Genomic DNA, 72,089 nt, shown 5'->3' on the forward strand with positions numbered 1-72,089 from the left:
AGACCTCAAATCGATCTTGGAGAATACCTTAGCTTTGGAGAGCTAATCAAATAGAATATCAATGCGAGGAAGAGGGTATTTGTTCTTGATAGTCACAGCATTAAGGGGGCGATAATCCACGCACATGCATAGAGACTCGTCCTTCTTCTTCACAAATATAGCTGGACAACCCCAAGGAGAAGAACTAGGTCGAATCAAACCTTTCTTCAATAGCTCATTCAACTAACTCTTCAGCTCAGCCAACTCATTGGGCGGCATTCTATATGGCCTTCGAGAAATAGGAGCCATACCCAGAATGAGTTCTATCTTGAATTCTACATCACGGTCCGGAGGTAATCCAGGCAAGTCATCAGGGAAGACATCTGGAAACTCACAGACAACCGGTAGATCCTCAATGGCTTTGGCTAGGGTAGCATTGGCCGTATTGTGGATAGAGATATCATGAGGTAACTGCACTAGAAAACCTTTCTTATCCACAGGATCCCTCAACATTACCACACGGGTTGAGGTATCGATCAACACTCCATTCCCGCTCATCCACTTCATTCCTAGGATTATATCAATTCCTACCCCCGGTAGAACTACAAGATCCGTACGGAACTCTCGACCCCCAATCTCAATCTTTACATCTTTAACTACTTGGTTAGTCAGGATATTATTTCCAGTAGCACTAATACAATAACCACCCTTGACAATTGTAATCACATTCATCTTATGCATAGACACAAAAGTAGAACTCATAAAGGAGTGCGAAGCACCCGAATCAAAGAGCACAACTGCAGGGTGATCATTAACAAGGAACTTACCAGTGGTGACCACTTCACCAGCAGGAATTTCTTCCACAGTCGTGTAGTGAACACGCCCCTGACGGACGTTTTCTTGAGCATTCTGCTTGGAAGGATAGGGACACTTATTTGCCCAGTGACCAGGCTGGTTATAGTTCTAGCACAACCTGTTAGCTGGTGGGGCATTGGAGCTGCCCTGCCCAGAGGTATTCTTTGGCAAGAAAATTGTGTACCCCTTGCGGAAACCAGTTTTAGCTTGATTCTTTTTCTGAGGTGGGCAGTACCGGACATTAGCATTGGGTGGACGGTACTGGGTCTTGGATACCATTGGAGCCTTAGACTGAGAAGCACCAGCCTCAAAGTTTCTTTTACGGTTCTTGGAAGCAGCATAAATCTTGTCATTGTTCTCCTGAGTCAGGGTGTCACTGATAAACTCATTGAAGGTGACATACTTGCAGTTGGACTTCATCAGTTTAGGGGAAAGTCCCCTCTTGAAGCTAACTATTCTCTTGGCGTTAGTGTCGACGAACTCGGGAGCATACCTCGCCAGGTTGTTGAATGCCTGGAGGTATTCATTAAGACTCTTGTTGCCTTGGGTTAGCTTCATAAACTCGGTATGCTTAATGGCCATGAGACCAGGAGGGATAAAGTGTCCCTTGAAGGCTACCTAGAACTGGTTCCAAATGATCTCAACGTTAGCAGGGAAGGTGGTCCTATGATGGGTCCACCAGATGCCTGCAGGGCCTTGGAGCTGGTGTCCTGCATACGAAGCCTTCATTCCTTCAGTCAAACGGAGCAATCCAAACCTTTGCTCTATCGTGCTCAACCATTCATCAGCTTGTAATGGTTCTTCTGCCTCACGAAAGATAGGAGGCTTTGTGTCCATGAAGTCCTTAAAGCTGCTGTACTGGTTCGGCTCGGGTCCCTGGCGGACATGCCGATCCTCACGGTTAGCCATCTAGCGCATAGCCTCAGCTAGCATGCACTGACTTTCCACGACCGTCTGCATTAGCTCAGCTAGTGTGGGCGGTGGAGGAGGTGGTTGTTCCTCATCTCCCATGCTACGACCGCGACGAAGGTTATAAGCCATCTGCAAAAGGTATAGCCAATGAGCACTGACGATGTGGAAACTTTTGTAGATGAATTGTATAATTATGCCAAACTGATTCCATCAGAGAGAATGCATTTATATAATCAACAGAGGCACAATCATTCATCACAATCACACAACTCATCAAGCGCATCAATTGACACATAAATGAGATGAACTTAACCAACAATCGAGATCCATAGACCACAAAGATGAATTTCATCAAAAGCTCACATATGTGGAGCATAATACGTCCGATAGGTTACATCCCAGCCATAGTGGTTCCAAACTTACATCAAGGGTAACATAGGGTTCGATATTACATCCCAACGATTAACTTGATACAAAGCTACTCGTTCATGCATGAGGATCAACAAAAGACTAGCTCTAGCGTATTAGCTAAGTAGTAAGCTAAACTACGCATCATCCTCGGAGTCAGTGTTGAAGATCTCTCCTCCATCTTCATCACTAGTAGGCTCTAACTCCTCATCTTCCTCCTCATCAGGTGGGATGTCCTCAGGTCCATTGACCTCAATGCCATCATCACCTTCAGCCATGATGACACCAGAGCCCATCTCATCCTCATCATCAGGTGGCAGGAGAGGGTGAAGTTGATTGTGTAACAAGTGAACCTCCTCATGGAGATGGTCATTGTACTCTTCAGCAACTGCCACTTGCTGCTCTAACTCCACCTGTCGTGCTCTCAACACATTCTCTTCATGCCAGGCTTCATTCCATTGGTTCATCACGTGAATCAACATGCATTCACAGTTGCGGTGGGCAACTGTCAACCTCTGAACCTCAAGGGTCTCTTGGTCCCGTTCCTGTGTTACTTGCTCCAAACGGTGCTGAGCCGCATTCCTCTCAGCGGTCACCCGAGCCAGCTCTGTCCTTAGCCTTTCCACCTCAGTAGGCTCAGGACGGGGCTCATGAGGAGCTAAACGGTGATGAGGCGCCCTGCCTCCAGCAGACTTGCGAGCAGTGAGTTTCGTGCGTGCCATCTGTAGCAAAAAGTTGCAATGTAAGGGAAGAATCATTTAAGGGATACGAAATTTAACTAGTCAGGATAATCAAATTTTAAGGGAGGGAATAATGCAAGAATTGCCATGTATGCTTGAACATGATGCATGCACGATCCGTACGTCCTCACAAACCTAGAAAAATTTAAAGGCTAGCGAAATATACGGTGGCATACATACGCTCTCTCATACACGGTAGCTAGTCGATCTACAATGATACGTTGTTAGTGTACCTACAGAAAATTTCATTTCAGCCCAATAATTTCCCAAAAAGCATAGAAAACAAGCAGTAAACTAAATACTTTCATACATACATCCCCTGATGCACATACTCTAGTATCACAGCTACCCGTCAGAGATACCCACTTTTAAGTACTCTCATATATACATGATTGAGCATGTAAGTATGCGAGCAACCACAACTACTCTCCCCTAGACCGACGGTTGGACGGTCATGCTCTCACAACTCCCACTTACCAGAGCGTAGAGGTATTTTGATCCATACATTACCACCCAAGCGGATGGCATCCATACAATAGCACGCCGTATGGACGATGAAACAGGAACAAGCAGGAACCCCCAAGTTAGTACTTTAATAAGCCACCTAAGAGTCCTTATTTGGGCATAAGGGATATGACCACTGGCAATACTTAGTGTTTAATTTAGGATTTTCACAAATACTTTTGTTTTAAATACACAATTGACATGTTTAGTGTCGAATCTTGCTCTGATGCCAGCTGTAACAGAACCGACCAAATCATAAGAATGTAAGTACAAAAACAATCACCGAAGCGATCAAATTCCTGTACTTAAGCTCCCATAATCCTGGTAGTCCGGAAATCACGAAGGATTTCAACCAACTCTCGACATACAAACCAAGATCGTAGTGATTCAACACAACACATCATCCGTTACAACATTTCATAATAAGCATTCGGATACATCCATCAGAGTTTTAAATAGAATATTACAAACCAAGTTTGAGTGTGCGGAAGCAACATAGTTTAGTACAAAACATCATAGTTTTCAATTACATTGCCAAGTCTGAGTCATGTCCCACAAAAGCATTATCAGGTACGAGAACTAGTAGAGACCATGCCCAACGGTCTAGTCTTCATCCCCAGCTGGGAGAAGGCAGTACTTGCAGTGACCAAAGTAGAATTGGTCATCTGCAACAGGTGGGAGATAAACCCTGAGTACGAGAAGGTACTCAGCTAGACTTACTAACAGGTGGGAGTCAAGTTCTCACTAACTGGGAGAGACGGCGACTCGAATCGAATTACAACTCAGCTGAGGGGGTATTCCTAACTCTCACCCTGGCATACTTAGCAAGGGTAGCCGTGGGTTACCTTTGGTACAACTCAGGAACCAAATTCGCGGGTTCGATCAGCGCCAGCGCTCTCAGGGATTACCCTTCTGCCAGGACGATCAGGACTTTTAAATCACCTGCCCTTGGACTCATGCCTACGGCTCCCTTTCGAGGCGTACTTTATACTTATCGACTCCCAGCCTGAGTTGAGCTACTCGGCTTCACGGTCGGTCTCCAGACCCAGCCAACTAAGAGAGTGGCATGCGTTCAACATGAACAGGAAAGGCTCCAAGAATCAGTCCTTAAGTGACACAGACAGAGTCACTGCAAACCGGCAAGCCTTCGTCTGGTCTTCATTTCAAATTAAGACTGGTTCTTTTCCACGATAGCAAATATAACCAACCGTGCCACATGTATCTTCCTATATCTCGCAGGTGACAGGAAATCACCCGACTTCTACCGTGTTAAAGCAGGGCTAAGCACTATACGAGCCTGAGCTACATAGGATTCAGGGTAACAATATCTGGACAAGGATTGGATAACCAATGCAGCAAGTGTTTGCATCCAACGCCTAAACTTAATGCAACAATATATATATATAACAATAATACTGTAACTGCATTTCGGAAATTAGGAGGCTTAATATGCTCTGGGGCTTGCCTTTCACAAAGTTGCAAGGACGGTGATCCGGGCACTCAACGTCGACCTCGTCTGGCACTTCTCCTGAAGGCTGCACCTCCTGAACCTCCGGTGTCGGCTGCTGCTGCTCGCTCGGTTCCTCGAATTCCAGCAGTGTTACTCCCTCCGGTACACCTATTGCATGCCGATGCACGAGATAAATATCATGGATGCATAAGGAATGACATGATGCTCATGATGAATGAATTACAGTAAGTGTTTACGAAAGCATCACTGGACACTCGTTTACCGAGTAAATAGCTCTATTCAAATCAATTTAAGCAAGTATCTAACTAAACTTAAAGAACAAGATCAACTTACCTAACTTGCATAACCTAAGATAAAGATGCTCATCTTCAGTTAAAGGCCTAACACCTAGGAACATTACCACAACTTAGAAATAGTAAAGGTATACATAATTTAACATTTAAAGTTTCATATGTATACAAGTAGTCCCTTAATTCAATCATAGCTAGAGCTATACAATTCCAAATGATTTGCATGAGGGCATTCTGGAAAGCTTATGAAATTCTCTACAATCAATTGTAAACAGCAAAGCACGATTCTTATGTTAACCAAATCAATTTCCAGTAAACCTAGAATCTGTTCCCGAAATAACAGGGTTACTAGCTTAATTATTTAATGATGATGCAAAAGCATAATTTGACCAAGCCAAGTTAACCAACATGTTTTGCATACTAGAGAAACACTAGAAAGTATAGTGTCAACTTCTAAATAAATTATTTAATATCCTTTTCTAATTTATTTAGTTAATTAAGTGATTAAAGCAATATATAGCAAAACTGTTCATAAAAATCTACAAAAATTACAGTAGCTATCTCATGCTTCACATAGACTACCATAAAAATTTCAAAGCCATTGAGCAAGAAGAACTTGTTGTATCCCAAAATAACAAGTGGCATGTCCATTTTTAGCATATTTAGGAAACCCTAATGAAAAGTGTCAAGCAACAGATTTCACATTTTTCCTAGCATCATTCTAGTATAAGAACCTTACTCACCAAATTTTACGTATACTGGATCTATAGAAAAATTATGAAAATTCACACAAGATCCATCCATTGATAAAAAGAAATTCTATAACTCAAAAACTATACATGCACTAGCTCTGAAATTTTAACCAGAGATTCTACTAAGCAATAATAGACTACCCACAAAATTTCATCATTTTTGGACCACAGAAACTCAAGAGAAAATTCAAACAAGTTTGCATGTATCCAAAAACACATTTCAAAGTCCTATTTAATTTATCCAGAATTTCTAAAACATGTGCTCATATAATATTTTTATTAAATACTAGACATGACCAGGAACTTAACAAAATTGGAACCATCACATTTGGATCTACCAAACTTGAGTTACACATTTTTGAATCTATACCCAAAACCATGAAAAACAATTAAACAAAACAAAATGGAAAAACCTACACAGCTACTGGGCCAGCCCAAGGAAACGGCGGCCCGCGAGCAATGCTGGCGCGGCCCAGACAATGGCGCGGCCCATGCTGGGCTCCCGCCTTAGCCGTGGCGACTGACGAGAGGGGCCCGCGCGTCAGCGAGAGAAACAGGGGAGAAGAACAGGGCGGCGGCGAAGGTCATCGCCAGTGACCTCTCCGGCGAAACCATCAACGCTACTGTGTTCGTCTTACTTGTGCGCACCTAGTGGAACCCTTATTTGCAGCTACTGACGCAGCTAGAGGGGGTGGCGATGGCCACGGCGGCGCTCGGCCACGGCACGGCCGGCTCCGACGACGCTACGGCGTCGCAGCCCAATAGGGCGACCCTACGAGCTACGGCAGCATTCCTAGACCCTAGCGCGAGACATAGGAAGGATGGGAGGGTCACGGTGGCGGTTGTCTGCGTGGAGCAACAACGCCGGCGAGAACAGCCATGGCGGCGGTGGGACGAAGCTGCGATTTTGCCGTTACCATGGCGCAATCGGACCGACGGTGGGGTGGAGAAGGTAGAGGAGACCACGGCGAGGCTACTGACGGACTGGGCAACCCGTTTTTGCGGTGGTGAGCACGCACGATGACGGCGAGGCGCGGTCGGTAATGGCGGACGGCTGCTGTGGCTTGGCGCAGCGCGCGGGGAAGGAGAAAGGAAAAGCAGATGGCGCGGTGAGTGCGTCGGGCAGGCGCGCGGGGTGCTCTTGTCATGGCCAGCAGCACCAGGAGGCACGCGGCGCGTGGCAGCATGCTCAGGTGACCGGCGACGCACGGCACACATGCGTCGGGCGTTTTTTGAAATTGGTCAGTCACTGTAGCATCCATTCAGACAAAGAAAACCGACTGACAGCGTTAGTTCAAAGTGTCAACACGGCTAATCTACTACACCTTTGCAAAAATGGTGTATATGAAAAATGTAGGTCTACCATCCATCTACAATTTCTCTTCAAGGACCATTCCCTAATTCGCCATGGATCAGCAGTTACATGAAGCCAAAGTGAGCTTGATGCAACTGAAAATGCAGTTTAAGACTTAGACAAATTTTTCAGTGAAATCAGCATGGACATCTGACTTGTGGGCCTTGTTTGAACATGTTCTATCCATTTTCATGAGATGGTCATATTGAGACTTTTGTTCCTTAATAAATTAGCTACAACTTTTGTAAAGAGTGTAAAGCCATACAAGGTTTCTAAGTTGGTCTTTTGAATCAGTCAAACAGTGACACTCCAAGGGTCAATTCAAGTCAAACCTCCACTTGAGGGCATTTTGGTCATTTTGATCTTCATGAACAATGTTCCAACAAGTAACCTAAGTGTAGTTAAGGTGTAATAGACCATGATCAACCACTTTACAAAATTGTTATACCACTTCTAAAGATCACATGTGATAAAGCAATTAAAACAAGCAATTCATTCATATGTTTCAATTCCATGTTTCACATGTTTCATGACCTTGTGGTTATTTTATAATTGTCATATTACTACCATGTTGCCATGTTTCAAGGCATGAGAAACTCAGGTTGCATTCACATGTTACACCATTACTATTCACAACACTCAAGTATGAAACATACACAATTGGAAAATGGTGCATATGCATGTTTCAGTAACAAAGGCGTGATGAGATAGATGATGCACATGTTTATGAAATGAAATGCAATTAGTAGAAGCCAAACACCTCGGGTGTTACATGATTAGCTTTGCCTTGTATGTTTGCTTCCAAAGGAAATAGATGACAAAGTTAATAGTTAGCAAAAGGTTCACCCCTTTGAAAACTAAATTGCTAAATGTAAGTAAAACTTGTTTTGTAGAGATATCCACCTACTCAGTAAAAAGGAAATAAAAGATAACAATACTTTACCACCATGTTTTGCATGATGTGTGTAGCAGTGTTGTTGTAGGTGACTACTTGTTAGGTGTGAGCTTTATGCTTAGTAATAGTCGCTTAAGCTATTTAGATTGAGTATTTCAAAATGCTTGCTTAAGACCAGGATGTAGGTGCAGATGCTCGTAATCTAGGTAGTGCCGTAGCTGTCACTCCTTTTGTTCTCGGAACGCATATGAGTGTTGAAGAGCGCTATCCTGGAACAATGTCCAAGTTTTGGTAATCACATGGTTGTCGTTTTCAATTAAGTTCTCTCTTAGCAGCCTGAGCCTGTACATGTGGTTGCTAGCCATTGAACATTGTGCTATGAAGACCTTTATCCATGCCTTTGCTTGACCTTAGGCCCAAGTTTAGTTCCCTTGAATGCTTGCATGTGTCGTGGTTGTCCCACTCTTGTGTGGAAGGACCTTGCTCCGAAATCCTTGTCGGACTTCATTGCTCCTTCTCCTACAGATGATCCGGTGCAACGCTAATCGCTATCTACCTTGCTTTGGAACCTTTTCCTCACAGATCGTGTCATTGCTTTATCAACTGAATCTCTAGTCAGTGCATTGGCTCTATCCCTTGAATCTTGTTTGTTTTGTCTCCAACCCTTTCAAGTCTCTGAATAGTTATCAGTCTTGATCTCATGTTGCTACTCAACAAGACCAAATCTCATGTTAATCTTTATCTGGTAATCACTTGGGTGGACACAAGACATATATGGAAATTAGCAAGAGTCGCCTGCTCAGTTGTCGTCGGCAATTAGGCTATGTTCTCTTGCGCTGTGTTTTGATCTTCAGATCGCCTCCTTGTTGACTCCTAACCTGGTGACTACCATTATTTGCTATCCCTCCTTCTCATGGTGCTTGCTCCTATGCAACCCAAATTGTGCCACGTGAGATTTCTTGTGGGTTGTATGTTCAGTAATGGTGCCACGATTAGCGATCTACGGTGCTGTGACGAAACCGAGAGCCTCCTGTGGGCGCGCACACAAGGTTGTGCTGCTCGGCACGCGCTGGTATCGAGGTTTCTAGTCATGATCCATTGCAGAACTGCACCGATATGTTATTCTCACTTGAGCTCTTCCTTGGTTATCTCTCCTTATCATGTCAAGAGATATATAGGTCGAACTAGATGCAATAGGACTTCCTTCTGGAGTAGTCCAACGATTAACCTTTGAAGAACAGGTCACTAATAGGAACATAAACAGACTGCAAGAGATGGTAGGCAAGTGACTCTACTTGACGTGACTGTCCATGTAATAACATTGGTCATCTAATGAGCAACTTATGTCATTTCCGTTGGATCAGAAATGCACACAACACTTAAGTTGGACAAGTTATCAGTCAGATGATAAACAGACCAAGATATTATGTCCTATAATCGGTCACCTGGTGCTTATGAGCTTTCTATCTTAGCCTTGATCTTTAGGTGCAATAATATCAATCGACCTTCTTTGGTGTGACCCCTTTCTGCTGACTTCAATGGCGACCATCTGTAGGCTTCGACCAAAATTTTTATTATCAAGAGTGAAGATTTAGAACATTTTTAGTGTTGAGGGACAACTGATTAGTTACCAGTGGGAAAGTTAGTCTTCAGTTAGGTAACAACTATTTGGTAACTATGAAGGCCAGATCTCACAGAACAATGTTGATCAAGGAAACAGCAAACCTGGCCCTGCAATGCAAGTGCTACTTCTTCTCCAAATGTGCTATCAAGTCAATTCCATCTTGGACAAGCACGTATATAGTGCAAGATGATGTATCAGCTAAGTGAAGAACTAGAGAAAGCCTATCCCTAGTTTCAATCAGCATCATTGTGCCCCTAGGTACCACAAACGGATTTGTTCAAGGATCTATTGGACGAGGTGCCAGAGAATATTCAGAAACGGTTCCTTATCTATATAGGGATGCCCTCCATGTGGAGTAATGCTTTGTGCCCTGTGAAAATAGCCCACAAGTCCAATGTTTGTGCATCGTCGAGTTGGTGTCTAAATCAACGGTTGAGGTTGTTTCCTAAGAGGCATGTAAGGAAAAATCCTAGCCTCCATCCTCAGCGAGAAAGCTACCGCGGTTATAAAGGAAGAACAAGAAATCTGTCCAGATTTTGTGGCACTAAACCAGTTATCTTCAAGCTAGGACTAAGTTGGATTAACCCCAAACTTGGTGATCTTATTCTTTGCTTAGGACCCTTCAATGTCCTAAGTTGGTTTGAGTATTGGTTGAGTAAAACATCGGATTTGAGAGATACCTTGTCGGCTTAGTTGCTGTCATTTTAGAACAGAGCAGTTTTGGTAGATGAATTGTTTAGATGGTCAAACGGTGTCCGTTTGAGTTTAATTTTGGTGAGTAGTTAGAAGACCCCTGGATCTACATGTCCACCAAAATTTGTGCATATTGGAGCAGTAGTTTGTGAGATATGAATAGAAAACAAAAGGGTACAGAATCTGCAATTTCGCTGTGACTGTGATCATCATTTGCATTAGACGGTTGTGTTTGTCATTCATGCCAAGAAATTACAACTTGTAGGTGTATTGCTGTTAGACAACCCTCCATGCCCTAGAGAAGACTCCTTGCACCCATGTTTGTGCCGTACCTTTGTCCTCTCGTATCGATAATAGTTGAGCAGTCAAGATGTTCTACAAGTCAACTTGTGCCGTTGCAAGTCAAAAATAGATTGGAAGGGTGTCAAACCGTAGATTTTGGATTATGGTTTTTGAGATATTGATAGGCCTTAGAATGGAAGCCTCGACGACAAATGTAGTAAGAAAGCTGGTTTTGCTACGATGCAAGTCAATCTAACTTGCTATGCAACTGCACCACGAAGGCAAATTGTACTCAACCTGCTTGGTAGTGAACTAGTCCCTAGTTTTGTGAATTACTTGCAACTTATGTTGTCCTCCAAGCCTCTCTAACATTCTTCTGCGTCAATGGTTCTCCAATGCTGACATGCCTTTGGTACCTTATATGTGTTTTTACCCAAGAGGTTGCATCAGATTCAACCCAGATCACTATTGCAACTTGGATCCAAAGGCTCCCTAAGGAATGATCATCGAGAACGCTGAGCCGACCGAGTCAGCTATTACGTTTACCACTCACTCAGCAGACTCAGACCATACAATATTGTTATCAGAGAAAGAGAACTGCACACATGGAACCATTGCAATGAGTATCCTTCAGAAGATTATGATCTAGTGCAAAGTCCATAAGGTCTGTGCTATATCCACTAGGGAAGTAGATGCTACAAGTATTTAGTCTATGTTTGTATCGCTCTTCGTACAATCAAGGACGAAGTACGTAGGACATTGCTATCTTGGATTCCTCCCAAAGTAACAATACTTCATGAAGGCCAACGAAGGAAATGCTTTAGACAAAACTTACTACGAAGGACAAGTATCAGAAAGTGTCTTGACCAAATTAGCCTCTCTTATGCTTGAAGCTATGTAGCCTAAAGCTATCGCTGATATTGGAAACTGGTAGCAAGCCTCTCTTCCATAAAAGTCTTTCGTCCTGAATCTCGGGACGCGATTCTTTTAAGGGGGGAGGGCTGTAACACCCCAGGTGTTTGCCACCAATTAAGCAATGGGTTTGAGCTCAAACATGGCATATTAAGTGATGATGAAGATGTCAAGGTCAAACCTATGGAAATGAGCCCCAACCTAAACTTGGATATTGCACCCTTGCTTTACATATAGGCCCTTTTCAAGATATATGCTTGGGTGGTGTTACTGGAATATCTTCGTGAGTCTCACATCAATAACCATCTATATTGGTCCATGGAAAAGTTTTGCGAAGTTTGGAATCAAGAAGTCACATGAAATGACGAGTTATGTCCTTGCTTGAATTATTTTATAAAGTGAATGGAATTCTCGATCGTCAACCAAATCTTGCAACCATGCCCAAATGACTCTAGATGAACTCTACAACAAAAGTCATGAAAGGTTCATGTTGGGCAAATGCCGAGAAAATGCCCCAATTGATCAAAAAGGATAATTTAAGCTTCATCGTGATCCTGCTTTGGTCAAAGTAGAACAGCAGGATCTATACCAGTTTTGAGGTTGGACATTAAATGAAAGTTGTAGTCCATATCATTTAGAACAAACTTTGTTTTTGGACAAAGAGCTAGATCATCTTGGAAGTAAGTCAAATCGAGGTCACAAGATCGAATTTGCTGCAGATTTCAGGACTTAGAAATATTCTAAGTCTAGAAATTCATCGACATCGGTATTGACGTCTCGCGTTCTCCAAATTTCATTAAGCAACTTGACTTGACCCCAAAATGGAAGTTGGAGCTAAGTTCATGGAGAAGAGCATATAAAAAGATGGCACTCGTTGGACTTTGTTTTGACCATCAATTTTGGACTTTTATTAATCGCGGTCAACGCGCTGACACTATCACTTTGGGGCATAATTACTCGCTGATCTAGAGCTCTGATGACCTTGGTCTCTAAATGAAAAATGAAGAGCAGTACACGGCCTTCAAACTTCATTTCAGGCCCAAAGTCCAATTCGCACCCGAGACGGCCCAAATCTGCTCCCCACCATGCCCAAAATAACAAATGCCCTGTATTGCTTTGCTTCTACTCTGAACAGTTCTACATGTTTGAATTAATTGGCTCAGTTAAGTTATGAATCATGACTTGGTGAAAATACATGAGTTGTGGTACTTTTCTTAAGATTTCCAAAAAGTTAAATATCATGATTTTTGGCTAAGTAGATCTTGAATTATACTTGCTTAAATCTCTGTGGCTGTTTCTGCCCAAACTCAGAGAGGGTTTCCTTGTTCTTACTGTGAGGCCTTCTTAATAGTATAATTAGCTTGATGTGTTTACAACAAAGTTGTTTAGAATTTGACAAGATTTCTAAAAAGTCTAGAACCACATTTATTGGACATATAGAACTTCATTTATAGCTGTTTAAAGTGGCATGTCAGTTTCTGTCTATGTTTTGGACAGAGATGCAATTATTGGATTAATTGACCCTTCTAACTATAGAATCATCTTAATATGAGAATAAGAAAGTTGTAGGTAACTTCCTAAGCTTTTCAAAAAGTTATGGTTCATGTTTGTTGGAGGTCTAGAACTCCAGTTATGCTTCTCTGAAGATGCTATCAGTTTTCTATACCACTGCTGTTGGGCTGGATTTGTAGTTTTGCTTGTGCAATTATTTTCGTGGTGTAAATGATGTTTGCTATGGTTGTAGTGAATACAAAAGTTGTATAAAATTTCATAATCTTGCTTGTGTTCAAATTGTAAGACCATAGGCCTGATAGTTTAGGAGTTACATGACTTTTAAGTCTTCTGGCAAGTTTTGATTTTATTCTGAGCAGATTTGAAAGATGCTAGTGTTTGATCTAGTTAGGATTTGAATGAGATTTTGGTGATAATAACAAAGTTGTAGATAATTCATGTATCTAGATTTTGTTAAAATTTGGTGGTATATTGGCCAAGTAGTTTGTGAGTTATGCCTATTTAAAGTTGGGTTACAGAATTGATTACTCTCTGTCTTGTTTAGACCAGTTTCTATAAATGGGTATATTTGACTTAGTTAACTTGAGAATCATGCTAAGATGATTAATTATGAATTGTAGATAATTTCATAAGATTTCCAGAATGTCTTCTTTCAAGTCATTTGGATTTGTGTAACTCCAGTTATAGCTAAATCTTGTAGCTGCTGTTTGCATGTCCAGAAATTGACAGATTCCAATTATAGTTGTTTGCTTGTATATTGCTAAGTGTGGCTCATACCTTTGATGATGGTTGAGTTAGAGTACCTGATATCTTGGGAAACTTGTGTCATGCTTGGTGTTGTCATCTTCTTTGCTATCATGGCAGGATAAATTGTGCGATATTTTATAGTAAGCAATGCGAAGTGCTTGTGCATGTTAACGTAACCTTGTGCTTGTCTTACTTACTGCATGCGATGCATTGTCTATTGCACTTCCATGTATTCATACACATGCATCTTGCATCTCATTTAGGTACGCTAGATGAACCACGTGAAGGATGTGATGTGGAGTCAAACCCGAAGACGGTGTTTGGTGGATCTATCCCGAAGATGGAAGGACTAAGCAAGTGCTAGGACCGGAGATGTCACCAAGTCGGTGCAAGCTAACTGAACTGACTTGTGTTGGATCCCAGGCAAGCCCCGGAGCATTCTAAGTCTCCCAGTATTTTACAAATGTTTACTTAAGTACTTATGATTGATGCATTAGGTTATAAGAGTTGAATGGAACCACTTGGTGCATGTACATTCCTTGTCCAGATATTACACCTTTAACCGGTATAGGTCCAGGATCGAATATATGCTTAGCCATGCTTAGACCAGTAGAAGTCGGGTGATGTCCTGTCACCTGTGAGATATAGGTGGATACCGGAGCACGGTTGGCTATATTTGCTATCGTGGAACAGAACCATGGAGTAAAAGAAAATCGAGACCGGGCAGGATGTCGATAGAGAAGCAACAAGACATGGAGGTCTTAGGTGTGGATCTATCCCCATCTGTGTCGATTAAGGACCGTACCGTTGTTGGTGCTTCTGACAAGATTGAACGCATGCCTCTCACTTAGCTGGCCGGATAACTCGTTCCGACCGCGAAGCCGAGTAATTCAACTCAGGCCGAGACCCGTTCTATTGTGCGCTCCTTCCGAGGAACGATCAGACTGAGCCCAAGGGCAGGCTTGGCCTGAACATCCTGGCATCTGGTGTTCCAGATTGTGCGGTGCGGTATGGACCCATGAAATGTGTACCTGAGTTGTACCAAAGGTGACCTAAGGCTATCGTGGCTGGTAGACCTGGGTTTGTGTTAGGAATAAATTCCTAGCTGATTGAAATCGATTCGAATCGTCGTCTCTCCCGGATAGTGAGAAACTTGGCTAGTCCCAACATCGTAGTAATTGGATTATGGAATGTGATGGTTCGGATAAACATGGAATTATTATACCTGCTATGGTTACTATTGTATGCTCTAAAAAGATATACCACATTTTTGGCACAGAATAGTTGCTAATCTAGAGATGGATAGTTATAATTAACTTGAGGATAGAATTATAATTGTAAAATTGTGTTAATCGCTTTTTATGCAAATTGTTGTCAAGCTACCTCCACTTATAAAGCCTTGCATACTCCTTGGAGTCAATTTTATTTCTGGTTTATGACGGGTAAGTCTAGCTAAGTACATTCGAGTACTCAGGGTTTATCCCACCATATTGCAGGTAAGGTTTTGGCCTGCTGAAGATGGTGGCTAACCACCGGTGGGCTCGGTGACTCTATATTTACTTCTCATCTACATGCTTTTGTCTGAGGATGTCACCTATGCTAGCAATGTATTTGGAACTTATATCAATGTAATCCTTTGAAAGCAAATGTTGTTTTCATAATTGGTTTTGAAACCCAAACTTATACTATTATTTGTGAAACCATTTGTAATATTATTTCCGCTGCAATTCTACGTATGTGATGTGTATTTGCTTAATCACGCGATCTTGGTTGTGATGTTGATTTACCGAGGTCCTACGTGACACTCGGCGGACTACCGGGTTTATATAAGTGAGAGTATGCGCGTGTCAACGTGTTAAGCGGGGACAGCCGTACTTGATCTTGTATAAATTGGGCGGTTCTGTCACAGGTAGCCCGGCAGATAGAGGAATTCTCCACCCTTGAGAACTTTCTTGTTGGTACGTACCTTTTCTGTTTTTCGTGGTGTTGGTTTTTTTTTCTTTAGCCTATTTCTGAGCTTGTCGCCCTTCTTTCAGAGCTGGGCGGAAGATTGAAGATGCTGGAGCAGGACCTAGAGACGATCAAGGTGACTTTCAGCCGGAATGCAGAGGAGCTGGCCAAGTCCCATGAAGAGCGACGTGCTCTTGATGGGGAACTTGACCAGATCTGCAATGTTGCCCAGCTTGTCGTCTCGGAGGTCTTTGGGTCAGCGCCAAGTACTAGCACGCCCGCCGTCCAGCTGGCGGAGGTCCTGGATGCGGTCCGGGATCAATCACGAGTGGGCTATTCTACGGAGCGTCAGGGGTGTTGACTTCGGTGGTGACGCATCATCCGAACCTAGACTTCGCTACTATCTATAGTGGGTATGCTGATGGCTTGAGCATGGAGGACATCCAATCGATCAGGGAGAGTTTGCTGTCGCACGCAAGGTTGGTGGCAGAGCAAGTCTCTGCTTAGTGGATGATGGATGTCCGCCATAAAGACATGGACAGAAGCATGCATGGGGAGGACGTTGTCTAGCCTGCGGATGGCATGGAGCTTGGGTTGGAGGTGGACATCGCCCCGGCTTTGACCGAGCCGAATGTCGTGCCACCAGGGAGTGAGCAGCCCGCACCTTCGCTGGTCGCACCGATAGCAGATGCCACCGAGCTGGCCCAATAGATTGTAAAATATAAGTAGTTTAGTGAATGTAAAAAGTTTAAGTTTGTGGGGGAGCCCCCATATAAACGTTCCTGTGTGCTTAATGACTACAGTTGGTTTTGTTTTCTGTGATGGAGTCACTCCGTTCGGGGAAGCTTGTTCCCTTTTGTTCCTTAGTTTTCCCTTAGCATAATTTTGTTTTTATTCTTTCTTTCTCATACCTGCCTGTTTGTCCTGTAGGCTGCAACCTTGGGAGCCTAGGGCGTGGGCCGTGAGGCTCAGCTGCTCATAACCATAGGAAAAGGCGGAGTGCGATTGGTCGGAATGTTTTAAAGCAAAGCTACGTAAGGCAAATTAAAGGAATGGACTCCCCTTTTGATTAGGTAGGAAGGAATTTCACCATATGATAGTAAACAAAATAGAGAGGTAGTAGTGTCCCCTAGTGGAGCCCTCAAGCACCCTAGGCTGAAAAGTGTCCGGGTCGGGGTGCTTTTATAGGAGCATATGCTAAGTAAACAATGGTAAGACTGAAACTTAGGGGAAGAAAAATGACATAGCTGTTCCAAGCATTCGGAGAGAATGTCATTGTTGTTGTCCTTCAGTCAGTAGGCGTCCGGTCGGATCACTTCAACCTTCAGTCGTCCGGATCCTTGCCTGCTACGCCCCCTTTCTCGGTCGCTGCTTCTTCGCCTTTTTCTTCCTTTGGCCTACCGGCCTGCTGTAGAAGGCACTTGAGGAGCTAGCAGTCCTTGTAGAGTTGTTTGATGGGGTAGTCGTGATTGGTGCATGGGCTCTCCATGAGCTCATGGAAATGGCCCGGAGGGTTCTGCTGGGGCTACGTGCCCGCATGATCAGCCGTGGCGACCAACGTGGAGTTGGTTGATCGGCGGTGATCCTTTCTGTTCTTTTTCCCCTCTGCGTGGAGGGGCCCTCATCCTGATCCTGGTGCTTGGCCTTACCTTTGACCCGACCTCCGTTGGAGCATGGTGGGAGCGGCGCTTGCTGGAGGTGTTGGACAAAGGTCCGTGGTCCTGGGCTACCAGGGCTAGGACTCCGGTCGCTGCAGCATGTGTCTTGGTTCGGTTCAAGCCGCGCGTATATAGGCGGTTGGTGCGGAGCGATCATCAAGTCAAGATGAGGTGCCAATGCGGCCTCCTGTGTCGCGCTCGGCGGTTGTAGCGGTGATCAGGTGGACCAACCCATCTGCTGTGTCCCCATTCCCCTGGTGGGGAGCGAGGTCACGAGTCGGTGTCATGATACGGAGCTCTCCACTTGTTGAACGGCGGCGGTCTCCACTAGTGCCCGGAGGTTCCGGTGGATCGACTATTCATGAGGGTTGTTCGGCTTGGACAGGCCGCGCAGAAGCATTGCCGCGGCGGCGGCAGAAGCATTGCCGCGGCGGCGATGTTCTGATTGGCCTGAGCGAACTATGGGGGATTGTTCCCCCTGTCCATGGTGTTGTGCTAGACCCAACGGGCATGACCCCGGGCGCCGCTCGCCGGTCTACGCGCATAGGGAGCAGTGTGGTGCATCGAGCGCGCTGGCACAATCACTTTTGTCGTGGTTCCTCACCGTGCTCGTGTGCACGCTTGGGGTCTCAGCATGAGGATCCGGAGGGGCATGAGTCTGGAAGGACTATGTTGCCGTCGGTGGCTATCCTGAAGCATCCACCATAGAGCACTCCCAAGACAGACGGTGGCTAGGCACCACATCACCGATGCTGGAGCCGTCTGAAAGCTCTAGTTTGGTTTTGGTTAATTGATGAAACCCTAAGTGTTAACCTAGTTTATCAAAGTGATTATGAGATAGGTAGCGCTACTCCAAGTGATGAAGCAATGGCGAAGATCATGACGATGGTGATGGCATGGTGATGGTCAAATGCTTAAACTTGGAAAAGAAGAAAGAGAAAAACAAAAGGCTCAAGGCAAAGGTAAAATTGTAGGAGCCATTTTGTTTCGGTGATCAAGACACTTAGCGAGTGTGATCACATTTAGGATAGATAGCCGTACTATTAAAAGGAGTGAAACTCGTATCGAAATGCAGTTATCAAAGTGCCACTAGATGCTCTAATTCATTGCATATGCATTTAGGATCTAGTGGAGTACTAACACCCTTGAAAATGTTTGTGAAAATATGCTAACACATGTGCACAAGGTGATACACTTGGTGGTTGGCACATTTGAGCAAGGGTGAAGTAGATAGAGTCGAAAAGGAGTTAGTCGCGCTGGTTATAAAGTGAGCGGACGCGTCCTGTATGGTGACCGGACACGTCCGGTATTTGGCGACGAACTCAGCGACCGGACGCGTCCGGTCACCACACCGGACACGTCTAGTATGATTCAGCAAACACAGTGCTCGGTAGATCAGTTGATCGGACGCTGGCAGCGTCCGGTCCAGTGTGACCGGACGCGTCCGGTCGTCCATGGGTGCTTACTATACTCGACCGGACGCTGAGGCTCAGTGTCTGGTCAGTTTCTAATAGACGTGTCTGGTCGGCCCTAGTGGCTTACTGGACTCGACCGGACTTGGCGGCTCAGCGTCGAGTCAATTGAGTTTGTGCGTCCGGTATGAGCATCCGGTCATCGGCAAAATGGGCAGCAATGGCTAGGTTAGTTTGAATTGGACATGTGGCAGTCTGGGAGCTACCGGACACGTCCGGTAGGCTGACTGGACGCGTCTAGTATTCACGACCGGAGCGTCCCATGCTGCGTTCGGTGCATTGTGACCGGAGCGTCCGATCGATGCGCAGTCAGCCAAATATTTGAGCTAACGGCTCTATTTCATGGGGGCTTCTATTTAAGCCCCATGGCCGGCTCAAGCTCTCTCTCTTGCACATTTTCATTGACATAGCAACCTTGTGAGCTTAGCCAAAGCCCTCCCACTCATCTCCATCATTGATCCATCATCTTTGTGAGATTGGGAGAGAATCCAAGTGCATTGCTTGAGTGATTGCATCTAGAGGCACTTGGTATTCGTGTTGCGCTGCAGATTTCGCTTGTTACTCTTGGTGGTTGCCACCAGCTAGATGGCTCAGTGTAGTGGTGGAGGATCGGCACGAGTTGGTGATTGTTCATGGCTGTCTTCGGTGATTGTGAGGGGAGTTGTACCTTCCCTGGCGGAGTGCCAAAAGGTAACTCTAGTAAATTGCTCGTGTCATTGAGTTACCTCACTTGTGGGTAGGTTCTTGCGGTGTCCAATCGTGTGGACGAGGTTTGTGAAACACCTCTTAGCCGCCGAACCACCAAGAGTTGGTCGACACAACGGGGACTAGCGTGTTGGCAAGCACGTGAACCACAGGAGAAAAATCGGTTGTCTCTTGTCATTTGCATTCTCCCATTGATTGGCTTAATCTTCATCTTGTGATTGGTTCATCCATCTACACGGCGGTATAATCATCTTACTCACTCTTTTATATTCATGCAAACTAGTTGTGGCAAGCTCTTTAGTGTAACTAAAATTGAGAGCTTGATTTGTTATTTAAGTTCATCTAGTGGAGCTCTTTAGTGTAGCAAGATTGAGAGCTCTTAGTGAGTAGTATCATAGCAAGTTGTGTGTCTAGTAATCATTGCAACTAGAATTATTGGATAGGTGGCTTGCAACCCTTGTAGAGCTAGAGCAAGTTTGCATTTCGCCCTTTGTCATACTAATCAAATTGCTCTAGTTGATTTGTAGATTTTTAAATAGGCTATTCACCCCCCCTCTAGCCATACTAGGACCTTTCAAGTGGTATCAGAGCCGTGGTCAGCGTTTGATTGAAGGCTTAACAACCTTGGTGTTAAATTATGGCTCAAGTTATGTTCAACCATGTGGGGGGCAAACCACCGTTCTTTGATGGCACATGCTATGATTATTGGAAGAGAAAGATGAGGATGTATCTTGGTTCAATCGATGATCAAGTATGGGAAGTGACCGAGAATGACTATGCTATCATTGATCCTGATGATCCCACCAACCAAGATAAGATCAACAAGCAATGCAATACAATGGCTCTCAACACCATATACAATGCCATTGATTCCAAGGTGTTTGAGCAAATCAAGGATTGTGAAAGAGCAAATGAGGTGTGGAAGTGATTGGAGGAAACATATGAGGGCACACCGGCGGTGAAGAGTGCCAAATTGTATATCCTCAAGGATAAATTGACAAGCTTCAAGATGAAGGAAGATGACAGCATTCCGGAGATGTTCCATCATTTGCAAGTGATTGTCAATGATTTGAAGGCATTGGGAGAGAAGATCAAGGATGATGATGTCTCTCATCGGTTCTTGATGTGCCTACCTCCAAGATTTGAGATGTTGAGATTGCTCATCATAAGAGGAGGATTGAAAGAGATTACCCCCAACCAAGTACTAGGTGATGTCATGACCCAAGAGACATACCGTGTGGAAAGGGAGGGGGATGACAAGGAGGTCAAGAAGGAAGAAGAGGACAAGAAGAAGAAGAGTGTAGCATTTAAGGCTAGCTCATCATCATCCAAGAACAAGGGCAAGTCCAAGAAAGAATCAAGTGATGATGATGATCTTAGTGACATTGATGATGAAGCCATGGCTCTATTTGTGTGCAAGATGGGCAAATTCATGAAGAAGAAGGGCTATGGTGCAAGAAAGAGAAGAGATCACACCAAGAGCAAAGAGTATGTGAGAAGATGCTACAATTGCAAGAGCCCCAATCATGTTGTAGCAAATTGTCCCTACAATAGTGATAATGATGAAGATGAGAAGAAGAAGCACAAGAAAGATAAAATTGAAAAGGAGAAGAAGGAGAAGAGAATGACCTTCTAAAAGAAGAAGAAGGGTGGAGGCTATGTAGTCACTTGGGATAGTGATGGTTCCTCGGATGGTGATAGCTCTAGTGATGATGACAAGAAATCTATCAAGAGAGCACTAGCAAGTATTGCCATCAACAAGAAGCTCTCCATCTTCGACACTCCATCGACATGTCTCATGGCAAAGCCTACCAAGGTAAATTATGATAAGAGTGATGATGATGATGAATGTGAAAGTGACTCTTGTAGGAATGATAATGATGATGATGAGGATGAGGAGTACACCAAGGAGGAGCTCTTGGACATGTGTGAGCAAGTGCACGCTTGCAATGAGATGAAGAGAAAGGAGTGCAAAGAATTGCGCAAGAAAGTAAAATTTCTTGAGCAATCCTTTGATGAGCTCAATGCTACTCATGAGAGGCTAATGGAAGCCCATGAGAAGCTTGGCAAAGCTCACTCTAAGCTTGAAAAGGCTCACTCCTCTCTCATTGAGCAAGTCAAAGTGGAGGAAGCCAAGAAGGAGCAAGTGATCATATCATGTGATGTGGGACTAACATGTGATCTTATTGATGAATCTAATTTTGTTGCTCCCACTAACACTTCTTGTAGCACTACTACTTCTACTTCACCTTTGAATGATGGTCTCACTTGTGAAACTTCATTAATGGTGGAAAATAAGATCCTCAAGAAGGAGGTGAATGAGCTCACTCGTGCCTTAGGCAATGCCTATGGTGGAGAAGCCCGCTTGCTAAAGTGCTTGGGTAGCCAAAGGTTTTCTCTCAACAAAGAGGGATTAGTCTATACCCCCAAGAAAGACAAGGCGGCCTTTGTCACTCCCAAAGTTAGCTTTGTGAAGGGCAATGGTCGGTTTTGTAATAGATGCAAGCAAGTTGGGCATATAGAGCAAAATTGCAAGATTAACAAGAACAAGCTACCTAATGTATCCTCAATTAAATTTATTTCTTGTTACATGCTTTTTAAGGGTGCCAATGGTGTGAAGGCTAAGTTCATTGGTACACCAATTGTGGGCCCAAAGAAGAAGGCCATTTGGGTACCAAAGACCTTGGTAACTAACCTTCAAGGACCCAAGCAAGTTTGGGTACCTAAAAGGAATTGATCCTCTTTTGTAGGTCAATCATAAAGCCGGAGGAAGGCATTGGGTGCTTGATAGTGGGTGCACACAACACATGACCGGTGATCTAAGAATGTTCAATTCAATCAATGAAAATAAGAGCAATGGTATTGATAGTATCACATTTGGTGGCAATGGAAAAGGCAAGGTCAAAGGGCTTGATAAGATTGCAATATCCAATGATTTGAGCATTTCCAATGTGCTACTAGTAGAGAGCTTGAACTTCAACCTATTATCGGTAGATTAATTGTGTGATCTTGGTTTTAAGTGCATATTTGGTGTGGATGATGTAGAGATTATAAGTGTAGATGGCTCTAACTTGATATTCAAAGGATTTAGATATGAGAATCTATACTTGGTTGATTTCAATGCTAGAGAAGCTCAATTGTCAACATGTTTGATCACTAAGTCTAGCATGGGTTGGTTATAGCATAGAAGGCTTGGTCATGTTGGAATGAAACAATTGAACAAATTGATTAAGCATGACTTAGTTAGAGGCTTGAAAGATGTCACATTTGAGAAGGATAAGCTATGTAGTGCATGTCAAGCCAGAAAGCAAGTTGGTAACACACATCCTAAGAAGAGCATGATGAGCACATCCAAGGCATTTGAGTTGATGCACATGGACTTGTTTGGACCAACCACATAGACTAGCATTGGTGGAAACAAATATGGATTTGTGATTATGGATGATTTCACTAGATACACAAGGGTGTTCTTTCTTGGTGGCAAGAGTGATGTGTTTGCAACATTCAAATCATTTGTCAAGGGCATTCACAATGAGTTTGAAACAACCATCAAGAAAGTTAGAAGTGACAATGGTAGTGAATTCAAGAACACTAGAATTGATGAGTTGTGTGATGAATTTGGAATTAGACATCAATTCTTGGCCAAGTATACTCCTCAATCAAATGGGCTAGTTGAAAGGAAGAATAGAACCTTAATTGATATGGCAAGATCAATGTTGAGTGAGTACAATGTGAGTCATTCATTTTGGGCCAAAGCAATCAACACGGCTTGCTATTATAGCAACCGACTCTATTGTCACCACATGCTGGAGAAGACACCTTATGAGCTTTTGAATGGAAGAAAGCCAAACATAGCATACTTTTGGGTATTTGGATGTAAATGCTACATATTGAAGAAAGGCACTAGATTGAGCAAGTTTGAAAAGAAATATGATGAAGGTTTCTTGCTTGGTTACTCCACTACTAGCAAGGCTTATAGAGTTTGGAATTTGGCTAGTGGTACTCTTGAGGAGGTTCATGATGTGGAATTTGATGAAACAAATGGTTCCCAAGAGGAAGATGAGAATCTAGATGATGTAAGAGGCACTCAATTGGTCAATGCAATGAAGAACATGGACATTGGTGATATAAGGCCTAGAGAGGTGATTGATGTTGAAGATGACAAGAATCAAGTACTCTCTAACTCAAATGTGCAAGCTAGTGGTTCTCATGATCAAATCCAAGCAAGCACTAGTGATGGCAATGTGCAAGATCAACAAATGGCTAGTTCATCATCTCAACCAAGTGATCAATCAAATGCTAGAAATCAAGTGCAAGTGCTTCAACCAACCAATGTTGCAAGAGATCATCCATTGAACACTATTATTGGTGATATTTCAAGAGGTGTGCAAACTAGATCAAAGTTGGCTTCATTTTGTGAGCATTTCTTATTTGTATCATCCATTGAACCTAAGAAGATAGATGAAGCTTTAAAGGATGCTGATTGGGTCAATGCTATGCATGAAGAGCTAAACAACTTTACAAGAAACCAAGTATGGGATTTAGTTGAGAGGCCTAAGGATCATAATGTGATTGGAACCAAGTAGGTCTTTCGGAACAAGCAAGATCAAGATGGGATAGTAATAAGAAACAAAGCAAGAATAGTGGATCAAGGTTACACTCAAGTTGAAGGTCTTGACTTTGGAGAAACATATGCCCCGGTTGCAAGATTGGAAGCAATTAGGATCTTGTTAGCCTATGCTTGTGCTCACAACATCAAGTTGTATCAAATGGATGTGAAAAGTGCATTTCTAAACGGGTACATCAATGGGCTTGTGTATGTTGAGCAACCTTCCGGTTTTGAAGATGAAAAGAAACCCAACCATGTTTACAAGTTGAGAAAGGCTTTGTATGGGTTGAAACAAGCACCTAGAGCATGGTATGAGAGATTGAGGGATTTCCTACTCTCTAAGGTATTCAAGATGGGAAAGGTTGACACCACTCTCTTCACTAAGAAGCTTGGAAATGACTTGTTTGTAATGCAAATCTATGTTGATGATATCATCTTTGGATCAACAAATCAAGAATTTTGTGAGGAGTTTGGCAAAATGATGGCAAGTGAGTTTGAGATGTCTATGATTGGAGAGCTTAGTTACTTCCTTGGTCTTCAAATCAAGCAAATAAAGAATAACACATTTGTGAGTCAAGGCAAGTATATCAAGGACATGCTCAAGAAGTTTGGAATGGATGATGCTAAAGCTATTAGTACACCAATGGGGACAAGTGGAAGCTTGGATAGTGATGCTAGTGACAACATGGTGGATCAAAAGATGTATCGGTCCATGATTGGAAGTCTACTCTATATGACCGCATCAAGGCTGGATATGATGTTTAGTGTATGCATGTGTGCTAGATTTCAAGCCTCACCAAGAGAAAGTCATTTGAAGGCAACTAAGAGAATATTGAGGTACTTGAAGCATACACAACATGTTGGATTATGGTATCCCAAAGGAGCAAGATTTGAGTTGATTGGATATTCGGATTCCGATTATGCGGGATGCAAAGTTGAGATAAAGAGCACATTGGGCACATGTCAACTATTAGGAAGATCACTTGTGTCTTGGTCATCAAAGAAGCAAAATAGTGTAGCACTTTCAACCGCCGAAGCGGAGTACATTTCGGCCGGTAGTTGTTGTGCTCAATTACTTTGGATGAAGGCTACCTTAAGTGACTTTGGAATCAAGTTCAAGCAAGTGCCATTGCTATGTGACAATGAGAGTGCTGTCAAACTCACCAACAACCCAGTTCAACACTCAAGAACAAAGCCTATTGATGCCCGCCATCATTTCATAAGAGATCACCAACAAAAAGGGGACATTTGCATTGAGAGTGTGGGCACCGAAGATCAACTTGCCGATATCTTCACCAAGCCACTTGATGAGAAAAGGTTCTGCAAGCTAAGGAATGAATTGAACATACTTGACTTCTCCAATATGTGTTGATGCACCCCCAATTATATGACATGCCTCTTCTTCGAGCAATCCAAGGTAAAAGTTGATTGGCATTGCATACATCCTTGCTAAGGACATGATTAGTGCATCTAGACATATTTCACATTTGAATAGGCTCATTCATGAAAATCAAATGAATTTGATGCTTGTATGGTACCACTATTGCTTGTATGTTTGAAATGATCTAGTGGTAGCATATGACATGTTTGTGGGCTTGTAAACCTAGTGTTTGATCTAGAAAATAAGCTATAAGTGTTTAACTCAACATGGTACAAGATAACCCTTATTTGGAGGTGTGAAGAAGCTTGTCCTTGGATCAAACCGAGATAAACATCTTTTGCAAGTAATCTAGATTGAACCAAATTGGGAAAATGATCCTCATTTCACATGGTTTTACCCCAACCTATCTATAATTTGAGCACACCTTTTGTGCTAATTGTTGACAAAGGGGAGAGAAACAAAGATATGAGTGATAGGGGAGTATTTTATTTAACATAGGGGGAGAGATATGATAAAGGAAAGGGATCAATTAAAAAAAATTTGAGCACACAAGTAGGGGGAGTAAGCTCATGAACTTGTATGTTGCATTTGAATGGGCATTTCACATATTTGCTTGCTTGGCACAAGTCTTTAATTTCAATATCCATGCTTGTGTGGTGTATGCTAGATGTAGGTTTGAATGTTGAAATGAAAAACTAGCATGCATAGGCTAAAGTAACTAGACCTATGTTCATTCTATGGAAACTAGACCCTTGCTTATAATATTGATCTCATGAGGTATTCTAGTTTTTGTGTATGTCTAGTTACTAATGGTGCTAAGGATGGTATATTGGTGCACTCTGATTGGTATCACGCTTCAAAGGTCCATCTCTTATACCTTAGCATCATATGGTAGAAATTGTCTCCTATATTTCCTATCTAAGCATATGTGCAAGCTACAATCCAAACTCTTAGCACATATGTAGGGGGAGTAATTGCTACCATTTGGAGTTCATGAAACTTGTCCATATTCTTCTACACATGCTAAATATGCTTGGACAAGCAACATGGGTTCAATTAAATTACAATTCATATCTTTGTGAAAGGGTTGTCATCAATTACCAAAAAGGGGGAGATTGAAAGCTCTAGTTTGGTTTTGGTTAATTGATGAAACCCTAAGTGCTAACCTAGTTTATCAAAGTGATTATGAGATAGGTAGCGCTACTCCAAGTGATGAAGCAATGGCGAAGATCATGACGATGGTGATGGCATGGTGATGGTCAAATGCTTAAACTTGGAAAAGAAGAAAGAGAAAAACAAAAGGCTCAAGGCAAAGGTAAAATTGTAGGAGCCATTTTGTTTCGGTGATCAAGACACTTAGCGAGTGTGATCACATTTAGGATAGATAGCCGTACTATTAAGATGAGTGAAACTCGTATCGAAATGCGGTTATCAAAGTGCCACTAGATGCTCTAATTCATTGCATATGCATTTAGGATCTAGTGGAGTACTAACACCCTTGAAAATGTTTGTAAAAATATGCTAACACATGTGCACAAGGTGATACACTTGGTGGTTGGCACATTTGAGCAAGGGTGAAGTAGATAGAGTCGAAAAGGAGTTAGTCGCGCTGGTTACAGAGTGACCAGACGTGTCCGGTATGGTGACCGGACACGTCCAGTATTTGGCGACGAACTCAGCGACCGGACGCGTCCGGTCACCACACCAGACACGTCCGGTATGATTCAGCAAACGCAGTGCTCGGCAGATCAGTTGATCGGACGCTGGCAGCGTCCGGTCCGATGTGACCGGACGCATCCGATCGTCCATAGGTGCTTACTGTACTCGATCGGACGCTGAGGCTCAGCGTCTAGTCAGTTTCTAACAGACGCGTCCGGTCAGCCCTGGTGCCTTACTGGACTCGACCAGACTCGGCGGCTCAGCGTCCGGTCAATTGAGTTTGTGCGTCCGGTATGAGCGTTCGGTCATTGGCAAAATGGGCAGCAACGGCTAGGTTAGTTTGAACTGGACACATGGTAGTCTGGGAGCTACCGGACACGTCTGGTAGGCTGACCGGACGCGTCCGGTATTCATGACCGAAGCGTCCGGTGCATTGTGACCGGAGCATCCGATCTATACGCAGTCAGCCAAATATTTGAGCCAACGGCTCTATTTCGCGGGGGCTTCTATTTAAGCCCCATGGCCGGCTCAAGCTCTCTCTCTTGCACATTTTCATTGACATAGCAACCTTGTGAGCTTAGCCAAAGCCCTCCCACTCATCTCCATCATTGATCCATCATCTTTGTGAGATTGGGAGAGAATCCAAGTGCATTGCTTGAGTGATTGCATCTAGAGGCACTTGGTATTCGTGTTGCACTGTGGATTTCGCTTGTTACTCTTGGTAGTTGCCACCACCTAGATGGCTCGGTGCAGCGGTGGAGGATCGGCACGAGTTGGTGATTGTTCGTGGCCGTCTCCGGTGATTGTGAGGGGAGTTGTACCTTCCCCGGCGGAGTGTCGAAAGGTAACTCTAGTAAATTGCTCGTGTCATTGAGTTACCTCACTTGTGGGTAGGTTCTTGTGGTGTCCAATCGTGTGGACGAGGTTTATGAAACACCTCTTAGCCGCCGAACCACCAAGTGTTGGTCGACACAACGGGGACTAGTGTGTTGGCAAGCACGTGAACCTCGGGAGAAAAATTGGTTGTCTCTTATCATTTGCATTCTCCCGGTGATTGGCTTAATCTTCATCTTATGATTGGTTCATCCATCTACACGGTGGTATAATCATCTTACTCACTCTTTTATATTCGTGCAAACTAGTTATGGCAAGCTCTTTAGTGTAACTAGAATTGAGAGCTTGATTTGTTATTTAAGTTCATCTAGTGGAGCTCTTTAGTGTAGCAAGATTGAGAGCTCTTAGTGAGTAGTATCATAGCAAGTTGTGTGTCTAGTAATCATTGCAACTAGAATTGTTGAATAGGTGGCTTGCAACCCTTGTAGAGCTAGAGCAAGTTTGCATTTCGCCCTTTGTCATACTAATCAAATTGCTCTAGTTGATTTGTAGATTTTTAAATAGGCTATTCACCCCCCCCTCTAGCCATACTAGTACCTTTCACCGTCACTGTCAACATCGTCATCCATGAGGTCGAGGAAACAGGTGGGGGCGTTGCTCGCCATCCCCACGAATTCGGATGTGAGAGGGGGGCGACGTCGGCAACCTTCGAAGCCCTCGGGCGTACGCGTTTGTGGGAGATGCGAGGCCATAGGGGAACTGGTCGTATGGCAGTCACGTCGGGGACAATGGGGTCCCTTCGGTTAATCGGCGAAAGATAGAGAATAGTAAGTAAATAACAATATGGATATTACTCAGAGCGGGGTTTGAGCAGAGAGTTTGCTCGGAATGAAGCGCAGATGCCACGTCCTCGAAGTCATGCGTCCTGGAGTCGATGGAGGGCGCCCCTCTGACGGGTGACGAAACGAGTGCCTCCTCGCGGAGGTGTAGTACGCCGAGCTGGTCGGCGACGAAGTCTAGACTTCTAAGGAGGAAGGTCTGGGATGGCTCGAAGACGGGTGGAACCCACATCCCAACAGGTGGGAGTGCGGGAAATTTGAGTGAGCCGAAGCGAATCGAATCGCCAGAGCCCGCCACGGTGAGGGTGTTGGAAAAGTGGGCCATCCGATGACCAAAAAGTGTTGAACGTACAACATCTTCCCCACGACGGCGTCAACTGTCGGTGCAGAAAGTGACCAACAAGTAAATATTTGTAGTTTTGTCGTACGTTGTGATCGGAGGTGGCCTAGCACTCAATGACACATGGTTTATACTGGTTCAGGCAACGTGCCCTACGTCCAGTTTGAGTCGGTCGGTGACTTTATTCCTGAGCTCAGGTGCTCAAAGTTTGCAGTGGGGTTACAAACGAGGAGAAAGATGGGGTGCACGAGAGGTCCGGTCGGAAGGGCCGAGAGCGACAGGAGCTCCTCTATGAGCTAAGTGTTCAAGCGTGTGCTTGACGTCAGAACCTGACGGTTCTGTAGTTGTGAGCTAGTGAACTTAATCGATCTAGATTAACTTGTATGAACTTGAATCCACTTAGTCTCTTAGGAGAGAGCGCGTCCCCTTTTATAGATGAAGGGGATGGCCTTACAAGTGAGAGAGAGAGAGAGTTCGTATGCTTCTAAGTCTTGTTGCCCACGCCGACGGGTACAGGATGATGGTAGGCGCCCACAACACTGTTGGATGTCGGTTGTATGTGAGAGGTTATGTCGTCTTGTTTTGGGTATGGCAGATGTCGGCACCTACATATACTGTTGATGCCCAGAGGCATGTGAGGAGTTTCACCATGTTCACTTGGTACGGTAAATCCCGGCGCCCACAACACTGTCGATGCCCAGAGGCATGTGGGGGGGCCTTATCGTATGGGAGTTAACGGCGCCCACAATACTGTAGAGGAAAATATCGGCGCCTACAATACTGTTTGTGTCAGGGCGGTTGTAGAGTACTGTTCCTGTAGGTGACAGGGTATAGTCCCTGGTATCATGGTTTGACTTGAGCGCATTGCCTTGCTTTCTTCGTTCGTTCCCTGGTCCCTTCCGGGCGGGCGTCCCTGGTCGGTTGGTTCCAGTCGGCTCTGGTTGCGCTAGTCGGAGAAGAGCAGTGAGAGGGTCTTTGCATACCCCGGTCGGAGACGTGGGGTCGGAGTTGGAGGTAGTGCTTTGTCAGGCCTTCCGGTCGAAGAGACTGTCCGGAGGCGCTGGAGACCGAAGTGAGCGCTCCAGTCGGAGAGGTGGGCCGGAGTCGACAAGCGGACGTTGTTCCTCCTCGGCTTGACCTTCCGGTCGGTGACTAGACCGTCCTTCTGGCCTGTTATTTTATATACTTGGACCGGCCCATGAATTACGTGCTGTCTGCTTGGGCCGAACCTTTACGAGGAAACCGATCCGCAAGGGACCCCGGGCTTATAAACAGTTTGAACGTGTGGCCGCGTGGGCAGTGCATGGTTACCGGGAGGGAGTAGTTACTCATAGGTAGTAGGAAAAAATTTCCATATATATATATATATAGAGAGAGAGAGCCAAAACAACAACCGGCATGCAGAGAAAGTTCACCCGGCATGCAAGGGTGAAAAAAAGAAGCATGCAATGCCACGCAGAGGATGCTACGCGAGAAGAAAGGGTGACGTAAAACACCATGCCCAATCTACTGAGCATCTTTCTGATCGTCGTCCTCGCCTCCGACCAGGTAGAGCTTCTGGCCGTCATTGACCATGTCGACGTCGACCACTCTGGCCCCGTCCTCGCACAACAACCGCAGCCGCGAAGCCGGGCCAGGCAAGTCGAGCTTCTCCTGCGCCGACGCGACCAGGCTCTCGATGGTGTGCGGGATCCAGAGGACCACCCCCTCCATACGCCGCTCCTCGCCTGTGGCCGCCCGCCACGGGTGGTACGGGAACACCGAGCACCGTCGCGGGTGCATCTTGTCCCTGACTTCCTCGCCGCGCTCTGGGAACATGGCGAGCTCGTTGGCCCGCGCCTCCTCCAGCAGCGCCCCCAGCGTGCGGCCTCCGCACTTGCGGGCTTCGTCCAGCGGAGTGGTGCCCCATCTGCACACCGGCCGCATCGCATTGTTATAGCGCCAAACTCGCATTATAATCTAGAAGCTAGTGCGAACTTGGCTTAACTAGATCAAGCTTTGATGTTACCTGTCCGTGGCGAACACGCTGGCGCCGGCCTCGACAAGCATCTTGGCGATGAGGTAGAGGCCCTCGGCGGCGGCGATGTGGAGCGGTGTGCGGTGGTCGTAGTCCCTGCAGTTTGGGTCGGCGCCGTTGGCCAGGGCGCGCCGGATGAAGTCCGAGTCCCCCTTGGCGACCGCCGTGCACAGGTAGCTGCCGGCGTTCTTGAGGCTCAGCTTGGCGCCCTTGGCGAAGAGCAGAGCTGCCACCCGCTCGTGCCCCTGCCTCACTGCCTCCAGCAACGGCGTGTTCCCAAATTGGTCTGGTGAAAAAAAAATGTCAACATGACATGATCAAACTGGTAGGAATAATCCTAGAAACGAAGCTGGAAGACAACAGGGGTGACAATGGCACTGGATAGTGCGTGGCGGCATACCGGTAAGGTCGATGTCGACGCCTTCCTTGATGAGGAATTGCACGACGTCCTCGTACCCTCTGGAAGCCGCGAGATGCTGCGAGGAAAACGCGGATCACATCACAATCTTGAGCTGATCTCAGTTTACTGCCCGCCGATGACAGATTGACAAGAGGCATTTTGCTGGTACCAGAGGGGAGCGGCCGTCGTAGTCGGTGTTCTTGGGATCAGCCCCTGCCCGGATCAGGTTTTTCAGCTGGTTCAGGTCGCCGTAGAAGGCGGCGCTATTGACCCGCAGGGTGAGCTCTGCCTCCTGCTTCCCGATGTGGAACGTGATGTCCGATTCCAGCTGCTTCACCCGTCCGCCGTACTCGCTCTGCACCCAGCCAGTCACAAATGAACGCATGTACCTCGGAGAATTCAATGTGGAACAGACAAGAGCCGTTTGAGACTATGTACCTCGGAGAGATTGCTCAGGATCCTCCTCCCGTCGACGAAGTAGATCTCCAGGATGTTGGTGAAGGACTGCTTGTCGAGACGCAAAAGCCGGCAGAGCTCACAGACGCGGACCGTGTAGGGCTGCGGGATGTTGCAGAGGATTGAGATCTCGCCGAAGGGGCTCTCTGGCTCCAGCATTAGCAGAGTCTCTTCTTGTCCGTCTTCACCGATGCCAACACCTTCCTGCAGACAGCAAGCACATGTTTCAGTTCAGACAGAGGTATCAATTCACTAAAGCATAAGATTGTTACAGAAACTGAATCGAAGCTTTGATGGTTTTTCATGGGCATGAACTCACCAGTGCACCGTGGCAGACGAAGTATAACTGATCGACTGCACTTCCTTGCTCCAAAATAACTTCTCCGGGTAGGAAGAACTCCTCTTGCAACCTGATGACCTATACAGCAGAACATGACAGATAAATCTTGGGATTGGTAACAATATCACAACAATTAAAAAGTACTCTGCTGGAGGAGTTCTTCCTACCATATAGTTCATTCGGCAGAGTATATATTAGATCAACATACATAACTGGGATGAAAGAGAGGACACTTACAATCTGTTGAATGAACTCTGCGGAACATCCCTTGAACAGTGGAATGCTTTCGATATATGGCTTATACAGTGTTTGAGAAATCTGCGAGTGCATACAATTTGTCATCAGTATTCATGTGCTATGTAGTATAGAAGGAAAATCTTCCGAATTCCGAAGTATGGTATTCAGATCTACTTCACAGAACGATGGAAACATAAGAAAACTGCAGCTCATCACCTTTGCACGGATAGAAATAGGGATATCCTGAAGGACGGAAGCTTCAGTGTAGCTGCTCTCATACTGCAACCTCAAGTGTCCTTTGATCTGTTCTCTTATTTCCTTTCCAAGTTTATTTCTGTTCATATACCTGATCACTTCTTTCATCTTGTCCCTAAACCGCTCGGTTCTCGAGCCTTTCACGATGAGGGCAGTCATGTTACCGATCAGGTAAGCTCCTAGAATCATGTCAAAGGAAACATAGATCATGATGAATATCATCTCCCTGATGTTGACAGCATGAATGTCACCATAACCTGCAGAGGAAAAAAGAACATTTAAGTTACTTTAAACAAATAGTTTTGTTAAGATTTTCAGAAACAAATGAAAATGGAGTGGCAAAAGTTATGTGTTGGAAAATCAGGTGACCAATTCTTAGTTTCTTACCAACAGTTGCCATGGTGACAATGGCAAAGTATAATGATGTTGTATAGCGCGTGGTAAGATCGATCTCCCTGAAATGTGAAAACTTGTAGTCCCCCAACTGCAAACTCCCAATCCACGTATATCCCTCCATTGATTCAGGAAGTGTCGTAGCCAGGTAATAGAAGATACAGGCTGCTGTGTGTGTACAGTAGAGTTCCACAACTATGAGCTTCACTATCCTAGTGAAAAGGTAGTTGATACGTATGTCCTTTTCTAAACGCCAGAAGAATTCTGTAATCTTTGTAACCCGTGTCAAGCGAATCCACAGCAGGTATCTTAATTCTTCTTTACTTCCACAAGCCTGTTATGGAATTCATCATGAGAGAATTAATCATAACAGAAAAACGAAAAGTTGATTACAGCATAAACACCAATCCAGAATTTACGAGTCAAAGTTTTGTTTAGCAAGAGAGTAACCTTGTAGATAACATCCCATGGGAAGCAACCAAGAAGATCAAAAATGAAGCTTGATTTGCAATACCGGAGGGCAATAGCAGTGGGATTGTAGACAATTCGATACGTGTCTGGGTCACGGTATGCCACAAAAAATTTCACAACAATGTCGATAAGGAATGCAATCTGTCCAGCTATGTCCAGGAAAAAGAGGTTTCTTGGGAGCCCTCTGAAGAAGCCAAATTCTAGGGGCGTGAAGAAGGAACTGTACACTGCCCAAACCAGTATGAACTTGCTCCATAATCGATACCACCTGAAGAAAATCCAAAAGTAATTCATAAGTTCAGTAAACTATCATCCTTGTGAGCATATACACGTTTAGACAGTAATAAAATTTCACTCTAAGATTTGGCTAGAATGGCATGAATTAGCATTAATAACGTTATACAAGGGAAGCCTCAGTGCTCTCCATGAAGCTCAAAGTGAAAACCACAAATTGGCCAATCGATTTAGGTAATTGGCTCTATAGTGCTTCAACATTTGTGAGATTTAGGTAAAGCAGGCTCCAAGTTGACAAAAATATATTTTATTGAAAGCAAAAGGAAATGTTCAATTCACTAGCACCACAGCCATATGATTTTGTAGCTTAGTAAGGTATGGTGTTGAGAGACAGCATCTATCACCACACATGATGCTTGCTAGTTAGGTCAAAAGAAGTAGGTAGACCAAATTGGTTCCAGGTGAGTTCATACACACATCCCATTCTTATGAGCACATGCACATGTCTGAGGTGATCGAAGTGGCTGTGAGTGGGATCCTCTTGTTCTGCACCCATCTAATGATCCTGCTGGCAATAAACTATCACAAAAAGGACCATTTGAAATGATATAAATCTGGGTGACGCTATACGGATGATGCGGAGCACCTCATCTTCTTTCATAATCACTAGGAAAGGGCGAAATAAGGAGCCAAAGAAGTAAGAACACTTCACTTCTTTTACCATGCAAATAATTTTAATCCGATGCCTACACTAACAGCTGGTTGAACAGAAAATTACATTTTGATATTAATGGAGTGTTGTCAGTTGTGCAAGTCATTTGACGTGCAGGACATTAGTGACATACTAAATATTAAAAGGAATTCTAACAAGTATTGATCTAATTAGTAAGTAGCCTCAGTAAAGAAAAAATGAATTCACCAAATCCACAAACAATTGGCCCCATATTCATAACTTGTCATGCTGATGGTGGTCAAACTCCAAAATATGCAAACTATCACTATCTCAGATTTGATTATGCGAGATCACCACTAATCAAAACTACGGAAGTCCCAATCAACACGAACAGTTTAGCTGTCAAGGAGATCACTACATGACCTTACAGTGGCAACCTATGCATCAAAATAGCTATTCCAGATGCTTCAGCAAAGGATAAACTACCGGCTTCTCGGTAAGAGTCCAAAACAGCTACGGGCATCCTGGTGAATTCTTTAGGCCCGTTCAAACCCATCCGTCCAAATCAGCCAAGTAACCAAATCAAACTCGGAGTGCTTAACGTCTTCAGTTGTCGTACACCTGGTTGGCCTTCATGGGGAAGGATGTTTTTATAAGCTATAGCTTAGTTGTCCTATTGTGATAAGCATGCAGATGAACGTTTTATATACTAGAGTTATTTATAAATAGTGGTTGATCGTTGCTGGTAACATCTAAGCACACATGTAAACCGATGTTGATAGCCCGCCCGGGATATTAAGCTCATGTTTATTGTATTCACTATTCAGAAATTAAGAAGATCCTGTGTTCCTCTCAGTATGAGCTCATTACGCCATGATAAATAAATAAAAAAAGAATGTCACTTTGGGAGAGGCTTTAAATATAGTTTTGATGTTGCCTGATGACAAAAAGATCCCAGCATATAGAAGCATGAAAGGTAGCAAAGCAATCTCTGGGAAAATTTGAATGCTTCATACAGCTTGCTCTTTAACTGAGGGGTTTTTTTTCCATACTGAAAGCGACTTTTTTTTCAGATCATTCTTTTGAGAGATTAATAACTCATTTTTAGCGTCCAGTTTTTTTCTTCTCGTCTATTTGCATGCTTCTTCTCTCTATTGCCCAACACATATTTTGTTCTGTGTGCTCATTCTGCTAGCAGAAATGCGAAATCAAGTGGTGGCCGGGATTTTTTAAACCTCAAGTTGTCATGTTAGTATTAACCAATTCTAATTCTAATTATGCAGAATCTAGCAAGCATTTTTTCTTGAGCTATGTGGAACCTAGAAAGCATATTTGCTGACCCAATCGATTTGAGAAACAATACAGGGGCTTATTCAGTTATTTGGCTATATCTAGTGACTCTGTCACAAAACTCTGCATTCAGAAACGAAAAGGAAAAAATTTGTGCAGAAATAGCTAGCAGCGTGATTGAATTAAAGCAAGGCTAATATTTGTGTGGGCGTCAAAGCCTACCCCGTGACCGCGGTGGCTGTCCAACTACAACCTAGTAGTAGCTTGCGTAGCTGGCGAGCTCATCATCAACTAACGAGAAATTTGCGGCTGGGATGCTGATGCACACTCTGTTCACCATCAGCTGAATGCCGTGTAATGATCCACAACATCAACCGACGCATCAAATCGATCAAACCAAAAGCTTCATCGAATATAAAAAGAAAGAGTAATTTTCGGGAGATTCACATTCACCGCTGGGGCATTCGTGGTTGGTAATTATCCGCCGACACATAGTATATGCAGAGGATGAAGTTTTTATTTATAAAAAAAATATAATATTGGGTTTTTGTGGTCGTGGTCGAACAATTCTGGCGATTCGCGGGAGCCATCCGATCGGAGGACGCCGACCGATCTAGCGCGCCGCGTCGCCGCCGTCAGCTTCCAAAAGCAGCAACAGCCAGCGCGCGCGCGAAACCGGAAGCGGAAGCTTCGAGAGCAAATTAACGAGATCGCGGGGACAGGAGAGTTGATCACGTACTTGTTGTCGGGGTGGATGACGAGGTCGTGGAAGAAGCCCTCGACGGCACCTTCCCCGGCGAGCGGGCGGCGCCTGCTGCGGCGGCGCGGGCGGAAGTGGCCGAGGCGGAGGTCGGAGCCGAAGAGCGCGAGGCGGCTGCCGCGGGAGGAGGCGATGTGGTCGCGCACCTCCTCCACTTCGTACTCCGCCTCCTCCTCCGGCTCCGTCTCCGTGCCGCCCTCGGCCACCCTCCGCTTCGACCCCAGCGCCCCCTTCCCCATTATCGCAGTCGCAGCTTAATTACCAACGGCTTGCAGCGGCCGCGATAGGACGGAATCCCGAGCGGGAGTGCGGGACAGTGGCGGCGGCAGGCAGGCGATGGTGGCGGTGGGGGCCACGGTCGGCCGTCTGCGAGCGAGCGTGCGGCGTGCGTTTGAACTTGGAGGGAGACGGGGAGGCGGGGCTGTCATTTATAGGCGCGCGCGCGGAGTAGGGATGGCAACGGGTCGGGTTCGGATCGGGTGGAGTCTCCGTGCACCCAAAACCGAAACCCGAAATCAAAACCCGAATCCGCCCCGAAAACCGATTCGGGTGGAAATCCATCACCAAAACCAAACCCGCGGATACCCGAAACCCGAACGGATACCCGAAACCCGAATGGATACCCGAAACCCGTGGATATATATACACATATTCACATGTATAAACAAGAGGCAACAAATAATAAATATTTTCATGAGTCAACTTTAAATAAATTTAACAATCTAAGTAAATAAATTATTATTAGTATATTATAAAACATGAGTTTTAATTCCAAATGATTTATTTCGGATATCCACTGGATATCCACGGGTGGGAAACCAAACCCGAAACCGAACCTGATTGGTTTCGGGGCCCCGAACCCGAAAACCGTGGGTGAAAAACCATCCCCAAACCCGAACCCGCAGAACCCGAAACCCGCGGATATCCGCACCAAACCCGATCCGTTGCCATCCTTAGCGCGGAGAGGCTGAGCTCACGGAAGGCTGCGGATGGGGCAGAGCTGAGCAGCGGTGGGAGGGGAAGCCGTTAAAGGGTTTAAACGGCGGCGAGGATGCCAGCAAGGGAAAAGAGGATAGATGCGTCGTCCTCCGGTGATGGGCGGCTGTGGGATGGACGGCACGGCAGGGGCAGCCGGGCAGGGTGCCGGGAGAGCGAAGGGCCGAGAGAGCAAAACCAGAGGGGTTTGTATCACGAGGGATATGTATTTATTTAATTTTTCTGGTATAATTAACGTAATGTATGTTTTTTAGAAACATTAACGTAATGTATGTACTATGTATGAGCTTTAATCTACGTTGGATAAGGATAACCATGGATGTTGCTTCAACATTTTAAAAAAGAAAAAGAAAAAATGCATCCTTTCGTAACCCTTTTCAATGCACTATACCGTGGTGTTATAATCAAGATTACCATACCACTATGGTATTGTTAAAATGACATGTAGAAAGCAATTTCTACAATGTTGTATCGTTTTCGTTATTTGCTAGACCACTTAAAATGATTAGTTGTCCTATGTTTGTGTCTATGAATGTGAAAAAATCTAAACATAATTTACTAGCTAGTCTTGGATTGGATAATATCGAACCCAAGCTATATCACCATGATGTTATAATCAAAATTACCATACCACTATGGCATCATTAATATAAATTGACATGTAGAAAGCAATCTCTACAATGTTGTATCGTTTTCGTTATTTGCTAGGCCACTTAAAATAATTAATTGCCCTCGGTTTGTATCTTTGAATGTGAAAAAAATTAAACAAAATTTACAAGCTAGTCTTGGATTTGGGATAATATCGAAGCCAAGCTATATCACCATGATGTTATAGCTTTTTTTCTCTTAATTATATTTAATTAATTGATATGTCACCAAAAGATCTTACATGGGCCTCATTTAATATGTACTCACTCCATTTCACCAAATTATAAGGCATCTTGATTTTTCTAGATATGTTATAAGGCATCTTATAAGGCATGGAATTTGGCTTATGCTGTTGCTTATGCTGAAATGTTGTGAGAGAAAAACATTGTTCCAGGGTTAAAAAGTAGCTCAAGCGAACATGGCGTATGTATGTAGAAAGTCCAAAACATTTTATAATTTAGAATGGAGGGTGTATGATGCAATGCAATGAGATTAGTCTTAGAGTTAAAATGAGCCCCTCATAGACTGTAGATTCTTTAATTGCACCTTTTCGACAACCCATAGGATCAAATGAAGAACTTAAGACCACAGTTCACGTTTAAAAATATACATAGCACATATGTCAACCCTCACACATACATGTTAAGACCATGTACAATGAGGGTGCTTGACTAACCACTTGTAGGGATGTTGCCAATCTTTTTATGAAATAGTGGAGGGCCATGAGGAGGCTTGAGATTGTGGGGGCTTTAGTGCCATCTTGGTTATTATGGGTGGGTTAGACCAAAATATAAAGCTTCTAGAGTCTATGCTACCATCTCTAGATTAACCCTTTTACATGAAGAGATGATGAAAACATAACTGGGTTGGTGGTAGTATATGGTTCACTCGATGTGCAGAGTGGATCCAAGCTGGTTTGACTCTAGGAAATTACAATGGTTGTCACCTCTTTAAGATACCGCTGGTAAGGTACCGCTGATGGCACCACATTGTCATTTCTCGTCCCCTTGTAACGTTGATCATTATGGTTGTCTTTGTTTTGCATTAGTCTAAGAAGAGAGCTTTCGGGGAAAGGAGATGTCTTGCAGAACTTAACCATAAGAGTTGGACCCAAGTGGGATTGTGTATCTTGTTTATTGGACTAATGGGATAATTGCACCATCAATGGACCATTGCATTGTTGATTGATTAGATTGTGGAACTAGGTTTCTCTTCTAGTCCATAAATGCATATCATTTGAACTTTTCACATATATGTATACTCCCTATACATTTCAAAATGTAATTGATGGTTGGACTCGGAAATTATACTTTGACCTTTAATTTTTCTAATTCAATATAATAATTATAGAAACGAGATCATAACCAGAGGATAATATTTTTCTTCAAACAGAAATAGGATTGTATTTCTACTTTTATAATATTTTACATCTTACAAAACTAATTGGTTGAAAATTGTAAGGTTAGAATTTTGAAAACATACGTGAACATCTTGTAAAAAGAAATATGTTGCGGGAGAGACCTTGATTACCTTGGTCCCCTTCTCTAGCGGAGATGCAATTTGAAATAACCACGTGTTGTTGTGAATGTATTTGTGTGCACGAATTGAGACTAGATATCATAACCAAAAGATTGGCTTGAGTGGTTCCACAATAAAGGAGTGATACATTGGTCGACGCAGAAGCAAATAAGGGACCTATCTTCTGGATCTCGACCCGCCAACCTGATGATAAAGGCCCAAAAATCACAAAGCAGTTAGGACAGCGTATGTTATCGAGAATAAAGCCGAATTTGTCCTGAAAAGTGTAAAAAAAATAATATCCTGAATACTCTATAAACGTAGTAGTTGAAATGGGACAATGCAATGTTTCATCTATCTACACATCTCCCTTGAAAATATCCCTTAGAGGGATTTTTAAAAATCCCCTGATATAGCGAGGGCTAATTTAGCATCCAAGCATGATAGGCTTGATCCTCGGCTACTGCTATTTGGAGCATGGAACCCCTCCTAATCCTTCCCTATAAATTTGTAATGAATATCGGGTGTTTATAAATTTGTAACCATCGAGGATTCAACAAAATGGATCGGCAGGAAAGTTTAGACTTTAGACATCCGTAGGACCTGTTCCTATAAGTCACCGTCGAGGATTCAACAGAATGGGAAAGTAACGTCCTATTAATATAATATAATATAATATAATATAAGCTAATAATGTCCCTGTTCGTTTGAGCTTATTCCAAACTATTTTTCAGTCATCGAACAATATTTTTCTTTTATAATATTTCAGCATAAATATCAGCATAAACATCCGCGAACAAGGGAATAAAAGGCACCCATCTCCAATCCTGTGCAAGTAGGAGGCTGTGCAGTGTACAGTAGTCCCCTAGTCGGCTCATCGATTCGCCGCAGCCTGCATCTCATCACTCAACGTCAGATCTCGGACACGTCATATCGGCGCCGAAAGTTTGTGCTGTCGGAGCCAGTGGCCTGACGTTATATCACGGTACAGGACCTGCAGCGCGCACGTGACCGATGGAACACCAGCGTTAGCTGTGTGGCTGCATTGTTTCACAAACGTGGTTCGTCTCTGCACCGCATCGCACCCACCGAATCAAGTGACCACACGATCTCTGTTTTCAGAGAGCAGATTGAGAATCGGCTGATCCTGCCGGTGGGGGTGGGGGCGCGATGTGTCAACCGCGCCGATCTCATCTTGTTCCATGTGTCGGGGATCTCTTCCACGTCGGAGTCGCACGACTGCGCGCCAAGGATCGTACTCCCTCCATCTCTAACCGCGGACTTATTTGGCTTATAAGGCATGGCTGAAAGTACTATTGATTGATTTGGTGTGAGAGAAAAATACTATTTGTTGGCTGATAAGCCATGACTTATAAGCCAAATACGACCAAACGAATAGACTGAACTTTTTTTTAAGAGTCAAAGCATCTCAAACTTAATTAAAATTATAAACTATAATGATTTATGACATCATATATGTATATTATAAAAATATAGTTAATAAAGAATTTAATGATATTTATTTAATATCATAAATATTATTATTTTATTATATAAAATTAGGCAAACATAATATGCTTTGAATATTTAAAAAAGTTAGAATGACATATAATTTGAGACAGAGAGTAACTGATTCTCATGCCACGGCGAGAGTACGACGTTGTTAGGAGGTCATACGTAGCTCTAGATCGGTAAAATATCCATTTGGAGGATGATTTTTAATACGTTATGGCCTGTTTGGCGGGTTATATGTCAGCTCCTCCTGAATCAACTACTATAGCAGCACTATTCACAAGAGTCATTTTTCTCTCTCATCATGAAATAAACTAGGATCTTGGTGAAGAAATACGAGCAAATAGAAGACCTACCAAACAGACTTTTAGTTATAGGAAAAAGTGTACTACAATATCAGCTAGCTAATTTATAACTCTAGGCTATTCAAACAGTGGTTAATCGATGTATGTACTAATTTTTTAGCTAACTTGCTAGCCAACTAACTGGCCAACACTAGCTAATTTTTGTCTCGACTAACAACTAGCCCTAACTGATCCAAACATACCCATATTTCGCAAGATATCCACTGCAAGTTAACACTATATGATCTTAGCCATCTATTTCCCAGGGGCTGAATCAGATCTGATGCTACAGTGATATAAACAATAACCTATAACAGTATTTCTACACAGTGATGAACAATGCACTTCCTTTGTTCCCATGGCTCAGATTCAATCTCTATGTTTTTTTAACTGATATTCAATATCTATGTTGAGTGAACCCACACACTTCTATCAACGCCTACTTTACTTTTGTCTTTTCTTTATGTTTCACTCCGACCATTTTAAGGTCGGCCAATTTAGAAGTGGAAGGACGTGAAGAAAAATAAGGAGTAGGACATGATTTCTAATGCAAATGTAAAAGAGAAACAAAGTATAAAAGTGGTTAGAGTGATTTGAAAATAGTCCGGAATTCCTGATGCAAAATTGTATTCTATATTTTAGGAGCAAGATTTTGAAAACCGTTAGAGGAACCCAACAAATATGCTTCCAACTTTTTTCAGCCACTTGGAAAACTCATTGATTTACTAATTCTTTTTAGGAACTATTGAAGATGCTCTTACTTTACATTATGTCTTGTGATGAAATATGTGGGTAATTCTGATACAAATTTAGGGAGGTTTATTACTTATGTTGGTTTCTTAAATAGTAGATGTGAGTATTATTTTACAAAATACAATAGATTCAATGACTTTTATTGTTACTCGTGATCAAAGTGACTAAATTATCAAATATTTGTGAGAAATTTATAGGGTTTATTTTTTATTCTAGTGTGTATCTTGAAGATTGAAGTGGTGACTCCGGTTGGCTGGTGATAGTAAGAGCCTGGGTGCACAGGTAATTTTACCATAATCAAAGGGGGAAAAGGGAAAAATCAAACAATCACTACACGTACTAGTACACCACATTTCCAGGTCCCGAACAAGGGTTGCATCCCATTCCCATCTGAGCCAGCGAGAATTGTGTGGTGTGATGTGAAATTGTATTTTCCTTTACGGTTTCTTTTCATATAGTATTATCCAAGGGTCAAGCAAATTTCAGTTATCGCAAAGTCAAAATTTAAAAATCCACTTTAGTTTTAAATGGGTAATATTGCGCGTATGAATGAACATCCACGTCGTTCCTAAAAAAGAACATCGACGTATCTTCTAATTCCATTGGATCATTTAGAGCATGACTAATAATAGAGTCTATTGCTAGCTCGATGTTACTAGTATATTATTTACAGACAAACTAATTGCTGAATCATCAAGTACATACGTATATAATGCATCGTTGATATCAGGTCCACCATACCTTATTCTCTTAGAAAGCTTGTTGAAGCCAACTGGCTATAGAAGTATAATAATCTTCTTATCTTTAGGCCTGAGCACTCTATTAATTTCATAACATTAAATCAGTTATATATTATTTTCATTCTACCAAAATACTAACCAAATTTGTTGTGAATAAACACTGACTAAAATAGGTTTCGGTTAATCTGACCGCATGCATATCATACCTTAAAGAAATTTGGTTAACACCATCTAATAACTGAATAAATCACCAGTCATCGGATAGCGTCAAAGTCTTAGCCGAATAGATCATAAAAATATCGGTTAACTGATTTCTTTTTGGTTAAATCTGTTCAACTCTGTTCGTTGATCGGTTTCAGTGATATCTTTCCACCCTAATTGTCTTGTCCCCCCCCCCCCCTCTAACTTAGCAAAACTACACTAGGAATGTTTCGTTTGATCTCGTACGAATTGGGAAACTGAGTAAAATTCCACCAGGAGCATTTTGTTTGACAACACCATGCAATACTTAAATGCTGTTGTAATAAGCTTATAAAACCATGAAATGAAATTATGAATTGAAGTTTTGTTTCATTTTCCCATCGTCCCACACCTCTTTAGTCCTTGTTTGGACGCATGTTGTCGGTGCATAAAGTGACGAAAGTAACCAACACGTAAATATTTGTAGTTTTGCCGTACGTTGTGATCGGATGTGGCCTAACACTCAATGACACAGGGTTTATACTGGTTTAGGCAACGTGCCCTACGTCCAATTTGAGTCGGTCGGTGACTTTATTCCTGAGCCCAGGTGCTCGAAGTTTGAAGTGGGATTACAAATGAGAAGGAGAAAGATGGGGGGTTATAAGAGGTCCGGTCGGACTCTGGTCCTGAAGGGCCGAGAGTGATGAGAGCTCCGCTATGTGCTAAGTGTTCGAACGTGTGCTCGAGGTTTGAACCTGGTGGTTCTGTTGTTGTGTATTGAATCGATCGGTCTAAGTGAACTGAGTTTGTTTTTTGGGAGAGAGCGCATCCCCTTTTATAGATGAAGGGGGTGGCCTTACAAGAGAGAGAGAGTGTGTGTGTACGTGTGCTAAGTCTTGTTGCCCACGCCGTCGGGTACAAGATGATCGTAGGTGCCCACAACACTGTAAATGTCAGATGCATGTGGGAGGTTGCATCGTCTTCTTCCGGTATGGCAGATGTCGGTGCCTGCTATACTGTTGATGCCCAGAGGCATGTAAGGGGTTTTTACCGTGCTCGTCTGGTATGGTGAATGCCGGCGCCCGTAACATCGTTGATGCCCAGAGGCACGTGGGGTGCCTTACCGTGTTTGTTTGGTATGGGAGTTGATGGTGCCCACAACACTATAGGGAAAATGTCGGTGCCCACGACACTGTTTGGGTTCTGACATGTCAGGAAGGTTGCAGGGTACTATCCTATAGGTGTACAGGGTATGGTCCTCGGTATCACGATTGACTTGAGCGCCCTGCCTTACTTTCTCCGTCCGCTTCCTGATCCTTACCGAGTGGGCGTCCCCGGTCAGTTGGTCCTAGTCGGCTTTGATTGCGCCAGTCGGAGAGGAGCGGTAAGCAGGGGTTCGGTGCATCCCTGGTTAGAGACATGGGTCGGAGTCGAAAGAGGTGTTTGAGCAGGCCATCCGGTCGGAGAGGCCGTCCGGAGGTGGGCTGGAGTCGGAAACCAGCGCTCTAGTCAGAGAGGCGGGCTGAAGTTGGAAGCGGGCGACGTTCCTCCTCGGCCAGGCCTTCCGGTCGGAGATTGGATTGCCCCTCTGTCCTGTCGTTTAGGTATTTGGGCCGGCCTAGGAGTTGCGCGTCGTTCGCAACGTTGTCTGCTGGGCCGAGCCTTTGCTGGTGAAGTCGGTCCACGAGAGACCCCGGGTTTATGAACCCGATAGGAGCCCCCGAGCCCCCGGACGATTTGGGTAGAATCGTCTGGGGGATTTTTGTCTTGACGGCGGGTGTGCACGAGCGCACCTGTGGGTGTAGCTCCCGAGCCCCGGGCAATTCAGTTAGAATCGTCTGGGGGGTTTTTTCGTGTTATCAGCGGGGGAAGTTTTTGTTTTATCAGCGGGTGCGCGCGAGCGCACCCGCGGGTGTAGCCCCCGAGCCCCCGAGCCCTCGAGCCCCCGGGTGATTCGGGCATAATCGCCTGGGGGTTTAGTCAGCGGGCACGAGTGTGTGTGTTTTTGGTGGGCGTATCCTCCCTTTCCAGTTTCTAGCCCATCGTTCCCAGGAGCGTGATCCCAGGCGTTTGGTTGTGGCTGAGGGACTGGGCGAGATGGGAGGCGTAGCTGAGGGACAGACAAGGGATCGGGCGAGGCAGACTCGCGGACCCAGGCGTCGGGCGCAGCCGAGGCGTAGCTGAGGGATGGGGTGAGTTTGGGGTCGTAGACTCGTGTGTCAGTTGCAGTCGAGGGACAGCCGAGGGATCGGGCGAGGCAGACTCGCGGACCTAGGCGTCGTGCGTAGCTGAGGCATAGCCAAGGGATGGGGCGAGTTCGGGGTCATAGACCCGTGCGTCGGGTGCAGCCGAGGGACAGCCGAGGGATCGAGCAAGGCGGACTCATGGACCTGGGCATCGGGCATAGCCGAGGGATGGGGCGAGTTCAGGGTCGCAGACCCATGCGTCGGGTGCAGCCAAGGGATAGCCGAGGGATCGGACAAGGCGGACTCGCGGACCCTGGCGTCAGGCGCAGCCGAGGGATAGGGCAAGTTCAGGGTCGTAGACCTGTGTGTCGGGTGCAGCCGAGGGATGGGGCGAGGTGGACTCATGGACCCAGACGTCGGGCGTAGCCGAGGTGTAGCCGAGGGATGGAGTGAGTTCGAGGTCATAGACCCATGCGTCGGGTGCAGTCGAGGGACAACCGAGGGATCAGGCAAGGTGGACTCATGGATCCAGGCATCGAGCATTGCCGAGGCATAGCCGAGGGATGGGGCGAGTTTGGGTCGTAGACCCATGTGTCGAGTGCAGCCGAGGGATAGCCGAGGAATCGGGCGAGGCGGACTCGCGGACCCAGGCGTTGGATGTTTTTAGGGATCGGGTGAGACGGAGCTCGCAGACCTTGGCATCGGGCGCATGCGTCGGGCATAGCCAAGGTAGTTTTAGGGATCGGGCGAGATGGAGTTCACGGATCCTAGCGTCAGGCGCATGCATCGGGTGCAACCGAGGCAGTTTTAGGGGTCTTGAGCCTTGTTGGGCTTGATAGGGGTCGGTTGAGTTTTATGCGTTTCCCCATCCGTGGTTTCTCAGAACCGGAGGGGCTGAGCTAATGTCGCTTGCCTCGATGGCTCGGGCTCGAGTGATGCGATCGGTGAGCTCGCTAACGGGTATGATCGAGTGAAATCTGGGTCCGTCGTTCATGACAGGGTCGGCATAGCCCTCTTGTGACATTCCACTGCTCCTTAATCTACAACCCGACAGATGTCTGGGTCATTCCGGAGATCGACCTGGGTGGCCCGCTGGCCTCCCCTCGATGGAGATTCTATGGGTTAGGCAGAGGTTAGGATCAAACGAGAAGGTTGAGATGACCCTATTTTCTCCCCTAGCTCTGTTTGATGCAAGGTAGCCTCGAGCTCTTTGTGGGCCGACCTTCGAACCTCGGTCGGTCGTTGCTCATGTTGAATGAGGCAACTGTCGCTTTGTGACGCAACACGGAGCGTTGTGATGCATTTAACCGCATATGCGATGCCTTAGCCCCTGAGCCCCCGGGCGATTTGGGTAGAATCGTCTAAGGGCGCGGGTATATGGAATGAATGAATGAGTGTATGGATGTATGAATGATTATATAAAGAAGTAGTGGGGGTTTGGTAATTTTACCTTGATGACTCGAGTGACGTGGTTTGAAGAGCTCCAATCAGAAATGTCCGACCGAGATTCGTGCCCATCGTTCGTGATGGAGTCGGCATGGCCCACATGGGGCGTCCCTTTGCTCCTTACCTGTCTCTCGGTGTTTTCTTGAGCCGTTCGATTGACTTAGAAAGCTCGATGGTCTCTCTTGAGAGGAGATCCCGTAGTTGGGCCTTTCCAAGTCCTGCCTGGGAAGGCGGAGGGCCGCCTACGCGTAGCGGTGCCTTATTTCTCGCGCTTGGCGTGCGGTAGTGGTGGGCCATACCCAGGCCATGTCCCATCTGACCAGGCACTGTTCCATCAGGCAGGGTGCGTCCTATCGGTCAGGGCGTGTCCCATCGTATCCCATCCGTATTGAATGGAGGAAGGGAGAGGGTTTTTCGTCCCCGTCGTTTCGCCTTTCCCCGATCGCCACACCTTTCCCAACTGTTGTGCCCCTTTCTTTAAGTAGGGGAAGGGAGAGGGCTTTTGCCCTGTTTCTTCGCCTATTCCTCATCTACCGTCTCTTCTCCTTCTTCCTTCTCGCCAAGTGTGCCTGAGTGCCGTGGCGGTTCCTAGGAGAGAAAAAGGGGAGAGCAAGGGAGAGGAAAAAACTCACAAATCCATCCGTGAACTCGGAGTGAAATGTCGAGCTAGAGGTCATCCATCGTGAGGGAGTCGGTGCTGGTTGCCTTCGCTGAGAAGGGGTTCCTACCACCAAAGGAGGTGGCACACTGGAGGGCTCCTGGGAGGGAGGATTTCCTACAACCTTGGGCTGGCGAGGTTGTTTCCTTCCTTGCCTTCCACGAGCGTGGGTTAGGATACCCTGCGCACTGGTTCCTGCGTGGGCTCCTCAACGAGTGGGGTTTGGAGCTGCAGCACCTCAATCCGACTGGGGTGCTGCATATCGCCGGCTTTGTCACCGTGTGTGAGGCCTTCCTTGGGATGGAGCCGCACGTGGATTTCTTTTGGCGGATGTTCTCCGGGCGAACTTTGTCGGTGGGGAATCCGCCCGAGACCGCGTCGGTCAGGGGCTTCACGCTGTAGAAGAAACCGAGCATGGGGGGCTCGTTCCCCATGTATACCCCATGCGATTCTAGTTGGGGTGGCACGGGGAATGGTTCTACATCAGGAACCCAGTGGAGGCGTCGTTCCCGCCTTTCACTAGCAGGAGGCCTAAGAGGTAGGAGAGCTGGTCGTGGGGCCTCGTCAGCTGGTAGAAGAAGAAGGTGGAGATTATGGAGGTGGAACTTAAGAAGCTCGTGTGTGGGGATATTAACCCCTATACCCTTACGGCTAGGATTGGGCCGGCCCACTAGAAGACGACGCACGACCCAGTCGATCTGCTCGGAGTCCCATGCAAGGAATCAAGGCAGACTTAGAGATCAAGCAAGGTCCTGGTCGGTTAGAATATGAATCCTTATCCGGCCACCTATGGCAATTGTAACTGGTTAGGATTAGTTTCCAAATCTATAACCCTGCCCCTCAGACTATATAAGGTAGGCAGGGGACCCCTCTCAAAAATCATCTCATTGACAGACAGCAATACAATCAGACATAGGACATAGGTATTACGCCTTCACGGTGACCGAACCTGGATAAAACCTCGTGTCTATCTTGCGTCACCATCTCGTTCATAGCTTGCGCACCTGTCTGCCGATAATCTACTACCTTGGGCATACCCCTAGTAGACTACCGACCATATTTCATCGACAGTGGCGCGCCAGGTAGGGGGTGTGCATACTGCTCCCCAGACAAACAAGATGGTCATCATCCCCAGTTCCATGGCTACGCCGAACGGCCTCACGTTCACCATCGGCGAGATCACCTAGACCACTAGCTCCGACAACTTCATTGCCATGACCACGGAGGAGGCGTAGATCCAATTTGCGTCGACCACTGCTTCACCAGCATTAGCTACGGCTCCGACCATGTTGGATCTAGCTCCGGCCGCACCAGCATCGTCTTTAGCCACGCTGACAACCCGTCATTCGCTTCCTCGCTACAAAGGGAGGCAGATCAACAACACCGACCTGCTCGACTCCATCTATCGGGTCGGCACCAAGCTTGCTGAAACCCTAGCTCTGGTAGATTCGATTCAAAATCAACCTACCAAGCAGGTAACCACTACCCACAATAGATCTACCCGACTAGCTCGGGCCAGTCGTCCTGCACAACTCGGTACGGATCTCGTGGTCACGTCTACCCCTGAAGGGCGCTCCATTAGTCATTGACCAGCCCCTGCAATGGGTCTCTGGCTCTCCGAGTGCGAAGCCTTGATGAAGAATTACCAGCTCAGCCCTACGGCCTGCAAAACACTGCTTCCAACTACGCGTACAATATACAACGCTACTCGGATCTGTGTTTTATACATCGACCTCGGCCAAAGCCACGCAACTTCGTCAACATGGTTTGGATTGAGGAGTATCAAGAAGGATCTATCCACACAGTTCAAGAGGGCGGTTCAAGCTCCCCATCCAGTATCGCATCTATCGGCTCTGTCCACACCGAGCTTCAGCATCATGACAATGAAGGAGTTGAATACGATCTGGATATCCTAGACCACTCCTCGGGGTTCCCACAATTCCCATCCTTCCCACCAAGGCGAGGAGACTTGATCAATGTTGTCAGTAATGATGAACCACCGGCAGTTGGCGAAACAAAACAAGAAAGGCTAGCACGCGAAGCACGCAATATTGACTGGTTTAATCGCAGACAAGCCAAAGCCGAGGCAGAAGAGGAGGCACGACGCATAAGGTTCTAGCCACGTGATCTCAACAATGCCTTTGATAGGGTAGGGGAAAAGCAGGTTTTCAAGACTCCAAGCACCAATGTAGCTGTTGCTATGGCGACAATGCAACGACTACCCAAAACCCCGGAAGTCCAGGCAATTCGTGATGATGTACAAGCCTACCTAACGGCTGCTATAGCCCAGACCGCAGAGATTGCAAACCAAGCCCAGGCTCCATCCATCTCAGTCGAATCAAGCCACAGTCGCCAGTACTCAAGTCGCCCACAGTCACCCAACCAACGTGGCTCTCACAACAACGACCCACCAGACAACCGTCAAGGCGAAAACGGTGGTCATGATGGTGGCTGGGACGACAACCACCGCGACTACCGGGACGACAACTGCCACGACAACCGCAACAATCGCTGTGATAACCGCGGTCGTAGGGTCAACCAGGGTGGCATTCGAGATCACCATGATGGCAATAATGATCTCCGCCATTCCCTCGGAGAACGCGATCTGCGCGATCGCATTAACCAAAGAGCCAATGATCGTGCATCCCACGAAAGCTATCGCCATATGGAATATGATACTACCCATGGCCCTCTGGGTTTGAAGCAGTTTACTTCTCACCTTCGCCAAGTTGTGTGGCCAAAAAACTTCAAGCTCGAAAAACTCCAGAAGTACGATGGCAAGGAGAACCCCGAGTTATGGGTCATGCTCTACGAAACCGCGTGCAGATCAGCCATGGCTGACGAGCACGTCATGTCTAATTACTTCCCGGTCACCGTCGGCCATGTAGGCCACCAATGGCTGGTCAGCTTGCCGGCGAACTACTTTGATTCTTGGTAGGAGCTCAAGCAAGCATTCATCGACAACTTCATTGCTACTTGCGAACAACGCGGCAACAAATATGATCTGCAGCGGATTCGAGATCGTAAAGATGAGCCACTGCGCGAATACGTCCGACGCTTCTCGGAGATGCGCATCAAGGTCCCATCAATCTCCAACAACGAGGCAATCGAAGCTTTCATCACCGGTCTCCGCTTCCATGATGCCCTAAGGGACAAGCTCCTCCGCAAAAGACCTAAATCGGTCACAGCGCTCCTAGCTACTGCTAAAAAATATGCGGACGCTGATGATGCTAAAAAGATAATCATCGAAGAAGTTGCAGGGGTTCCACGCTCCGACCACCCCTCACACCGTGACGACCACCGTGGCAACCATGGTCAGAACGTCAACTTTGATCGCCGCAACCAGCGCAACGATTCCCGCGACCACCACGACCAGCATAATCAGCGGCGTAATCGCCGTGACGATTACAGGGGCAAGCATGCTCGGGAAGATGACGGCGAAGTCAACATCGTTAAAAAAGGTGGCGGACGTCGCAACTACGAAGAAGACTATGCCAAAGCATTGAAAGGACCCTGCCAGCTCCATCCCAAGTCAAACCATACCATGGAGAATTGTCGTGTTCTCAAATCCATCTACACGCGCCAATAGGCTCCGGATAAATCCGACAAGCCTAACGACGTAGGGGAGCAGCGTAACGAGGACAACGATGATGAAGACGCAGATCCCCATCACAAGTACGTCAAGCCAACCGACCGCATCCACACCATCATTAGGGGCAGAGTGTCCATCGAGACCAAACGAGAGCGCAAGCTGCTCGCCCGCGCTTGCTTGAACGTGGCCAATGCCGACAACCTCATCACCGATCCGCGGCTCCCTCCTTGGTATCACCGTGAGATCTCCTTCAGTAGAAAGGACCAATGGGCTGCAATACCTGAGCCAGGATGTTTTCCTCTGGTTCTCGATCCTTGTATCAACAAGGTTCAGTTTGATAGAGTGCTGATTAACGGCGGCAGTTCCATCGATATACTGTTCAAGAATAGTTTGCCAGCCCTGAAGATAACATAGGCTGACCTCAAGCCATACGAGGCATAGTTCTAGGGTGTTCTCCCCGGATAGAGCTCCACACCTCTCGGGCAGATCACGCTACCTATGCAATTTGGTACCCTAGACCACTTCCGCACCGACTACGTCAACTTCGCGGTCGTCGACTTCGAAGGCACCTACCATGCTATCCTTGGCCGACCAGCGCTCACCAAGTTCATGGCCATACCTCACTACAGGTATTTGGTGCTCAAGATGCCTACTGAGAAGGGGGTTCTAACTCTCAGGGGCAACGTATACGCAGCTTACACCTACGAGGATGACAGCTTCAAAATAGCAGAGGCTCACGACCTCTCTATTCGCATAGCCGAGACCACGCTTGATGCCAAGCAGACCCCAGCCGACCACCTGGAGATCTAGAGCTTGAGGCCTCATGCAAGAACATCAAGTCCAAAGAGCACAAAGAGATCCAGCTGGTCGACGGTGATCCCAGCAAAACGGCCCTTATCGGGGCCAACCTGGATCCGAAATAGGAAGACGCGCTCATCAGGTTCTTGAGGAGCAACATGAGTGTGTTCGCATGGAAACCCGCTGACATGCCCGGTGTACCTCGGAACTTGATCGAGCACTCCTTAAATGTCGATGGCAAGGCCAAACCCATCAAGCAGAAGCTACGATGGTTCGCTCGTGACAAAAAGGAGGCTATTAGGGTAGAAGTTACATGGCTTTTAGCAGCCGGATTTATCAAAGAAGTGTATCATCTGGAGTGGTTAGCCAACTCGGTTCTTGTACGCAAAAAGAATAAGGAATGGAGAATGTGCGTTGATTACACTGATCTCAATAAACACTGCCCTAAAGACCCCTTCGGCTTACCTCGCATAGACGAGGTCGTAGATTCAACTGCTGGTTGCGAGCTGCTTTCCTTTCTCGATTGCTACTCTGGTTATCACCAGATCGCTCTCAAAAAGGACGACCAGATCAAGGCATCCTTCATCACGCCCTTCGGTGCCTACTGCTACATGACCATGTCATTTGGGCTCAAGAACGCTGGGGCTACCTACCAACACGCCATACAGGCCTGCCTCAAAGACGAGATAAAAGACGACCTCGTCAAGGCTTATGTTGACGATGTAGTTGTTAAAACCAAGAAAGCATACACCCTTGTTGACAACCTAGAACGTACTTTTGTAGCCCTTAACACATTCCAATGGAAATTAAACCCAAAGAAGTGCATCTTTGGAGTTCCATCTGGTATACTGCTCGGCAATGTCGTCAGTCACGACAGCATACGCCCTAACCTAGAGAAATTAAAAGCTGTCTTGGATACGAAGCCGCCCAAAAAGATGAAGGATGTTCAGAAGCTTACCGGATGCATGGCTTCCCTTAGTCGTTTCATATCTAGATTAGGCAAAAAAGGACTACCATTTTTCTAGCTGCTCAAAGCATCTGAGAAGTTTGAGTGGTCAGAGGAAGTAGACGCTGCCTTTACACAGCTGAAACAATTCCTTACATCACCTCTGGTCCTCACTGCTCCCAGAGAAGATGAAACCCTCCTACTTTACATTGCAGCAACTAATCGAGTGGTCTCCACTGCCATGGTGGTCGAGCGCGACGAGCCGGATCACGTCTACAAGGTACAATGACTAATTTATTTCATCAGCAAAGTGCTCAATGAATCCAAGACCAGGTACCCACAGATTCAGAAACTGATCTACGCTATACTTATTACATCCCAAAAGTTGAAACACTACTTCGACGGATATCGTGTGGTGGTCATGACCGAGTACCCTCTGGGAGACATCATTCGCAACAAAGATGCGAACGGGCGCATCGTCAAATGGGCAATGGAGCTATGCCCTTTCTCCTTGGAATTTGCAAGCTGTACTACAATCAAGTCTTAGGCACTTGTCGATTTCATCATCGAGTGGATAGACTTAAGCACACCTGCCTCTCAGGGGCCCGCCGAGTATTGGAAGATGTACTTCGACGGCTCTCTCAACATCGACGGCGCAGGAGTAGGAGTCCTTTTCGTATCACCATCCAAGGAGTAGCTCCGATATGTCCTCAGGATTTATTTCTCGACGTCTAATAACGCCACCGAGTACAAAGCATGCCTACACGGTCTGCGCATTGCGATTGAGCTCGATGTCAAGCGTCTCTATGTCTACGGAGACTTGGCTCTGGTCATCAACCAACTCAACAAGGACTGGGATACGACCAGCGAAAAGATGGACGCATACTGCAAAGCGATCAGAAAGCTGGAAGGCAAGTTCTATGGCATCGAGTACACACATGTGGTCCGGGACAAAAATCAAGCAGCAGATGCGTTGTCAAAGTTAGGATCATCCTGAGCCAAAGTCCCACATGGCGTATTCATTCAAGACCTGCTCACGCCCTCCATCAAAGAAGAAGATCCCACGGTCGACAAGCCTCCAGACCAGCCAGTGGTGGCTACGATTCCGGCGTCAAACACCACCAAACCACCTCCGACCACTAAGGAGCCCGACTGGAGAGTACCTTTCATCAAGTACCTGACAGATGGTAGCGGTTACACCGATCGGACAGAAAACGAATGCCTGATGCGTCGTAGTAAGCAGTATCTACTCATCGATAGCAAATTGTGGCGCAAGAATGCAAAGGAGGAAATCTTGATGAAGTGTATAACCTAGGAGGATGGTGAACATCTCCTAGACAAAATCCACTCTGGCTCCTGCGGCAACCACGTGGCCTCGAGAACGCTGGTCGGCAAGGCTTTCCGAGCAGGGTTCTATTGGCCATCAGCCATAGCCGATGCAGAGAAGCTAGTCCGCTATTGTGAAGGTTGTCAGTTTTTCGCCAAGAGAATCTACGTACCAGCACACAAGATTCAAACTATACCAGCCTCTTGGCCCTTCGCATGCTAGGGACTGGATATGATCGGGCCTTTCAAACCGGCCCCTGGAAAATTTACATGCGTCTTTGTGCTGATCGACAAATTATCCAAGTGGATAGAGTACATGCCCTTGGTCACGGCATCTTCAGAAAAGGCTGTCACGTTCCTCGACTAGGTCATCCACCGCTTCGGCATTCCGAACAGCATCATCACCGATCTGGGTACTCAGTTCACCGGGAATGCTTTTTGGGACTTCTGCGATGAAAGGAGCATAGTAGTAAAATACGTCTCGGTGGCACACCCTAGACCTAATGGACAGGTCGAGCGGGCAAATGGTATGATACTAGACGCACTTAAGAAGAGGATGTATAGAGAGAATGACAAAGCTCCTAGAAGATGGCTCAAAGAGTTACCAGCCATGGTCTAGGGTCTCAGAACCCAGCCCAATCGCAATACCGACGTATCACCATACTTTATGGTATATGGCGCTGAGGCAGTGCTCCCAGCAGATATAGCCTTCAGATCAGCACGGGTAGAGAACTTCGACGAAGACAAGGCCAATGAAGTGCGGGAGCTAGAAGTGAATAGTGCAGAAGAGAAGCGGCTCGATTCTTGCGTACGTACAGCAAAATACCTTGCTGTTTTGCGTAGGTACTACAACAAGAACATCAAGGAGCGGTTCTTCGTGGTCGGGGACATGGTCCTGAAGTGGAAGACGAATTAGGCTGGTGTCCACAAACTCGCAACCCCATGGGAAGGACCCTTCATGATCAAGGAGGTTACATGCCCTACATCTTACAGGTTAGCTCGCCTAGACGGCACAGACGTACCCAATTCCTGGCACATCGACAAGCTTAGGCTTTTCTATGCTTAGCTATTAAGATATGTACCCCTCTTGTACTATTGATTTATTTCAATAAAGCTATTATGATTTCTCCGACCACTCTAATGTGTCACTTCGTAGTCTATTGTTATTCTAACTCTCCCAGTTAAAACCAACCACCATTCCTTCTTGGGTTCTCGGAGCAGGCCTTGTCTCTGGTTCCTCCCAACGCGTGCATGGGATCCGCTCTCTATGCTATGGGTGACCGGCAGGCGCTCTCTGGTTTGACTTGTGTGTTTCTACATGTGCACAAGCTACGCACCTCACACTCCGACCACAAGACAAACCAGGGCCATACAAACCTTTCAGGATGACGTGTCGACTAAACTGGTACAACTAAACAGAATGCCAACACGTTCTAACTTAGTTACATCAACACGATATCCGAGCTTAAACACATTTTCTACAAAACAAACAAGCTCATGTTGATATACAGTTATGTTATTACAAGCTTGCCTAAAAAGGTTCAAGTTTACAATAACCTATGGCAGAACCTCCTAAATTATAGGACCCACATGCACTTGTCACTGTCCAACGACCTTTGACAACAATGCATATGTTCCTGGTAACTTAAGAAGTCTATCGGGTGTCCTCGGGGAACCCCGAATCATCCACGATTTCCGAGCAGGATCACATTACAGAGTCATTGTAGTATTACAACATTTATTCAAATATCAATACCAGAGTAAAAACAGCGGAAGTCTTACGATAACATAGTTTACAAACCAGTTGTTTCAAACCTTACAAACTAAGTTCGATACTTATTACAAACCATAGTAGTAGTGGAGTGGCATATTTAACATATACATAACACACAAAATAAACATCCTGCCCAAGGATCACACAATTACTTCTCATCGTCAGAATGAACGATAGTCATGCAACACGATCCAAAACAGATCTGCTCATGAGGCTCACCTGCAACAAGGGTCAACGAACCCTGAGTACAAAAGTACTCAACAAGACTTAACCGAAATAAGAACTGATAAATTCAGAAATGCAGGCTCAGGGATTCAAGGTATAGCTTTACAATGATCAAAGTTCTTTTGCGTAAAAGCTCTTTTAACAAAATTCTTTATATAGAAAACTCAATAAGAATTATATACAAAGCTGACACGATCCGCGCTGAGATCATGAAACTTCATATCCAACACCTTCACAAGCCTTATTCAAGTTCCAGTTATTAATACTACGATGATGAACAGTGAGTTGAGTCTCCATAACCGAGGAGCAACGACGATTCGAACCGATTAAAAACCCAGCTGGGAATTCCAGACCACACGACATATGCAGGTCTCCGACCTACATATACCAACCTACCCTCGGATCCTCTAAAACAAGAACGGGTCCGCGCCACCCGAGAATACAGTACTCCACCATTCTAGCCCATGGCCACGTGGGTACACGCTACTCTCGCCATCTCTCCACTCCCAGTGCGCGAGTAGCCATTCTCATAATAGAATAGCCGAGCAAAGGCTTACCGGAGTATGTGGTTAGTACTACAAATTCTCACCTCATGCAATTCAACAACGGATGTGCCTTAATCGACACAGGCGGAAAGACCCCGCTCACAAGACCTCCATGTCTGGTGGCTCACACTCACCGAGTCCGCCCGGTCTAGATTTATTACTCCACATTCCCATATCACATGTTAACATAATTAGCCAATGTTCCATTTAAAACTTGCAGGTGGCAGGTAATCACCCGACTTTCATCGTTCTACGCATAGCTAAGCAAAACTAGGCATATACGAGTTTAAAACTGGTAATATAGTAAATATGGAATAACAAGGGTGGTAATGCACCAATTAGGCTCTTACTTAACTCTTAATCATGTAATGCAGTAACGGAAAGCAATAGCGAAATTAATTTATAAAACACAAGGTAGGGTTGTATGCATCCGGGGCCTGCCTTCGTTGACGGAAAAGTCCGGTTCCTGCGACGTTTCACAAGTATTCGATCCGACCTCAACAGATGGATTAACCTCCTCAACAACTTGATTAACTACCACGTGTTCACCTTCGTTCACTACATGTAATAACAATGCCATGTTTAACATGATGCGGAATACGAAACATGATGCTCGATGATGGATGCAAAATTTAACAATTTGAATACAACTTTCCTTCGCGGTACAGTTGCAAGTCAAACAAACTAAATCTTTTTCGTAACACATACATCAATTATCAAGGATCATTATCAACAAATGACCCAAGGTCATCACTCAATCTAAAATTTCAAACAAAACCTAAATCATCAAAGGTTACTATTTGCTTTTATGAATTAATTATTTAATTCACAATTATGAAATAAATCAACTTATTCTAATTGAGCTCAAAATTTTAGTAAATGTTCGTTACATGATAAGTAAGTGGCAAAACAAATTTCATAATTTTTGGACAATTAAATAAGCCTAGAAAAATCATGGAAATCCATTTATTAATAAATTGAGCAATTTTTATCACATTCAAAAAGTACTGAAAAACATTATTTAATATTTTTCTTAAATACTATACATCATAGAGAAGTCACACAAAAATTTTCATAATTTTTGGAGCTCTAAATAAATCTACACAAAAATAACAAATTGCATCACTATTCATTCAAATCTGAAAATAGAAAAATCATTTGAACGCTGAGTCACTGACAACGGGTCCCACCTATCATCCCTAACCTCGCGCGTTTGGCCACGACGGCGACGGCGCTGACCGACGTAAACTCGTCGACGGTGAGTCCAACGGCGACGGCCAAAGTACCAAAATGATCACCAAGACTAGGCGCATCGATTGACGTCCCTATCAGCACTGATTACGGCCCTATACTAGCTCGACGTCGGCCATGGCGGACGCGGTGGCACGGCAGCGCTACGCCGGCGGTGTAGCGCAAGCGGTGAACACTGTTCACAGTAATTACAAGTTTGCCATTCGCCAAAATTCACAAATTACTCTCAAATTTTCATAACAACTCAAAAATCTCCAAAAATAAAAGTTGTTCAAAATCAAAAGTTCTACGACTTTGCTTATTTAACCATCTCCTAATTCGGTCTAGATTTTGAAATGAACTTTTGAATTTGAATAGGGAAATTTAACGAATTACGCCTTTTTGAATTACTCGAAATTTTTCTAAACAACTTGAAAAACTCCAAAAACAAACTTTGTATAACTTGCCAAGCTCTACACTTTTGCTTTTAGGCTCAACCCCAAAATATGCTTAAATTTTGAAATGGATTTTCAGGGTAGGATTTAAATGCTGAAAAGCGGGGTTTTGTCGAAAAATTCAAAATCCAAACAAACTTTGAACTTGAGTCAAACAATACAATGCAACACAAACCACATAAATATAAACTTGTATTAGTGTATGCATCTCAAAGTTTTCACCAAATGCCAAATGCTTTGCAATGCATATGATGACATGTCAAATTTTAATATTTAAACACCCGAGGTGTTACAATCCTTCCCCTAAAAGAAATCTCGCCCCGAGATTCAAAGCCATAGGGTAAGTAATGGAAAAGGAAATGTGTCGCGAGAACACATACAAAATCTGTCCATAAAACAGCTAAGGTCTCTTTACAAAACACAACTTGTACTACCGAGCTCAACTAACTTTACTCTATTCTATATTGACGCTAGAAACTCTAGAAACTTTTCTAACAAGTAATCTTCTGATTCCCAAGTAGCTTCCTCTTCTGAATGTTAATTCCATTATATTTTATAGAACTTGATTGTCCGTCTTCGAGTAACACGATCTTTCTGATCTAACACTCGGATAGGATATTCAGAATAAGTTAAATCCGGTTCTAGTTCCACTCCTTCAACTTCAACATTCTGTTCAGGCACTCGGAGACACTTCTTCAATTGAGAAACATGGAACACATCATGCACAGTTGCGAGATGTTCAGGTAATTTCAAGGGATATGCCACTTTTCCATACCTTTCCAAAATTTGATATGGTCCAATATATCGTGGTGCCAACTTTCCTTTAACACCAAAACGGGTAACCCCTTTCATTGGTGATACTTTCAGATATACAAAATCTCCTTTGTTGAATACCAATGGTCTCTGTCGTCTATCCGCATAACTCTTTTGGCGGGACTGAGCTATCTTCAGATTACTCTATATTTGCCTAACCTTGTCTTCTGTTTCTTTCACAAGGTCAACTCCAAAGAATCTTCTCTCTCCTGGCTCAGACCAACTCAATGATGTTCTGCATCTACGACCATAGAGTGCTTCAAATGGAGCCATTCTAATGCTTTCCTGATAACTATTGTTGTATGAGAATTCGGCCAAAGGTAAGCACTCATCCCACTTATTGGAATAGTTAAGGACACAACATCTTAACAGGTCTTCAAGTACTTGATTGACTCTTTTAGTCTGCCCATCAGTCTGCGGATGATAAGCTGTACTATACAGAAGTTTGGTACCTAACGAAGCATGTAAGTGTTTCCAAAAGCTGGAGACAAACTGTGTATCCCTATCTGACACTATGGTTTTTGGTACCCCATGCAAACTCATGATTCTTGCTAAATACATCTTGGCATATTGGATTGTAGGATATATTGTCTTGACTGGAAGAAAATGTGCTGACTTAGTGAGTCGATCTACAATAACCCATACTGAGTCAAATCCCTTTGATGTCTTGGGCAGACCAATAATAAAGTCCATACTTATGTCCTCCCACTTCCAAGATGGAATAGGTAATGGTTGTAATTCACCAGCAGACCTCAAATGTATAGCTTTCACCTTTTGACAAGTATCACACTTTGCTATATATCTAGCAATCTCTATTTTCATTTTAGTCCACCAAAATCTTTGCTTCAAGTCATGGTACATCTTGTTGCTTCCCGGATGGATAGATAACCTAGTAGCATGTGCCTCATCTAGAATTGACTGCCGCAACTCAGGAACTTTTGGTACCACCAGGCGATCCTTGAACCATAACACATCTTCATCATCTATGCTGAAGCATTCCGCTTTTTCATTCTTGACTTTTTCCTTGATATGGGCTATACCCTTGTTTTCCTTCTGAGCAGCAATAACTTGATCTCGAATAGTGGCTTCAACAATTATGTTGGTCAAACTTCCTTGTTGAATTACTTCTACATTCAACTTTTCCATTTCTTAGCATAAATTCAAACACATTGTTCTCACTGTCAGACAATTGCAATAACTTTTGCGACTAAGGGCATCTGCAACTACATTTGCTTTACCTGGGTGATAATGTACTTCCAAATCATAATCCTTAATCAGTTCTAACCATCTTCTTTGTCGCATGTTCAATTCTGACTGAGTAAAGGTATACTTTAAGCTCTTGTGGTCTGTATACATATGGCACGTATTACCAAGCAGGTAATGCCGCCAAATCTTCAGAGCATGAACCACAGCTGCTAACTCTAGATCATGAGTCGGATAGTGTTCTTCATGCTGCTTAAGTTGCCTGGATGCATAGGCAATGACTCGGCCTTCTTGCATCAACACACATCCAATACCAATACCTAAAGCATCACAATAAACATCAAACGGCTTCTCGATATCAGGTTGGGCTAACACTAGTGCAGTAGTCAACAGTCTCTTCAAAGTCTGGAAAGCCTCCTCACAATCAGATGACCAGACAAACTTAACTTGGTTCTTCAACAACTCAGTTATGGACTTTGATACTTTAGAGAATTCTAGAATAAACCAACGGTAATACCCCGCCAATCCCAGAAAACTCCGAACTTGATGAACTGTGGCTGGCGGTTTCCAATCAAGCACATCCTTCACTAGCACCTTGCAAAGATACTAATTATGCAACTAAGGTGCCAGGCTAGCTAGAGCTCTCCTAAACAATTCTAGGAGCAAGGTTACACAAACCTATGCCACAAGTACTTTAAGCAACAAGGGAGCTCCTACACATGCTAGTAAGCAAAAGCACAAAGCTGACTAAGCTCACTAGCAATGCTCAATAACAAGGCAACCAATGCCTAATTAGAGAGCGCAAATACTTAGCTACACAAACTAAGCGATGTGACTAACAAGGTTACTAAAACCAAATTAGTCACACAAGGGAGCTACTTCTATGCTACACAAGCAAGAAGGTAATTAGCAAGCTACACAAGCTATCTAATTACAAGAGCAACAACACAAGCTCAATGTATATGAAAGTAATCGCAAGCTTGTGTAACGGGGATGCAAACCAACGGGAAGAACAAGGTTGACACGATGATTTTTCTCCCGAGGTTCACGTGTTTGCCAACACACTAGTCCCCGTTGTGTCGACCGCTCACTTGGTGGTTCGGCGGCTAATTGGCATCACCCGCCAAGCCCGCACGTCGGGCGCCGCAAGAACCTACCCCTTGAGTGAGGATAGCTCAATGACACACTTTACTAGAGTTGCTCTTCATGGCTCCCATGGGGCGAGCACAATGCCCCTCACAAGCACTTCTCCGGAGTGCCGCACAAGCTTCTTGCGGGCTTCAACGGAGACCACCACCAAGCCGTCTAGGAGGTGGCAACCTCCAAGAGTAACAAGCACCACCGGCTTGCAACTCAATCACTATAACACCTCTGGTGTTTTGACCTAGTACTAAAATTTGACATGTCATCATATGCATTGCAAAGCATTCATATAGGATAAAGTTTTGAATGCATTCAATAAATAAGGTTTATTTCATAATGTTGTTATTTCATGTGATGTGATTCAAAACCCTAAATAAAGGTCATGACTACAAGGGTCAAATTTCATGTGATCATGTGAGGTCATGTGTCATTTGACTTAAATAACCCTAATGGGCCATGTTACTGGTCAAAAATCAAAATTTAAGTAAAAGGAAGACAAATCAAATTTGAATTCATATTCAAATTATAAAAGTCCTTTTTGCCCCTTTTGACTAATTCAAAATTCATATGGAATTTGGGGTTGAGGCAAAAATCAAAGTTGGAGGTTATTTTATGTGGATCAACTTTGGTATTCAAAGTTTTTTAAGTTTACATATAAAATTTGGAGTAATTTTGAAATGATTCAAATGCTCAAATGCACCCCAAATTCAAATTTCAAAATGGAGGCAGAATTTGAAAATATTTCTAGAAGCAAAGTTGTAGAGTTTGAAAAATTGAGCAACTTTCTTTTTTGGAGATTTTCAACTTCTTTAGAAAATTTGGGAGTAATTTGAAAAATAGACGCAGTGGCAAATCTGTAAATACTTCAAAAATCCAGATAATTATAGGCCGTCACCGCCTCACCGCCGGCGTCCTTCTCCGGCCTTCCAGGTGCGCCTGCGACCGCCCTTGGCTTCACGCTGGCGCAGGGAGCACTCTGCGTGTCGAGTCCGCGCGCTCCTGGCCAAGCTATAAGACCCAGACGACGTTGTCGGATTTTCTTCCTCCCCTCTGTTTTCCCGACGCCACCGTCTCAACTCCGGCGAGCTTCTCTCATCTCCTCAGCACAAGAAAGCCCTGTCAAAGCCGTGTTCTAGTTCCGCCTACTCCTTGCGCATTCGACCAAGCTATTGCTACCACCTAATTTCGCCGAGAGCTCGCAGTACACGTTCATCTTCCTCGCGGCCGGCGACATCAACGGAAGCTCCGATTCACCGTGGCCAGCCTCATCCGGTGAGCCGTTGCCCTTGCTGGTTGGCTCTATGGATTCGTCTCGATGCTGTAGTGCTCATTCCACTCTTGCCTGCTCGTTTTGCCCACTACAGTCGCCGGAACGCTGTCGTCGATGAGGTCCGCTCTGCCGTGATCCCGGTCACCGTCGAAACTCGTCACCTTGGCTTCTCCGGTCTCGCTTGTTGCTGCAGCATGATCGGGGTGAGCCACTGATGCTTCCTGTACCCTCTGTTTCACCGCTACTGGCCTTGTTTCGCCGACGTAACACTATCGTGCCACCGCGTCCGCCATGGTCGGCGTTAGCTTTGTTCCATGTCGTAATCGACCTCCAAAGTGCCACTGATCGATGCGCCTAGCTCTTGTGAGCATGTTAGTGCTTTGGCCGTCGCTGTTAGACTCATCGACGGCGAATTAGCGCCGGTCAGCGCCGTCGCAGCCACAGTCAATGCCCGAGGTTGGGGATGACAGGTGGGGGCCGGCTGTCAGTGAGAGCAAGAGAGAGAATAGTGACTTTTGTTATTTTCTGATTTTGAATAGTGCTGAATCTTTGCAAATTTGTAGGAAAATGATCATAGCTCCAAAAATTCTGAAATTTTGTATGTAGCTTCTGTACATGTTCTAGTATGATTTAAAAATTTGAAACTTGAAATTTGAATAAATTTTTAATGTTCAAATATTCAGTCCATTAATTGAAAAATGCAATTTCCATGATTTTTGTAGGTCACTGTATAATTCCAAAAATTATGAAATTTGTTTTGGTACACTAATTTGTCATGAGGAATCTTACATAAAATTTTCAGGTCATTTGGAACAAGTTCATTTTTGGGCTTAATTCCAAATTAATTCAAAAGTAGATAAAGACAAACCCTAAGTGTTTGAATAGTGTTGGATCTTGTTTTGGTCATGTTTTGTGACTAGTAGGGTTTCAAGATCCACTTGGTCAAGTCACATGTGTGGTTCTTGATGGTAGGATTGCAAGTTGGTTTTGTTGGCTTGCAACTGTACCGTGAAATAAAATCCTTTGCGGGGTGTTTTTACATTTCATGTACCGTGAAAGCATCATGTTTACATTATCATCATGTTAAAGCATATGTTATCATTTCGTGTAGAACCCGAGAATGAAACGATTCTAGTTGAACAAGTTCTGGAAGAATCACCGGTTGTCACGGGATTCGATAATCGTGATACTGATCCGGAACCTGAGATCGTCAACGAAGGCAAGCCCCGGTTTATGCATTAAACCATTACCTTGTTACTTTGAAAAGTTTATCACCTATGTTACTTATTGCATTAAGTTGATTAATTCAAATGTTACCTATTTGATGCATTGCCTACCTTGATAATTGTTTACCATCCTTGAAGATGTTTTCATTTACAAAGGCGTAGAATGCTTAGTATGCTTTATGATAGGCTTTCAAAGTAAAAGTTTCGATACAATCAAAGATGGCATACTGGCCAAAGAAAGAAAGAAGGTAGAATGAACTAGAGACTAGTCGAGTGACTTATCTTGAATGTTGGGTAATGTTGCCGGCTATGTCGCTTAAAGGCCACTCATTGTGGATCTTCTGAACGAGACACTTTATAGTACTGGTCACATACTCCGGTAAGCCTACTTCGGCTAATTCGATACTAAGACGAATGCCCACGCACTGGGAGTGGAGAGATGGCAGGAGTAGCGTGTACCCTCGTGGCTGGAATGTGGCCGGATTTGAGGTGTGCTGTGCTCTCGGGTGGCGTGGAGACGGCTTAGTATAGGAGGATCCAGTAGCGAGGTTGATATATGCAAGATTAAGTTCTACATATGTCGTGTGATAAGGAATCCCCAGCTGGGACTTGAATCAATTCGAATTGCCGGTGCTCCGCGGATATGGAGACTCGATTCATTACAGAAGCAATGCAGGACTGGTGAATTACTAAAACATGAGAAAAGAATGAAATGAGAAGGAATGGAATATGGGAAATGTACATTTAGTTTGAGATAATGAACTAAAAGGACTTAGGGGTAAAACTGAAAAATAGGATAAGAATAGTAAGCTTTTGGCAAAGTACTTTGAATTTTGCTACATCCTTACCTTGTCCCAAACCCCTGCATCTCTAAAGTCTTACATCCCATTACGTCGGGTTAGTCATGTTGAGTACCTTTATACTCAGGGTTTGTTAACCCTTGTTGCAGGTGAGTCGCATGCGCAGGCTTGTTTTAGTCCCTGCTGCATATCTGTGTTTGAAGTCAACGACGATGAGGAGTGATGAATGGCCATTGGACAAGGCACTAGTTTGTATGATAAATAAAGTTAATGTAATATTATCCCGCTACTATAGTTGTATGACACTTATGGTATTGTAAGTTTGAAAACAACTGGTTTGTAACTATGTTATCTTAAGACTTCCGCTATCTTTTACTCTGGTATATATGTTTGAATAAAACTGTTGTAATCTACAATGACTGTGATTGGGATCCTGTTTGAAAAGAGAATCGTGGATGATTCGGGTTTCCCGAGGACACCCGACAGACCTGTTGAGTTGTTGGGAACTTGTGTTCGCTATCCGAGGTCTGTCAAGACAACGATAGGTACATGTGGGCCTGATTTCTTAGGAGGTTCTGCAACAATCACCTAGTGCCACTCGATGCAACCTCAAGATGCAATCGCACTAGAATCGCTCACTCACACAATCGAATGATCACTATCAAGTATGTGTGAGATGGAGGGCTCCCAAGCACTCTCAAGCATGGACACAAAGTCCCCCAAGGTTCTCAGCACCAGCCATGGCCGAAGGCCACTTCTATTTATAGCCCCAAGGGCTAAACTAGCCGTTACCCCTTCACTGGGCAAAAATCGGGCTGACCGGACGCTCCGATCGAGTTGACCGGACGCTGGACCTCAGCGTCCGGTCGCCCGCAGACGGCCACGTGTCCCGATTCCAACGGTCACTTGACCTGACTGGACACAGCAGCTTCAACTAACCGGATGCTGGACCTCAGCGTCCGGTCGTTTCCAGTAAGGTCCCCGAGGCGTATTTCTTCGACCGGACGCGTCCGATCGCACGTGATCAGACGCAGCCCAGCGTCCGATCACACTCTAGCTTCTGCATCACCGTACGTCATCTTGACCGAACGCACCCTGCCATCGTCCGATGCTTTCAGATCCAGTGTCCGGTCAGTTGACCGACGCCAGCGTCTTTGCGATCAACTCGTTTTCACTTCTAACTTCTTCACCCTTGCTCTAATGTGCCAACCACAAGAATTTGCATCCAGCGCAATAGAAAATAGGCATTCCATTCTCCCGAAAGCGCTAGACCCAAACCCATCTCAACCCTGCAAACACCACCTCCTTTGTAAATGTGCTAACACCACCAAGTGTACACCACCATGTGTATGTGTGTTAGCTTTTCACAATCATTTCCCAAAGGATGTTAGCCACTCAACTTGCCACGCCACTCGATCCTAGCGACGATGCAAAGTTAGATCACTCGAGTGGCACTAGATGAACGATATGCAAACAAGGTTGCCCCTCTTGATAGTACGGCCATCTATCCTAAACCCGGTCATAAACTTCTCTACACACCTATGACCGGTGAAATGAAATGCCCTAGGTTATACCTTTGCCTTGCGCATTCCATTCCATCTCCTTCAATGTTGATGCAACACATGCACCAACATGATCAACAATGATATGATCCACTTCATATCATCACGTGATCATATTGGTTCATCGATCTTGACTTTACTTGCTCTTCACCGTTGCCATCGTCCATCGGCGCCAAGTCTTGCTCAAGCTTCATCGCCATGCGGTCCATCACTCCAAAGCCTTTGACTTGCCCTTCACGCTTGCAACCGGTCCATCAAGCCAAGTCTTGTCTTGATCTTCTCCACCTTGATCACATGACTCAATGTCATGTCTCATGTGCATTTAAGCTCCTTCATCATCACATGTGTGAGCTTTGCAACATTTCCAAGCCATTTTCACCTTCATGGCATATGTTGCTCACACACATGTACCTGTGGACTAATCACCTGTGTATCTCACATAAACACAATTAGTCCACCTAAGTTGTCACTCAATCACCAAAACCACACAAGGACCTTTCAACAATCTACCTTTTAGCTCCTCTGTCATCTTGGTCGTGTGGTCCCGGAGCTACGACTGGTCTTGCGCCAGTTTTCTGTTGTCCTCGTTTAGGCGATCACACTCCCCGACCACACGATTGTTCTCCTCTCGGAGACGGATCACTTCAGCTTCTAAGCCTGCACTACAGCTGATACTACCAACAACGCAACAGCACTTGTCATTAGTTGGTATGATAAAATAGCTACTTACTTGTTCTTTCCCGCTCTTTCTTACTGAGCTGGATGACTAGGTTCTAGTTCTAGGAATCTTGCACCGTCTTTTCATGATCGGTGGCTTCAAGTCGGTGGCGCAAGCGGTCCACCTCCGTCGTCAGCTCCTTGTTGTTTGCAACGATCCCCTCGATCTGGTCGAAGCATTTCTTACGGTACCTTGTGGTCTTCATTAAGTCCTGTGTGCAGATAGCTAAGTAAGACAACTATGACTAGACAGCAAGACCAACGGATGAAGCGAAGCTTACCTGCACTTCCGTAACAAGCCGCTTCATCGCCCGTTCAACTTTCTTGGTTTCTTCGACCTCCGGGACTTCCTCATGGATAACCCATTGGTCGTTCCACCAACACGACACATAAACATGTTGTCGCTTGTCTTGTGGATGGCCTAGGACCTCCTCCACCTTGTCCTCTTCGGACTCTTCTTCAGGTCTTGGTGCTGGCCCGGCGTCAGCAGCATCTGTGATCACCACAGCCTTCCCATGAGCTGCAGCGTTGGTAAATGTGGTCTGTGCTCTCACCTCCGGCCACTGCTCCTCGATCTGCTCTATTACCCTTAATGCTGAGGTGTTGCCCTCAGCAGGTTTAGCGCTCGGAGCACTCGTGCCCGGCTCGGCTGGTCCCTCGACCACCTGCTCGGGGACTATTGTATGACTGCTCGCTTGCTGAGGCCCTGACGGATCTTCTACTATGGCTTCCTCGGTGGCTGACTGCTGGGTAGTTTGCTCTATACTTATTGGTGGCGCCACGCCACTTCCGGCTAGCTGGTCTGGACTTTCTGTGGACGCCGAGCTAGTACATCTGAGATAAGTTCAGAAAGCAATCATATTAAATGCAAATTGCTAACTTATATCAAGGTTACAAATACTTACATGTTGGAAGCATGTAATAATGTGGAGAAGGCACGTCTCTTTGGTCGTACTTGCTCCATGTGCTGTACGGGTGACTCCTGGTCTCTCTCAACGTCCAGCACTGTCGCTGGGCCTTGGTGCTCGACCCCTCCACCACTTGTCCTTCGCGTTGCAGTGGTCGGTGGCGTGCTCGGTTGAGTTGTCGCTCCCATCGCCGGTCGCGTTCCTTGCCCAGGTACTCCCGAGGTCGACCCAGCTGCATCCTTCACCGTCGTCGACAATGTGGGTCCCATAGGCGCGGAGGACCCACCTTGCTCCATCGACTCTAGTTGCTTCCTCCTTTTTCGAGGGACAAGTCGAAAGGTGTCTGCATCTTCTCCCTCCTCTGCATCATCGTCTGGCCAAGCAGAAATCACCTATCGACGCTTGCTGGCCGGGTCCTCCTCGGGCTCATTGATATTTAGCGCTCCCCCGGTGAGCAGGGTGGTTACTGATCTCTTCTTCGACTGTTTGGGGGCAGCCAACCGCTTACCAGCAGTTTCGGCTACTGCCTCCTCTCTAGCTCCGAGCACCACCCAGTCGATGTCCTCGTCCTCGATCTCGACGCTGGTCTGGGTGGTGGGATTAGCTCCTTGTGGCCACTCTACTCTAGGGGGTGGCGACACAAACACTGTCGCTCTATCACGACCATTAACCTGGGTAACAAAAGGGAGTAAACACATGAAGTTTCCACTTACCCTATCACAATATAAGACTACGGATACGTGGCAAGACGAGTTACCTTTGGGGGAGGTCGGGCAAGCTTGAAAGCATGCTCGATGTCGCTCAATCTAGCATAATTTGGATCGGCTAAGTTAAATAGCTCGCCAATTCTAGCTTTGACTTCGATTTTGTCGAGCGGCCTCTGCCTCGTCCTCGTCGGGTCTACGCTCCCTTGATACTTATAGCCAGGATGTACCCTCCTCTGGCAGGGCTGGACCCATCGGCTGATGAAACTCTCGACTACGCTCGGACCATCCAGCTTTTTCCACGGGATCATTCCAAATAATTCTGGGATCTGTCCCAGCTGCTTGGGCTTCTCTGACCAGCTCGTTTTCTTCTCAGGAATGTAGCTTGCGTCACACAGCGTGATCGTGTTCGGCTCTTCGTGGATGTAGAACCATTTTTTGTACCAGTCGTCGAGCGACGTGTTCCATGGGCAGTGCAGGTACTAGGCTTTCATGCCGTCATGGAGGTTGAGGTATACACCCCCGACTATCTTCGAACCACCGCTTCCTTTCTTCCGCAGACAGAAAAGATGGCAGAAAAAATTGAAATGGGGCTGGAAGCCGCCATACGCTTCACACAGATGAATAAAAGTGGCAGCAAGGAGGATCGAGTTGGGATGCAGATTGCAAATCCCAATCTCGTAGTAAAGACAGAGCCCCTAAAGAAACGGATGCACTAGAACTCCAAATCCTCGTTTAAAGAAATCCTCGAACACCACGATCTCACCTGGTTGTGGATCGGGGTAGCTGTCGCCCTCCGGCGCACGCCATCCTGTGAGCTCCTTATTGTGGAGTACCCCCATGGTGACGAGGTCTTCAATGGTCTGCTCGTTGCTTTTCGACTTCTACCATTCCTTCGCCATGACCCCTGTTCTCTTCTGCGCATCACTTTTCGCCATTTCCTTTCGCCTTCTGCCTCTAACTTCAGCCTTGCTGGTGAACGGGGAGTGTTCTGATCTTCAACAGCAGCGGGGGATTAGCAGAGGCGACAGTCGAAGCGGCGGCGAATTGATTGGTGGCAATTTCGGATTTGTTAGGGTTGGTGGCGAGAGGAAGACCAAAGCTGCGGTTGCGAATGGCAATGGGGTTCAGTAAATAGTAACTGACCTATCATATACTATATTTAACCCAAGATTTCTGCCGTTTCGTGTGCCCAAGATTCTTGGGGGACGTGCACACGCGCCGCAGACGGTTATTTTCACATTTGTAGTATTACTCAGCCTCGAGATCTATGCCAATATATGCGCCTCTTCATTGCTAGTGTGGGAGGGCCCACACTGACGCACCTACTGACAGGTGCCACACAACTGTTTGCTTGACAAGACAAAAAGGCAGTATGACGTGCTATACCCGTCTACTTTTTTTACCAGATGTGTCAGACAGGACTTGTCAAGACAAATAAATAAATAAATAAATACATAAAATAATAGTAAAAGTGGCATATGGTTTTTGGCCACACTTTTTGTGCTCAGGGATTGTCCCGACCACCATTGTGCTCGGGGACTGTTCCGACCACTCTCGTGCTCTGGACTGTCTCGACCGCCCTCGTGCTCGGGGACTGTCCCGATTACCTTTATATTCGGGGACTGTACCAACTACGGTTGTTCTGGGGGATTCATCGTTTTCCCCATGCTGCGCTCGGGGACTGACCCGACCACTCTCCGACCATTGCTGGGGGATCACTCTCCTCGGCTACATGTGATTTGTACTCACATACAGTTGAGAGGCATTTATTTTTTCTCACTTAGACCTTACTACAAGGCTGATACCTAGTCTTCCAGCAAGCTCGGGGACTACATTGGTACGATGCACCTGCCGATGCAGCTCGTATCGCTTGTACGACGATTGGATTCTCAACTTAACTGGGAATTCTTTTTAGACCCTGGCACCATGTGCCTAAGTCACCTACTACCAGGCTCGGGGACTAAGTGGGCACACTTCACTTTGCGGTGAATGTGTTTACTTTATCGACCCCTATGCTCTGACTGTTGGCTATAACTACTGTTGTACAAGGGTCACTTACATTTCTTTTTAGAAATACAAGTGGGCACACTTGATCAGGAAATAAATCTTTTTCTTTTTTCTTTAGAGCACCATGCATTCTTCAAACAACCGGAATCTTCGGCTATAATCGTGGTCTACTGCTCTCTACGCTGACCAGAATACTGGCACATTTGCTTGGTCAATGTTTCAACCAGTTGGAGATGACATGAAGACAGACCGCATTAGCCGAAGAAGATCGAACAACGTGTCGCAACATAATACATGGTGCTCGGGGACTAGCTGTGGGGGTATTAACCCCTATACCCTTACGGCTAGGATTGGGCCGGCCCACTAGAAGACGACGTGTGGCCCAGCCGATCTACCCGGAGTCCCGCGCAAGGAATCAAGGTAGACTTGGAGATCAAGCAAGGTCCTAGTCGGTTAGAATAGGAATCCTTATCTGGCCACCTATGGCAATTGTAACTGGTTAGGATTAGTTTCCAGATCTGTAACCCTGCCCCCAGACTATATAAGGCGGGCAGGGGACCCCTCTCGAAAATCATCTCATTGATAGACAGCAATACAATCAGATGCAGGACGTAGGTATTACGCCTTCACGGCAGCCGAACCTAGATAAAACCTCGTGTCTGTCTTGCGTTACTATCTCGTTCGTAGCTTGCGCACCTATCTACCGATAATCTACTACCTTGGGCATACCCCTAGGTAGACTGCCGACCATATTTCGACGACATCGTGCGGCGTGGCCTTGATGGGGTACGGGTGTTCCACACCCTCTTCCATCGTCAGGTCGCTCTGCTGGCGGAGAGGACGCGACCAATGAGGAAGTACAACGGCCCAACGGACCCGGACCGTGCTTTGCCAGAGGAGCTGTCGAACGACAAGGTCTAGAGTCACCTTGACCGGGTGCTGCAGGTGAAGCCCAAGG

General features: G+C 45.4%; 1 protein-coding gene across 1 annotated transcript; it reads right to left on the reverse strand.

The window, feature by feature from the left end:
• Window positions 1-30,712: 30,712 nt before the first annotated feature.
• Window positions 30,713-37,306, reverse strand: LOC136527908 (potassium channel KOR1-like). Its single transcript, XM_066520766.1, has 11 exons — window positions 36,883-37,306; window positions 33,926-34,214; window positions 33,470-33,809; window positions 33,044-33,339; window positions 32,828-32,908; window positions 32,570-32,668; window positions 32,233-32,454; window positions 31,964-32,149; window positions 31,795-31,870; window positions 31,386-31,680; window positions 30,713-31,286 (listed from the first exon to the last, which is right to left on the reverse strand). The coding sequence occupies exons 1-11, from the start codon at window positions 37,140-37,142 to the stop codon at window positions 30,884-30,886; spliced, it is 2,547 nt and encodes an 848-aa protein (XP_066376863.1). The 5' UTR covers window positions 37,143-37,306; the 3' UTR covers window positions 30,713-30,883.
• Window positions 37,307-72,089: the final 34,783 nt, after the last annotated feature.

This window comes from Miscanthus floridulus, chromosome 19, assembly GCF_019320115.1.
Source record: "Miscanthus floridulus cultivar M001 chromosome 19, ASM1932011v1, whole genome shotgun sequence".
Taxonomy (NCBI): Eukaryota; Viridiplantae; Streptophyta; class Magnoliopsida; order Poales; family Poaceae; genus Miscanthus; species Miscanthus floridulus.

Bases quoted from the DNA above. Each gene is read 5' to 3' on its own strand.
- LOC136527908 (XM_066520766.1), bottom strand. From the start codon at position 37,142: ATGGGGAAGGGGGCGCTGGGGTCGAAGCGGAGGGTGGCCGAGGGCGGC. The intron at 31,871-31,963 runs GTACCAGCAAAA...TTTTCCTCGCAG, and splicing joins ACGACGGCCGCTCCCCTCTG to CATCTCGCGGCTTCCAGAGG. The intron at 31,681-31,794 runs GTATGCCGCCAC...TTTTTTCACCAG, and splicing joins CGTCGACATCGACCTTACCG to ACCAATTTGGGAACACGCCG.